Genomic DNA, 72,089 nt, shown 5'->3' with positions numbered 1-72,089 from the left:
AAACAATCAACTCATCATTACATTGTGTAAAGTAAAGTCTGCCATCGAGTTGGTATCAACACCTGGCAACTACAGTGCCCTTTGGTTGTCTTTATATATATAGCCACACTGATATTTGTAGGTGTTTTCCATTTTTCTTTCTCAATGAAGTTGTTTGTGATTGTGATTACTAATTTCCTTCCACCCATCTTGGACTTCTTACTCCATTGGTTTGTTTACCTAGATGATTCGACCTAGTGCTTCTCTGAGCACTTTGAGCTTTCCTGAATGAGGAATCTGCTTTCCTGAAATTCTAGGTACATATTTTATTATGTTCGTCTTTAGTTTTTTATAAGAGCAAGAATTCCAGCACTACATGATGGAGAGTTTCTTCCATAGTTCCCACTAGTTTAACCTTATTGACCAACTCTTCCCTATTGGATGTCTCAATCTCTTTAACTGGAGCCCAAAGCCGCCACCTCTGGTTTGTGAAGGAAGGATTTTGAGTGGGTCTCTGATAAATCAAGGAAGAACATTTTCTAAATTAGAAGAGGTTTATTCTGTAGAACAGTTTTACAATTCCTAAAAAACACCTTAAGTGGTGCAGTGGGGAAATGCTTGACTAACAAGCAGAAGGTTGCCAGTTTGAATCCTCGCTGATACTATATCGGGCAGCAGTGATATAGGAAGATGCTGAAAGACATAATCTCATACTGTGTAGGAGGAGGCAATGATAAACCCCTTCTGTGTTCTACCAAAGAAACCCATAGGGCTCTGTGGGCACCAGGAGCTGAAATTGACTTGACGGCACACTTTACCTTAGTAGACTAAATAATGGTAAAACTTGAATAATGAGGTCAATATGTTAAAGAACGTAGAATTCTAAAAACAATTGTAACAATCAGTTTTCTGAGTTTGCTTTTTAAATTATTCCCTTTCCTCAATAACCATCATGCATGTCCTTCTGGTTGTTTTTTTTTTTTTAAACGAGCAGCTTCCTTCCTGTAACCTATTTGTTAATCATGTTTTGGTGACTGACTTTTGGGCATATTTCCCAAGAATTTTAAGGCAGGCTTAATAAACATTAGTATGTCTGCATATAAAACCAAATGATTATTATTCATTGGTGGGATTACGTAGAATTAAACTTCCCCAAACTGCACTGAATACATTCAGCTAGACATGCAAGTAAGCTGAATTTCTATTTGGTTTGCTTCTATCTGAGCCTTCAAATTATGAAGTGAAGCAAAGCCAAAAGATTAATACAATGAAAACAAAGATTGGGAAATTAAATGACACGATGCAATTTTCTGCCTCATTGGGCTGGCACCAATAATATGCAAAGGGAAGCCTGCTAAGTGTTGGTAAGCTGTTGAATAAATGCAGGACAATCAGTTTCCTCCTCAAGGGAAGCTATTGCTTTGACTGATATCGCCATTGACCCCTCCAATTACCTGCAAACCCTGCCTCCCCCCGCCAAGGCACAGTTTGAGACTGTGGACTATTTCCCCACCGCCCTGCTGTGGACCATACTGATGCCATTACAGGTTACACCAAGTGCATGTTTCAACATTACTGCTGATAGTTGGGAGCTAGCTTGGGGGCATACCTAACAAACCAAACAGTTTCTACCTCCATAATTAAATATTAATATTGAAGAAGATGGTGTGTTGTAGATACTTGGAATCCATGTTAATCTAACTCGTTGCCATCATTTTTATCAGTGTAGTGCAATGTGCTTTGTATTCAGAGTATATCCCTGATTCCTGTATCACTTCTTCCTTCATATGCATCACTGTTGAATGTGAAAGTTGACTTTAAAAAAACGCACCCCATAACATCAATGTATAATAAAAGGAGCTGAACATATTATTTTATTATCATTGGATTCTGGTTGTGCTTGCTTTCTGGCAGTTTAGTCTTCATTGGCTCATTCCTTGATGTAACTCTGTCAAAGTATGACACATCGTCCCCTGCAGTGTTCCCTCTAACAGGGATTCCCAGATGTTGTTGACTACAACTCAGCCTCTCCAGCTGCAATGGCCTTTGACTGGGGATTCTGGGAGACGTAGTCAACAACATTTGGGAATCCCTGTTAGAGGGAATAGTGTTCACCTGTCAAATGTAATATTTGGCTCTGTTTTGTGAGGAATATGTTGTAACATTATTACTCTATGGGACTTTGAACTTATGGTGAGTGAGGAAAGGATCTTATAAACAAGGTTGTAAATATAAAAGGGAACATATCTGTTGTGAGATCTGAAATAATATCTCCCCCCTGCCCACCTCGCAACTTTGTGGAAACCTGTCAAGAATTTTGAACTGGGAACCTCATGACATATGCCTGGGACCTAAGATAATTTTGTTGCATTTCAGAAACAAGCATTTCGTTCAGCCAGTTGGGTAAGATTTCAGAACCTTATTTGGGCATGTGAAACATTGGTCCTTGAAGCTGGAAGGGAGTATGTAGTCTCTGGACTTGACAGACTTAATACTAGGAGCCTGGCCTTTTGCTGGCCGTCAAAACTATGCAGTGGTGCAGTCGCTATTGGCCTGGTGGGAGGGAACAAATGTTCCTGGGCCATGGGGGTCCAGGGGCCACCAGAGCACCCTCTCATTGGCTATGCTATCACATGCCAGACACCCCCCTTCCACCACCATGAGCACACCAGTGCAGGGACATTGCTGGCATGGGGCATGGAATCGTGGCCCATCATGCTCTCCCAGCTGGTGAAGGCGAGCGCTTTCTTAGCCAACTAGGTGCTTTCTTTCCTCCTAGGAGTAACTGTGGTAGCACTTATTGCATAGCTGCTTGTTCTCTGCAGCCTTGGTGCTGCCCTTCAAGTCCATAGCAGCCCTGATGTGATGCACAGCATCACTGAAATGCTGTGCATCATGTCAGCCATTATTTCAAATGTAAGTAGTGTCGCAGAAGTGTGTTTGCACAACTTTAAGTATTTTAGCAATACTTTTAAAAGATGCTCACAGCAGTGTGGGCAATTCAAAACCACCCAGATTTCACTGTGCAACATATTACCCATCATGTTAGCTTGGATTCCTAAGGGACTAATAAAATATCTTTGTCACAGTTAAGTGCAGGTGGGAGGGGAGTGCTATGGACTAGTGCTGGCCAATGGACACCAACAAATTAAGTAGTGATAGGAATTAATACAACAAAGCATGAATTTTTGGTCATGTGCCTTTGAATCTTTCTCATCCCTCACATGCTGCCTCTGAATACCAGTTGCAGGGGAGCATCATTGGGAGAGAGATCATGCTTTCATCTCTTGCCTGTGGGCTTTCCAGAGGCATCTGGCCAGCCATTGTGGTAAACAGGATGCTGGACTAGATAGGCTTTGGGCCTGATCCAGCAGGACTGTTGTTACAGTCTTATGTACAATTTTACTGGCCTATTTCTACATCAACAGTTAAGCAAACATCCAGAATGAAGGTATTCCTCTCTTTTTGAACAAGGTTAACTATATAAACAAATAAGTACAATCAAGTCAGAACATGTAATATAACTAACAGTTATTTAAATTTTGCCCAGTCCTTAGAACCATTAGTCTTTTCTGATATCTCAGACCGAGAAATTCTAAAGGTCAGAGGTAATCCACAAGAAGTCAAGATTCAATTTAAAGGTTGTTAATGGACCTTTTGTTTATGACCCAGCCCCAGATAAAATTACAACCGTATCTCCAGATTGAAGGTGTCCAACCCAGGATAGATGGTTTGTTTGTTTTTTAAAAATGCTCTGTCTTGGAATACGGCTGGTACAACTAATTTAGCTGATAAGATTTTTTAGAGCAACTAAATAACTATGATGCTGTCTTATTCAAGAAACCTGGGCTGTGGGTAAGGTTGAGTGATTTGAAACACATGCTTTATATGCAACATCATCTGCTGCATGCGAGTGTACAAAAGCTAAACTTTGTGGCCCATTTCCCACTAAATTATTTTCACTCATAAAAGATACCATTTCATTTGCCTGGATATCCTTATTGTAGTGGGCCGTATTATGTAATTTAGAACTACTAAGTCTCCAAATCTAAATTTTGCCCCTGTGCAAAAGATATATTTAAAAAAATATGCAGTTGGCTACAGTTAGAAGCATATCAGTAGAGAGCAGAATTACTGTAGATGAAATAAATTTGCCAGGCCTTTCAACAAGTCATTTAATAAATCTGGGTTATTCCAAGGCCTGTGCAAATATGAAAAGCATGTCATATGGCACAAGAAAACAATGCAATAGCTAGTCCTTCATTCTTTTACATTAAGAACTTGTTCTTCAGCCTTGTATTTGTCTGATGGCCTGATTTCAACTCAGTGGACAGCTCTCTCACCGGCAAGGTTTAATGTACTTTCTTCAGTCAATTTAGAGGGCCGACTTAACAACTGCAGTAAGTGCTCGCTTTGTGTCTATGTGATTTAGGTGAAATCCAATCAATTGGTCATGTTCTACTTTTTTGTTTATTTTATAAAAGACAGAGGGGACAATTTATTTTTCCACTTATTGTGGGTAGGTTTAATAAATCGGCTGATGCTTTGGTTCTGTTTTTGTTCAAGGACAAAGATATTAACATCATTTCAAGGTAGCTAGATTTATTGCAACTGCAATAAAAACACAGAGAATAATGCTAATTAATGCCAATAGCCACTTTTAAAAAGATTCTATTAGGTTTATATTGTGGATGTTTGATGTGGCATTTTGGTATCACAGTTTACACTAACAATGTTTTGCTTCCTGAAAGTGAAAAACTTGTTCATTGATAGCAAGATGTCTTCCTTGTTGGTTCATGTGAAATGTCCACAATCACCCCTTATCCAGGGGTGGAATTTAAGGTGAGTCAAGGTAGGCCCAGTGTATGTAATTATTAAGACTTTGTTTCACTTTTTTCCTGAATGAAGCTTAACTTATTAAAATAAGGCCCACTCTAGAGGTCTACCAAGTTCTCAAGCATGCATTCCAGGTGGTTTTTTTCCCTCCTGCTCCTCCTCCTTTTTTGCATTAAGATGTCTCTTTGTCAAATTATTATGTCTGAGGCTTTTGTATAATAATATTTCCATGCTGGAAATTGATGGAAAGCTCTAAAAAAATCACTTTAACTTGACTATGCTGGTCTGTGACTGTAATAAAGATTGATTGATTGATTGACAGTTAAACTTGTCTTTGAAGACAATTTTGGAAAAATTCTACATATAGGTCCTCCTTACACCCCGCCCCCATGAGACCTTCGGAGTTAGCCCTTTCAGTTGTGTCTCCCTTTTAATCAGTGGCACTCTTCAAAAGTGCCAGCATGGTGTAGTGGTTAGAGTGCTGGACTAGGACTGGGGAGACCTGAGTTCAAATCCCCATTCAGCCATGAGACTTGCTGGGTGACTCTGGGCCAGTCACTTCTCTCTCAGCCTAACCTACTTCACAGGGTTGTTGTGAGGAGAAACTTAAGTATGTAGTACACCGCTCTGGGCTCCTTGGAGGAAGAGTGGGATATAAAATGTTTTTTTTAAAAAAAAAATCTGTTTAAGTAGGACAGAATAGGCTGCCCAAACAGTTTTATTTGCCCACCCACTCAATGGCAATTGAGTGGTTTAATTGCCCACTCACTTTTCCTGCCTGAGAAGCATGTCCAAGAAACACATAAGTGATTGACACTAGACACTTGAAAGTTTCTAGACACTTGCTATTGTGTTGCCAATAGCTGAAGCCTATGTGCAGAGCAATGACATATGGTAATCTTGCAGTTTTGCCCAAGAGTTCTTGTACATACATTCAGGGACCCGCACATGCAAAATTTATACCCACTAGCTCCAAATGGTTCTCAGGGCCCACCTTTATTGAGTTACAATTCTTGAGTTAGAATTAACCAGGAAGCAAATGAAAAACATTTTGTTAATGATCCTGTTGAAATGGATGCAGTGCACTGATACATACTCTAAAATTCTCTAGCCAGCTACTTAGCAAAGCTCCAGTAGTTTTAGAATTTTAAGCGAATCAGAAGCCACTTCACTTCATAAATGGCACATAATTAGGTGATAGATTGAGTTAGTTCTGGCAATTAAAAAGGCAAGCCAGAAATTTTATAGGGCACCAGTAGAGAGGTGCTATGCTGTTTTATGTCATTAGGTTTCACAGAGATGCAGTGAGCAGCTTACTCTAGCATGTGTTTTTCATTGGCAGTGACAATGAAATGTTGTATGTGGACATCCTTGGCTGATGCAAACTACCCAGCCTTCTCTGTCTTTCAATAGTACTTTGAAGATACAGTCAATAATATCCCCGTCAGTACTTGTAGGTGAGCTTAAATGGGGCCAGAATGTTTAAAAGGTGCCACTAGTTCTGCCAGCTCAAGGAGTCTTTAGACTCATTTGTTTTGACGAGCAGCCCCTAATGCCTCATGACTAGTGAGTGAGAGGGAACCATAGGTCCCAACTGTCCTTATTTACCAGGGACAGTCCTAGAATCTCTTCCTGGAAGCTCACTGTCCCTGTTTTGCCTCTCGGGGTTTGTTTTCTGCATGTGAGTTGTTGCAGTTGCCATTCTTCAGGATTAAATCTCCAAGTGGGTGGGTGGATGCATCTTGTCTCAAATGCCTCTGCATGTAAATGGGTGCAGAGTACTAAGGCACAATGCAGTGCGCATGGCATAAAGTACATGGGCAGCATTTAATTAATTGATTAATTGATTTCATTTAATTTCTGTACTGCCCTTCCAAAAATGGCTCAGGGCGGTTTACATTAAAATAAAAACAATTAAAATCAATTAACAGTTAAAATAAAAAAAACTATAAAGCAATATAAAACCAATTAACAAAACATTTAAAACAGTTTTAAAACCCTGGAAAACCAGGCAAAACATTTACAGTTTAAAAGCAGTTTAAACACCCTGAAAGGCCAGGCCAAATAGACAGGTCAAGGACTCTCCTGAAGGCCAATAATGAATTCAGATTACAGATTTCTGCCAGGAGTGCATTCCACAGCCCAGGAGCAGCTACAGAGAAGGCCCACCTCTGAGTCACCACCAGACGAACCAGAAGTAACTGGAGATGGACCTCCTCAGATGACCTTAACGTGCGGCGGGGATCATGTAGAAGAAGGTGCTCTCTAAGGTAACTCGGACCTAAGCTGTTCAGGGCTTTGAAAGTAATAACCAGCACTTTGTATTTTGCCTGGAAACATATCGGCAGCCAGTGTATCTGTTTCAAAACAGGCATAATATGGTCTCTCTGGGTTGCTCCAGAGACCAATCTGGCTACTGCATTTTGAACTAACTGAAGTTTCTGAACTACCTACAAAGGCAGCCCCACTAGAGTGCACTGCAATAGTCAAGCATGGAGGTTACCAGCTGATGCACCACTCTTTTGAGGTCATCCTCTTCAAGGAATGGATGCAGTAATCCTTCAAGTAATCCTTAGTATACACATTTCTTGTTAAGTGTATCTCTCTTTTCATCAGTGAAATGTTGGATGTGTGGACCTGGCTGGCCTCCTTGGTGATCTGAAAAAATGTGCTTTTGCATGGGGAGAGGGCTGGATAGGAGCTGGTGAGAGCAGCTCTCATTTAACATGGGCAACATGCTTGTCCCATGTTGGAGGCCTTAGTTTTAAAATCTCACCTCTTTCAACTATAGGGAGCAGTATTTTATGAGTGTCTGTAACAGATAGATTGGAATGTTTATTATTGGGGAGATCACTCAGCCCAGGATTGGTGTGAGCATTCCTGGGTGTGGATGGGTTTGCCATATAGTTTGCCATATAGGGTTTGTCATATAGTTGCTTCTCTTGTGCCTCATGTTACTGAAACAGAGGAGTTGGGGGAGGATGGGCTAAGGAGATGTGACTGGGAGAGCAGAAGAGTGGGGATGAGTTTGGGGCGGTGATTTCACAGGCAGCGAGCAGAGGGAGATATGCCAGTGGGAGTTGGGCAGGCCATTAGGGGGAAATGATACAGGCAATTGAGACCTATTTCTTTTTCTGGCTCTTCTCCCAACCCTGCAGCCACAGGGAGCTCTGGAAACACTCATTCTAGGTTTAGGGTCCTGCTGTTGAAATGCTAAGACATCTCTCATCCACGATTTGATTGTGGATGAGCATGCTGAGCTGGTATGTGTGACAGAGACCTGGTTGGATGAGCTGGGTGGGGTTGGTCTCTCTCAGCTCTCTCCTTCAGGTTTTCTGATTGCTGTGGACGGTCCACATATCAGAACCAGAGGTACCAACTCAGAAGTATGTGAAATAAAGGCCTGTGTCTGATTCCATTTTATATTAAGAAATGAAATGATACCTGAACTCGAGGTGATCTGGCACCCAGGTCAACTGCTCTGTGGAGCAGGGGGCAATCCAGCATTGTAAATGGGTAAGCACAAAGGCTTGGCCTGAGCTACTCATATGCTAAAATGTGGCTCATAATGTCTGTGGAGAGGCCAGAGGCTGACTTCCTCTCCTGTTACAAGAGATCCATGCTAATCCTTGCCAACGATTAACTCAATTGCTCTCTACAGAGATTCAACATAGCTAAATGCATACAGAGATCCACCTGTAGACTTTAATTCTTACCTCACTGATGTCACAAATGTATTGAGCGTCTCACACATGTATACCTTTTCATATTAAATATTCTCTTGTTATAATTACACACTAGATAGAGGTACACAAGAAATAATGGAATTGCTGTCTCACACAGATGGAACTAATTCTCTCTCACTAACTCCTGACTTTAACACCTTTTGGGGTCAGACTGGCGAGATGCAATTTGCAGCTCTGAGATGCAGATTTGTCTTGGACAATGTCCCCCCTCCCTTCTGAGCTCACCGTTTACAGAAGATGAGATTGAGATCTCTCTGGACTGGCCAATATCCTGAATAATTAAAAAAAGACATTGTCCAGAAGGTAGGAGCGAGTTGTCAACTTTTTGGGGGACCCAGGAAAGGATGAGATTTGAATAGGTCCTATGAGATCAAAAAGATCAAAGGAGAATGCACTATAAAGAAGGAGGCTACTAGACACAGAGTTAGCTATCTTGTGCCTACAGCAAGATTTGCTCACAGCAATGCCAGGGTTTGCTGCCAAGCCACAGGGCTAAGCAGCAACTCTGCCCACAGACAGGAACTGTCTCCTACAAGCAGTTCTGTGCCTACGGGCAATCTGCTCACACGCCTTCCCAGAGTTTGCTGCTAAACCGCGAGGCAACAAGCAGGAACTCTGCCCATGGACAGAGGCTGTCTGTGACTTCTACTGCGCAGTGAGAAGGTCAAGACTCCCCAGCCATGGTGCTCTGGCTTTCAGCCGTGCCCTGAGCAGACTGCAAAAAGGCTCCTGTCTCCTGCCAAAGGCCTCGCTTCTTCAACTGAAGAGATTCACCGCTCTCAAATCTCTCTGATCCTGGTAAATATGCTGCTCCTACAAGCCTGGAATCCCCTCACCCCTTCACCTTTCCCTGACCCCCTTCACTTCTCCCCCTACTAATTTCTGATCCCCCAAACCAAACCTGCCCTTAGCCTTCTCCCCCCCCTTTTCTGTCTGTATCTGAATTGTATTAGGCTCTAGGAAGATTTAATTGCACACACATATGGTAGTTAGGAACACTGGTTGTGGTTATGATGTTCTGTTTAAATACTGTTGCTGATATTGATAGAGGGTTCTGCTTTCTGCTTTGCTAGATTATGTTGTTAGTCTTTTATACTCAATAAAGCCCATTGAATCTTTGAGGAATGGTTTGATCTCCTTTCTTCCATGTGCCCAGATCATACATGGTCACTAATATAAAAGAACTTGGTCATGAGCCAGACCTAATTTTGTATACTAGCTAATGAGCATATTTAGTATACAAATCAGGCCTGGACTGTAACATGATCCTGTAGCAGCCCCACCTTGAGAATTGGGGAAAAGGCATTGTGGTAATCTAATGTGAGATGTTTCCCCTTTCCAGATGCCTGATCAGGCAATCTCAGAATTTTTAGTGTTTGTCCTTGAGGGTGGGTCTCTGAGATAGGGTGGGGATTTTGCTGGTGTACTGATCACCCCACTGCACTTCTGTCTCCCTACCTGAGTAGGCAGGGGTAGTCTTAGACGTGGCTTTGGGTTCCCCCAAGCATATTGTTTTGTGGGACTTCAAGGTCCATGCTGATGCCCTCCTTGTAGGAGCAGCTCAGGATTTAATGGCCTCCATGGAAACCATGGCCCTATCTCAATTTGTATCAGGCCCTACCCATGTGGCAGGACATACTCTGGATCTGGTTTTTACTTACCAGGGAATAAATGACCTGGAGGTGGGGGATTTTGAGATAACTCCCTTATCATGGACAGATCATCATCTGTTGGGATTTAGTCTGGCTGCTGTGTCAGATGAAAGAAAGGACAGCTGGTCTTGTGGTAGCAAGCATGACTTGTCCCCTTAGCTAAGCAGGGTCATCCCTGGTTGCATATGAATGGGAGACTAGAAGTGTAAGCACTGTAATGTATTCCCCTTAGGTGATGGAGCCACTCTGGGAAGAGCAGAAGGTTTCAAGTTCCCTCCCTGGCTTCTCCAAGATAGGGCTGAGAGAGATTCCTGCTTGTAACCTTAGAGAAGTCGCTGCCAGTCTGTGAAGACAATACTGAGCTAGATAGATCAATGGTCTGACTCAGTATATGGCAGCTTCCTATGTTCCTATGTCTACCCTCCCCTCCCCACAGTGCTGAACCAGTTTGGACTTTGACCGAACTGGTTCGACACCAAACTTGTGCAAGAACTGAGGGTTCACAGGTTTGTGCTGATGTTCGAACCAAGGTTGTGGTGCTGAACCAGTTCAGACCTCATCTAAACCAGTTTGGTGCTGAACCTGTGCATGAACTGAGATTCATGCACATTCCCAAAGTGTGTCCATGACAGCTGGGTGCTGCCAACTAAGAGACATGGGACTCTCCCAAGAAATACAAGAGACAATCATTAGCCACGTCTAGAAGCAAGCCAAGAGACGTTCCAGGTTATGGGTAAAGCTTCACACCAGTGGAGTCCAGATGACCTGAGACTCCACCCAAGAGGAGCCCAGATGACCTGAGACTATACCCAAAATAGTAAAGGAGGGATCGGAGGATGGCAGAATGGGTGGAAACCAACTGCGGAGACTGAGAGGGTTTGGCCCAGTTCATAGAAATGAATTGGGATAATCAATCAAGACTGAGAGAGGATGGATTTGGGACCTGCTGGAACAGAGGAAGCGCCACCCACACCTCAGGATGCCACCTCCTCTCCAACACCCATCTGGAAAGCTATAAACCACCCAGAGCTATTGGATGGGGCAGTATAGAAGTGTAATAAACAAACAAACAAATAATTAAATAAATTCTAAGGGACATTGTCACTTATATCTGATTCAGTTCTTTTACCTCCATCCCTAAAAAGCCTGGTTCAGGAACAGGTATATGCTCAGTATCCTCTGCTGTGAAGACAGATGCAAAGAACTCATTTAGCTTCTCTACAACCGCCAAATCCTCCTTAATAATCCCTTTCACTCCCTCATTGTCTAATGGTCCAACTGCCTCCCTGGCAAGTTTCCTGCTTCTGATGTATTTAAAGTAGTTTTTGTTATTCTCCTTGATACTTTTGGCTAAGTGTTCCTCAAACTCTCTTTTTGCCTCCCTTATTGTCACCTTGCATTTCTTTTGCCAGAAATGTTCCTTTCTGTTTTCTTCATTTGGACAGGCTTTCCAATTTCAGAAGGAAGTCTTCTTCCCTTTTATGGCTTCCTTGATGGTATTTGTTAGCCATGCTGACATCCTCCTGGACTTAGTAGTACCTTTCCTCCTTTGGGGTATATAATCTAACTGGGCTTCTAGTATTGTGATTTTTCGTAAACTCCCTGCACTCTGGAGTAAAGTGTTTTTATTTGTTGTAAACTGCCCTGAGCCATTTTGGAGCGGCAGTATATAAATCAAATTAATGGATGGATGGATGGCAAAGGAGGCACTCTTAAATACCCTAGACCCATGCCATTAAGGGCTTTTAAGGTAATATATTATTTACTTGGAAACATATCGGCATCCAGTATAGTTATTTTAAAATTAGTGTTATATGGTCTCTTCAGGTTATCCCAGAGACCAGTCTGGTTGCCGCATTCTGAACAAATGGTAGTTTCTGGACTATGTACAAAGACAGCCCCACATAGACTGCATTACAGTAGTTAAGTCTGGAGGTTACCAGCATATGTGCCACTGTTTTAAGGTTGCTTACCTCCAGAAATGGGCATAGCTGACATATCAAATGAATGAATCAATGAATCAATGAATATCAGCCACAGCTGATAAAAAGCACTCCTGGCCACTGCACATTCCCATATATCTGGGAACTTAGATGCTACCCCCAGCTACTTGGGATCTGCTCACAAATGTAGCTTCTGTGTTTCTAGCAGGATATTTACAGGGCAGCTGCTTCAGTTCCAGATGCTGCTGATGTCTTCTGAAATTCTTCTACCATTTGGTAGGATGCAACAGATGACAGGCTTGGCAAATGGCTGCACACTGACTTTGGTAATTTTCCACGGGACACATTCTTATCTGTATTCATCCTATGTTGTATGAGGAAATGGTTAAAATCTGTGAAAATATGCCAAATATGTCTATGAAAATATGCCAATGTACTCAATGTACTGTACTCATTACAAGCTGAATGGAAAGCATTTCCCATCTATCTAAATATTAATACAGAAATAAAGGCAATATGAAAATACTGTATGCTTTTTGAATAAACGTTAATGTTTTTAGCCATTTTTTGCAATGATGTGCATGAAGTAGCATGACCATCTGATGTTTGGGAATTCTGAAATGGAGCAGAAGAATGATGAAGTTATTATCAAATGTACTCGCATTAATTTTAAACATCATATCCTACAAATGGTGATCATGTTCTTTGCAAATAGAAATATGAAGAAACAACAAGTGGTGCAAGAGCCTCCATTATTTACTTGCAAAACTATTCTGTGAATATTCAGAGACTGAGCACAGTATCATTTTTTCTTGACAGATGATGACTCTGGCTTTGCAGCTTCTTTTATAAATATAATAATAATGAAGAGTGCAGCCCCATCTTGAATCCTAATGACTTTCTGATGAAGTAAACAATGACTTTTAATTAGAAGTTAAATTTTTTAATTAAGGTGATTCTGCAGTAATTATCTTAGTTGTCTACTTCGCCAGATTTTAATGAAAAAGATTGATTAGGAATGGAACTGGTGGTATAATTAAGCATTCAAAGGACTACTTTGGTTATTGAGGTAAAAGGAACATGATGAACTGCAAAAGTGTGTTTTTAACAAATGATATTGGAATGATATTGGAAAACAAAGGCCGTCTCAGGCAGCAAGGGTTACAATCTAGTGAAAATTGCCCCACTCTTTGGTTTTCAGTGCTACTTTGAACATTTCATTGTGATTGCAAAGTCATTTAGCTTATAATATAGAACAAATCTAACTAAAAAGATTTAAAATACAAGCATAAGAACTGTACAAAATACAAAGAAGCAGCAGTAGAGACAATCACATAAAAGCCTCGGTAAAAAGCCAAGATATAATAATAATAATAATAATAATAATAATAATAATAATAAATAATTCGATTTCTATACCGCCCTTTCAAAAATGGCTCAGGGCGGTTTACAAAGAGAAATAACAAATAAGATGGCTCCCTGTCCCCAAAGGGCTCACATTCTAAAAAGAAACATAAGACACACACCAGCAACAGTCACTGGAAGTACTGTGCTGGGGGTGGATAGGGCCAGTTACTCTCCCCCTGCTAAATAAAGAGAATCACCACGGTAAAAGGTGCCTCTTTGCCCAGTTAGCAGGGGTTAGGGTTAACACGCTTTCTAAAAACTGTGATGGAGACCGAGGAGTGAATAGCCACTGGGAGAGCATTCCAGAATCTGGGGCAGCAACAGAGAAGGCATGCACGGCAGTCAAGCCTCCCTCATTGTCGTTACCTGGAGCAGAGCCCCTTCAGATGACCTCGTCAAGTGGGCAGCAACCCTTGGGAGCAGGTATCCTGGGCCCAAACCACAAAGGGCTTTAAAGGTCAAAACCAGCACCTTGAATTGTACCCAGAAACAAACTGGTAGCCAGTGCAGCTCTTTCAGAATGGGTGTGATCCGAATGGGCACCTCCAGATAAAATTCTAGCTGCTGCATTTTGCACTAGCTGCAGTTTTGGAATATTCTTCAAGGGCAGCCCCACAGAGAGCGCATAACAGTAATCCAGCCGTGACATGACTAAGGCATGGATAACTGTGGCTAGATATGAAAGGCTTGTGTACTTGTGATCTAGCCCAATGTTCTTCATTGTAAAGCCTGCAGACCCAGGGCTCATGGGTTCCTGGATAATTGTTTATTGGGCCTTTGTGAAGCTTTAGCCAAAGTTGAACACTCTGCCCAGTCCCCCTAGCACCATGAGGAGGTGACAGTTTCCACTGTGCAGTACTGTGCTTTGTCCAGTATTGGTAGGGCTCCTTTAAGGGAAACCAAGCCCTCTTGAGCCTCTGCACCATCTTGGAAGGCATGCATGGAATGCTGGGAAGTGTAGCCCTTTTCAGTGCTTTCCCAATAGAGCTCTTAAGAGAGGGTTCTGTCTCTCTTAAAGGGCCCTCCCAGGACTGAAACAAGGTGTTCTAGTAAGAACTAATCAGCCTACTTTCCATTCACGGTCTCTACATCTGTACTAAATTTGGTGCAGATCTAGGTCCACAAGTTAGATCTCTTGCATCTCAAATGTTCATGTGTCCACCTTTTTGGATTGGGGTGGATGTCATCATTACAAACGGCACCATTGAGGTGTCCCTGTGTGTCATTCACCACAGCTGTTCCAAATTTGATTCAGATTGGTTAGACAGTCCTCAGGTTAGTGCACTTGTGCCTCAAAGGTTTATGCATGCACCATCTTGGATTGGGGTGGGTGACATCATCACAAACTACACCATTGTTGTGTCCCTATGTGTCCATTCAGCTGTAGCAAATTTGGTTCAAATTGGTTAGACAGTCCACAAATTAGTGGACACTTGCACCTCCAAAGTTTATGGGTCCACCATCTTGAATTGAGGTGGGTGACATCATCACAATCTTCGCTGTTGAGGTGTCCCTATGTGTCCTTACAGCTGCAGCAAATTTGGTTCAAATCGGTTAAGTGGTTCATAGGTTAGCCCACTTGCACCTCAAAAGCTGGAATCTGCCATCTTGAATTGGCATGGATGACATCACAAGCTATGCCATTGAGGTGTCTGTGTGTGTCACTCACTGCAACCTATTTGGTTCAAATAGGTTAGGTAGTCCACAAATTAGCCTGCTTGCACCTCAGATGTTCATGTGGCCACCATCTTGAATTGGAGTGGATGACATCATCACACACCATGCCATTTGGGCATCCCTATGTGTCCCTACATCTGTAGCAAATTTGGTTCAAATTGGTTAGGTGGCCCACAAGTTAGCTCACTTATGTCTCAAAAGTTTATGCATCCACCATCTTGGATTGGGGTGGATGACATCATGACAAACTACACCGTTGAGGTGTTCCTATGTGTCCCTATACCAATAACAACAATACCAATACCAAATTTGGTTCATATTGGTCTAGGCATTGCGAAGTTGATGGTCGGGGGGAGGGGAACACACACAGAGAATGCTGGGTGATCTCATAAGCCTATTGAAAAGTTGACTAAAAACTGTAGATCTCAACACAGTGGGAAATGGCTCTCACATTGAAGCATTTTTGTTGTTGTGTTTGTTTTGGGGCCAAAGTGGCTCCACTTGATAAATAGTGAATACCACTGGTCTAGCCAGTGATGCAAATTAATTATTAAAGTATTAATTTCCAAGAATAAAATGTTTTGAAACAAGCACTGAATATTACATTGAACAGAATTCAAAAGCAGTGATCATTTGTATTCGAGAAAATGACTGAATGGAATTTTTTCAGCATGCAGTTGCCTTACTACTTTCACCTCTGTGTTTGTGGTGAAACACATTTTACAATTCCTTGTTGTGAGTTTTAGAAGTTTTGGCAACATTCTTTTTGTTAAATTTTAGGTTTTGTAACATCTGCAGTTAATGTGACATCTCTTGTCAAATACTTGAAGATGAATATAGAGCAGAATTACTCTAATAATGGCTCATTATCAGTATTTCCAATAAAATAAGATCTATTATGAAATAAATCTCATTTCTTTTTCCTAGTATAAATCTGTTGTAGACCAGTTCTATTGAACTGATAGAAACCATGTCCCTTTGAACCTGAGTCAACTCAGTTTCATTGTACTGAAACTAGACTGTGCCCAAAGAGTTCCCCCCACTCTACTCACAAGATCCATAATGTGAAATATATGGCTTCACATCTCCTCAAATTTTCCCAATAATATTTTCAAAAGATACATGTCATGATGTTATCAGATTATTCTTGTCTCTACTCCATATAATTAACTGCCACTTGCATGGGGACAGGAACTCTCATAGCATGATAATGCTACATGACATATGTTAGAGAGGAGATGCAGAGCTGCTTCTTTCCTCATAATGTGTAGTTTGGACCAAAAACTTCATCATTTAGCAGAAAGCAGATCACGGTGCATTCAACTAATTTTAGGGATGTGCAAATCGATTCGTGCGTCCATGTTCCCCCCCAACCCCATCAACTTCACATTCTAGTCTTATTAAAGGTACATATCATCTATAGATCAGGGATTCTCAATGTTGGGTCCCCAGATGATATTGGACTTCAATTCCCATAATCCAGCTTCAACTCCCATAACTCCAAGGCCCAGGGGCCTGTGGTTGGGATTATGGAAGTTGAAGTCCAATAACATCTGGGGAATCCCTGATCTATACCACGCTGAAGAGAAAAATTAGGCATGGGAATTGAAATTATCTGTTGTGATATATACCCTAATCCTAAACATATTGTCTGGAAATAAGCCAGTCTCCTCAATCTCACACTTACTTTCAATTTAGTTTGCTTAGGATTGAGGCTATTGCTACTGAATAGGTTAATACCCTGTTTCCCCGAACGTAAGACCTACGCCGAAAGTAAGACCTAACTGTAATTTCTGATGTACCGCTAATTGCCCTAGTGCATTTTTGGGTGCTAAAATTAATATAAGACACTGTCTTATTTTCAGGGAAACACGGTAGTACCCCAACTGTTTCTTGGAAGCACGGCTGTTTTTTGGGAATAGTGGAGCTCGGAGGACAATAATGAGCTTGGAGGTCAAGAGAGAGATGCACTTTGAAGACAATAAGAGTGTAAGAACTCATAGTGAACTCCTCAGCCACCTTGAAGACCTATTTCACTCTCCTGCTCACATATGAAGCTGCCATATACTGAACACCATTGGTTCCACAGCCCCTTTAATATGGAGAAGAGCAGGTCCACACCTGCTCATATACTGAGCACGCATGGCAGCCATGTGGCTGCTGGCGTTGCATGCAGGGGCAGCTGAGAGATGCACCGCCAGTGCCAGTGTGCAAACATATCTGGGAGAAGTGCTAGGATTACGGAAGTGCAGGTGAGTGGGAGGAGGAACAGGTATGGACCTGCTCTCCTCTTTGTTAAAGGGGCTGTGGAAGCAATCATTTAAAAAGGGATTGTGCCAGTGATTTGGACACCAAATCACATTTCAGCATATCCCTATCAGGCACTGAATGTGGGACCTTCTGCATGCAAAGCATACACTTACTTCTGTATTTACCGCTGAGTTCTACCTCCCCTGAAAGAATCTTAGGTGTCAGGATTGTGATATACTTATTCTGGAGACCTTGGAGAGAGTAGAAAATAGGGGGCTAAACCCCACTCCCTGTGTAAAGCATTTTGCCTGATAAGTAAGGACATACATCTGTGAATGCTGACAGTCCCAAAATGTTAGACATATCACTGAAACATCCACATAGGTCTGATGGAGGGCCAATTTTGATTCAAAGCACAATGGCTGATATCCTTACAGAAGTGTGTGTGTGTGTGTGTGTGTGTAAAAAGCACTTCTAAGCTAGTTCATTATGTGTGTGATTTTGCACAATGGAGCACTCCTCCCAGAATGCTCTCAAAGCCCTCTGTTGCATCAGAAATGCGTCTGGTAGTCATGATGTCAGCCATTGCATTTTATTAACAGCTAAATTTATCTCTGTACCCTTCTGCAGTTTGCTCTTCTATTACACAGGTTCTTTCATACATAACTTGCATTGTCCAGACTTGTTGGACTTGTTATGTCGAGGTTTGGTGGTGCCACCACCACCTTTCATACAGAAGAGAGGTAGAAAAAATAAGGTCAGTCATATTCTTACTGAAGACAGAAGGATAGAAGATTAATACTGATATTAATCAGAGCTGGAAAAGGGCAGATATATTTCTCAGGTTAGAATCACTGTTATTGTTTCCCACTATGGCATTAATTAGGTCTTTACTTTGATTCACATTTACATTGACTTAGCTGTTTTCCAGAAACATCAAGCAAGCCAAATTAGATCAAGTTATTATTAAATTGTCCTCCATCTAAGATTGTGTGGAACCTTTTAATGCCTCTGGAAAACCATTTAACAAAAGTGAGTCAATTTTATTACTGAACTTACTCAAGCCTAAGAAAAGATTTGAGCCAATCAGTAAAATAATTGGTTCTATCTCTAAATAGGCACATTTCCAAATCATTAACATTTCAGCTTTAACTCCAGGCAGATCATTATGTTTGTTTGACACACTTGTTAAGCCACATTGTGGCTTACTCTACATTTTTATTTTTTTGAACTTAGTATCATGCCAACAACTGCAAAAAGATTTTTAAAATATCCATAGACACAACATCTAGAAAATCAAGGGAAACAAAGTAGATGAACTGATCTGTAAGATCTGTAAGTTTCCATTCCAAAAACATTTCAATTAATGGCCACCATTTTATAGACCAGTTTTCAGTCATCATACCTTAATAAGTGCACACATATAGGTAATCTTGGTTATTAGAAATGTAGATCTCAAGTCTTATGGAATGATTTCTCAAACGAAGGAATGGAAGCAATTCCTCTTTTTTTTCTTTTCAAATGTTGTTGAAACATTGTTTTTAGCCCTCTCATGTGAGGGCTAATCCCTAGCAAACTGCCACAATCCAAGCCCACCACCAGATTGGAATCCAATCCAGCCCAACACCAGATTTGAGATTGACACCCCTGATTTAGAAGGTGGAATAGTCATCCCTTTTACTTAGGAACATAGGAAGCTGCCATATACTGAGTCAGACCATAGGTCCATCTAGCTCAGTGTTGTCTACATAGACTGGCAGCAGCTGCTCCAAAGTTGCAGGCAGGAATCTCTCTCAGCCCTATCTTGGAGATGCTGCCAGGGAGAGAACCTGAAACCTAGATGCTCTTCCCAGAGTGGCTCCATCCCCTAAGGGGAATATCTTACAGTGCTCACACATCTATTCATTCCCATTCATATGCAACCAGGGTGGACCCTGCTTTACTATGGGGACAAGTCATGCTTGCTACCACAAGACCAGCTTTCCTCCCATAATTATGCCAATACTTCCATATATCTACTTTAGAAATAAGGAGCCCTTTCTCATGATCAGGAGAAAAGACTCAAAGGGGCAAGGGGAGCAAGCCTTGAAATGCTTACCTCCCCTGCTGACATTCTCCTTTTTCATTGCTGAGTGGTGTATTGCATGTCCAGACAACTGTCAGCTACTGCAGGCACATGAAAGATTGGGGGCTAGGATGCATCTTCCCAGCCGCCGGAATGGATTAACTCTGTTGATCACAGGGAGCAGCGCATATAGTGATCCATGTGGGCATGTGGCTCGTGCACTGAAGACATGATGATTGATAGTCTGGAGGAAGATAGATTGAACCCTGCCTCCCCCTCCCCCTCCCCACCCCAGTATTGGTCTTGTGAACCACCTCTGTGAGTTCTCAGAAAATGTAGATGATAGTCCTTAGAAATATGAGGAAGCTACTTGGTTAGACAACATTATCAAACCTGTTGTTAAAATAGTTTCAGGGTTAATTGTTTAGTTGATCATAGGCAGAAAGTACATAGGAAAATGTTTCATACATGACAGTGCTAATGTCTTGTTAATTTTAGTTTGCTGCCCTTCAGAGAGAGAGAGAGGAGACTGAACTTGGTACAGAATGGAAGACAGAGAAGGCATCATGATGTTACGGGCAACAATCGTACTAATAATAGTCAGAGAAGCAGAACTCTGAAGCAGTGTATCTTTGACTTTTTCTGCTTGGATGCCACACTACCGGCTGGCAAAGCTTGCACAATTAGTAAGAAGAGTTCAACATAGTGTCAAAATAACTCCACCGGAAATTAAATGACTGCAGGGAGAAATCACTGCAAGATAAGGAGGTAAGCATTTAAGTTACAGCATGTCTGTATTTAGCTTCAAGTGTTCTAATTCAGGAATTATAGAAGCTTTAATAGTGGCATAGTTTGTCATTCAGAATTCCGGGGGGGGGGGCGGGGAGCACTGTGGGATGGGCCTTTTGTCCACTTGGAGATTTATGACTCCCTCCCCACCATTCTTGTAATGCTAGCTCGGTAGCGTGACTTAAATAAGAACTCTAGGTTCTTATGAATGTAAAACACCTACTAACTGAGCAAAGAGGCACCTTTAAAAAGTGGCGATTGTCTTATATTTAGCAGGGGGAAAGCAACCTGCCCTATCCAGCCCCATCACATCATCCCTCCAGTGGCTGTTGCTGGTATCTGCCTTATGCTTCTTTTTAGATTGTGAGCCCTTTGGGGACAGGGGACTATCTTGTTTATGTATTATTTCTTTTTCTTTGTAAACCACTTTGAGATCTTTGGTTGAAGAGAGGTACAGTATATAAAGTATTGGTCGTCGTCGTAGTAGTACAAAGCAAATTCCTTGATTAAAGGCTTACCTGCCTAATTCCAGCATCCCTGCACCTTAGTCCCACAGTGCTGCTACATTATTTAACAGTTAAGCTTCTTAGCTTTGTTTTCGGTTCCAATTTTGTTTTTAGATGTTGCATGTGTGTATTGTAGCAGTTGGGGCATAGTGCATTAAGACAGGCTCCTGCTCCTGCTGCTGCGCTGGTGTCCCTCCCCTCATGCAGTCACCATGTCAGACACACCCCTCCTCTGCATCATCACAAAGAGGCAGAGGGCGTGGCCGCAACATGCGGTAGCCCCTGCCCGCTCCTGCCCACAAAGCAAGCATTGTGCATTCCTCCCCAGTACTGGCCACGCCCCCTGCATCTTTATGATGACACAGGGGGAGGGGCATGGCTGGTGTGTGGCAATGTGCCCAGCCTGGACAGAGGGGAAGTGCTGCACAGGAAGAGCAGAGAGGGGAGGGATGATGGAGCATGGGGAAGACGGGGCATGGGGCACCTTGGAAGTCCCCTCATCCTCTGTTGCCCAGAGACATTTGTCCCCCCCCCCCTTCTCTATTATTCCCACATGCCTGTGTAGCAGACCTCATCTTAGAAAAGAAATTTCCACTTCTCTCATACATGGGAGGTGTGCCTTTTCTGTGCTGGTGCTATCCATCCGTTGTTTTTATAAGTTTTCAGTTTGTTAAACTGGTTTTTAATTTGTTAAACTAACATTAACTCACAAAACACTGGAGCCCTAATTTTATCATGTCAATGTGTTTCTAGAGTAGATTCATATGATCCCGGAGGAGCTTTGAGTTCTGCCAATTTGATATGCAGAGAGCTTTAAACGTATGGCAAAACTAGTCGTTAGGATGCTTCAGTGCAGAGATGAACTAGTCTTAGGAATCATGCACAGATCTCAGCAGATCAGATTTCACATGGTCTTACAAAATCTTTGGGAACAAATGACTGAAACAGGTTTGTGATATGAAAACATACTGAAATATCCCAAGACTGTTGTGCGCAAATCCAATGAAAAGGTTCAGTATTTTTTTAAAAATCATACCTTTTGTGGAATGATCTTGTACTGTATGGGCTCAACTACTCATTTGTGGTGTGTGTGTGTGTGTGTGTGTGTGTGCATAATTGCTTCCAAGCCATGTCTCCTCTTAAGTCTCTCTTATAATGTTTAGTTAAAACATGTGATACAGTGCCATCAAAGCATTCTCTCCCCCTCTCTGCCATAAGCTATAGCCAATGAAGCAAAGCTGGGGAAATGCTGGGCAAGATACATCATGACATGGGGCTTGTTTTAATTAAACATTAATAAGGAACTCTGGGAGGAGCTGTGTGGAGGTGGAGGTCACATGTACCCAACCCATAATGTAGCTGTGGTCTTACATATGCCATCAAAATAGCAAGAGTTTGTCTGCTATAGTCATTAGAATCTTCAAAATGATCTTAGTGTACTCTTCTGTGTATGGCTGCCTGTTATATCTTTTGATATATTCAGTATATATCAAGATATATTTAAAAATTGCAGCTACCACATAAAGAAAGCGAAGCCATATAAAGGAATATGGCCTTTCAATGCATGTGTGTCTATTCAAATTCCAGATGTATAACTCTTACATATTTTTCACTTGTGTATTTCTGAGGGAGTATCTGAATAGTCAAGAGGCAGAACTAGTATGTAATTACTGACATGTAGTCCACAGTTAGAAGACTCCTTCAAATGCATGTTGTCAAATGAATGACACATTGAATCGTTCAGTATCATCATTATCTTTAATTGCACAATTGCGTGGGTCTTAGACTCTGGTAACTGTGGAAAAATAATCCCTCCTTGGCATGAATGTAGTGAAAAATCTTTCTAAAGCCTTAATTACAATGAAAATATGTAGCAACTAGGCCAAGGTATCCATCTGTATAATTCTCTTGTTAATCTTAGGTGTCACCAAATGAATTCTACATTCATATTCTTTAAAATATGGCAGATATAGAAACTGTTCTCATGCACAGCCTAACCCAGGCTAGGGAAGCCCAGCCTGGGTTAGGCTATGCATGAGAACTGCTGTGACTGGCCCAGTCCTAGCAAGGCAGTGCTGCCTAGCCTGGCTTTTTAGCACTCCCTTAACCCAAGCTCCTCAGTCGTGTGACTGCGCGGGGTGCTTGTACAGTCACAGAGATGAGCACCTAGAGCACCCATCTCCTGGAGGAATCCCCCAATGAACCATGCTCAGAGTGCAGTGCATTGTGGGATTCCTAGAGGCCGGGACGTGTCATAGGGATATAGGAAGCTGCCTTAACCAAGTCAGACCATTGGTCCATCTAGCTCCTTATTGTCTACCCAGCCTTCTACCCTGGCAGCGGCTTCTTCAAGGTTACAGGCAGGAGTCTCTCTCAGCCCTATTGTGGAGATGCCAGGGAGGGAATTTGGCACCTTCTGCATGCAAGCATGCGAGTGCTCTTCCCAAGAGGCCCCATCCCCTAAGGTGAATATCTGACAGTGTTAACACATGTAGTCTCTCATTCAAATGCAAACCAGGGTGGACCCTGCTTAGCAAAGGGGACAATTCATGCTTGCTAGGGATATTCACCCCAAGGTGAATATCTTACAGTGCTAATACATGTAGTCTCTCATTCAAATGCAAACCAGGGTGGACCCTGCTTAGCAAAGGGGACAATTCATGCTTGCTACCACAAGTCTGGCTCTCAGACCCGTTGTCCTGGCTCTCCAGAGCTCAATCATTCGGGAGCACAGTCCACTCCCAGTGTACTCTTTCTGATTTTCTGGGTGGAAGGTTGGGTTTGTGTAGTCCACCCACCCACCGTCTGCCCACCACCTGCCCGGTAGGTCTTGTGAATAGCTTCATACTGTGCTAGTGTAAATATCATAAATAAAATTATTACTATTATTATTATTATTATTATTATTATTAATTCGATTTCTATACCGCCCTTCCAAAAATGGCTCAGGGCGGTTTACAAAGAGAAATAATAAACAAATAAGATGGCTCCCTGTCCCCAAAGGGCTCACATTCTAAAAAGAAACATAAGACACACACCAACAACAGTCACTGGAAGTACTGTGCTGGGGGTGAATAGGGCCAGTTACTCTCCCCCTGCTAAATAAAGAGAATCACCATGGTAAAAGGTGCCTCTTTGCCAAGTGAGCAGGGGTGAAATAAATAAATATGAAATATGAAATGAAATATGAAAATATGAAATGAAATAATATGAAATGAAATAAATAATAAGCTATGGATTGCTAAATATAATTGTTGCTGAGAGCAATTGCTACTGAACAATTTAGTCTTTCTTGGTCTATATGATCTTCAAGGAAGAGATAAAGGCCGCATTCGCACGTAATGTGGAATGGCAGTTGAATGGGCCAGCAGTTCTGTGGATGTTACATGTGAATGTGTGCAATTCGGGTTTGATGCAGCGACAAAACTGAGGTTTCAGATTTAGAACTGCAGTTGGAACCCTTGGGTTGTAGTGAATTTTGTTGCTGAAACTCGAGGTTCCATGCAGCCTGTGATTCATCAGAATGTGGAACTGTAGGCTGCATCCCCCTGGAACCATAGTTGAAGGAGGAAGCCTCTCAACTTCAGTGTGATTGGCTCTGTGGGCTCTCTTTCAGTCAAGAAGGAAGCCCACACAGCCAGTTTCCCCTCCTCTATGCAGGCTTGCTGGCTGACGAAACCCCTGCTAACCTGGCAAAGAGGCACCTTTTTAATGTGGTGATTCTCTTTATTTAGCAGAGGGAGAGTAACTGACCCTATCCACCCTCAGCACAGTACCTCCAGTGACTGTTGCTGGTGTCTATCATGCTTCTTTTTAGATTGTGAGCCCTTTGGGGACAGGGATCCATCGTATGTATGTATGTATGTATGTATGTATGTATGTATGTATTTCTCTGTGTAAACTGCCATGAGCCATTTTTTGGAAGGGTGGTATAAAAACTGAATGAATGAATGAATGATGAGAGGATGCCCTGCCTTTTGTCCAAATTTATGGGACAGCACAGGTGTGTGTGCGTAAAGTGCGAACGTGGCCAAAGACTTATGTGCTACAAATGGGAAACATAACTGCGTTTATTGTATAAGAAACTGAACAAGAACAGGCTTCCTGTTGATATGATGAAGTGGCTAAGAACCTGAGCTGTGAATGAGAAAACCATAACTTAATAAATTAAAATGTAATTCTGTTCCAGTTTCAGGCTTCCATATGGGGTAATAGGATTGTTTATATATTTTCAAGTGTTTTATATGGCCTTTCTGCCTTTCAAAAGGCTTTTAAAGACAGTGTACAACATAAACTCATTATAACAATTAATTAAGAACTTGACATGCTAAAAAAACAACACCCCAGCCTCAACAAACAGCAGCTCCAGATCACAGCAGAGACCAATGCAAAGCAGAAACCCTGCTCCCACTCTCCACCAGCCACAAGTACCCTGCAAGTCAAGTGCCTGGTAAAGGAGGGTGGGTTTACAGTCCTCTGGAAGATGGTGATGGAGGAGGCTAGTCTGGCCTCACAGGAGAGATGGTTCTTCTACCTGGGTGCAACTACAGGTCAAGGCTTGATTCAGAGTCCCTACTAGTCTCACCTCAGCCAATAGAGACCGGAGCAGAGCCTCCGTAGATGACCTCAGTTTTGTATGGCATTGTGCAGTCGTTCAGGTACTCCAGATTCATTTAGGGCTTTAAAGGTCAAAACTCTTGGGAATTATCTTTGGTAGGAGAAACCCTTTTTCATTATAGCAGAGTGCACAGAGGCACAACACAGCGGAATTTAGTAGGCATGTGTGTATGCTGAGAGTAAAGAAACTCGGAGCCAGTTCATAGTTTCAAATCAGTATATATGGCATTTATTAGAGAACTCCATTCTGGATAGGAAAGTGAGGAGTTAGGATCTCTAATCTATCTAGCTAGCTGGATGCAGATGGATTCTGCATCTCTGCACACATGGTGCAGGGAGATAGGAGCTTGCATGTTGCAAGGTAGAAGGAACAGGAAGAGAAGGGAGACGAGGAAGTGCAAAGCAGGAAGTAAATAAGTTAGTCCCTGAAAGTAGCAATCTACATTCCAAAGGGATAGTGTCAGAGCAGTAGAGAAGGGATGACCAGTGTTGTGACCCTCTAGCCCTCTGACTCAATAGTCTGTCCTCCACTGTCATTGAGACAAGAGACAGTGCATAGTCCTTCACTTTCAACAAAAACCAGCATAGCTTTCAAATGATCTTCAAGGGCAGCCCTACATAGAGCGTGTTGCAGTAATTCAGCTGGATATGACCTGAAGTGTGAAGCTGTTCCTTCAGACTGGTTTCCAGAATGGACTGAATAACCAAACTTTCCTATTGACCACCCCACCTATTAGGATCAGCTGAGGAAGCCCTCCAATTTTTCCTCCACTCTCTTAGGACAGATGGTGGAAACACAACAGAGGTTCTTCTGCAGCTATGGAACACTATCCATCTGGCATCATCCAGCAAGTCAGATGACCTTCCAGCAATATTCAAAAAATATTTTTGTTTTTAAAAAGGATGTCTACAGGATGTCTGCATTTTATTGTGCTCCTGGCATGTTCTAGTGATTGCTGAGTCTTTGCCATTAATGGCTGTGAGCTACCTTGGGCATCTGTTGAAAGTGGATGGTGAGTGTACGAGAGAGAGAGACACAGAGAGAGAATGCAGCACCATGAACCAACAACAATAACTAACAATAGAAGCTGAAATTCAAAATAAGGAAGTGCTGGTGCAGTGAGAGAGCAGCCTAGCAGCATTTCCAAACCAACTGCACTGATGCACTGGAGAGTCATTCTTTTTGATGCCCTTCCCCAGGTTGCTGTGCAACTCTCAGGGACATATTTTTAGATGGCCCAAAGGGCTTCTTGGGGAAGGGGAGGATGTCAAAAATTGCTGTCTTTCCACTGCACTGAAGCAGTTGGTTGGGAAGTTCTGTTAGGCCTCTCTCTTGCTGCACTGGTGGGTCCTTGCTTGGAATATCAGTCACTGTGATCATTATCTGGACCAACTGCCAATTTTTGCACTGCATTCACTCATATTATAGCCATCTGTGATGTGACTTAGCCCTAAGTATCCCTGGCATTTTATCTATATTCTCTCTTGTCCTTCAATCCTTTGAGCAGGCATTCCTAACCAGCACAAAAATTGTTATCAGTGATTAGTGACATACTTCTGACTGCCTTGCAGATAGTTTCCATACATTTGGAGAATGAGAAATCAAGATCAACCAGCTGAAGGTGCTTTGGCTGCACTGTGAATTTGTCATAGGTTTCATGGCACTCACCCTTGGCCTGTGTTCATGCTGTAAGTTAGTAATTAAAAAAAATAATAATAAACATTTTGGGTTCCTAAGGTTCAGAGTAACATTAGTGGAAAACTGAAAATGGAGCTATGACAAACTGTAACTGAATTTTAAAACGAATGAAAGACATTATAACCCAATATAGATGCCTTGAATCCCAAGCTCTACATTAAGGTCATGGTAATGGCTTAATGTTTTATGAGCATTTGGAGTCAGTGTGGCACCATCTCTTTAATCTAAACTTTGCCTCAAGCCAAAATAAATCATAATGTTGTAAACTGTATGGTAACATAATTGCCTTGTTCAGTAGAAGCCATTTCTCCCCGAAAATGTCACTAATATCTTGCTATGGTAAAACAAAACAAGAAACCTGTATATTTCCAACTGAAATGGCAAACCAACCATAGCAGTTTTAAAAGGTTGAAAGAATTGTGACCTCCCCGCCACCCCCACCCCCATTTTAAAACATTTTAACTCTAGAGCTATGGGTTGTCATTTAAATATTTTTCACTGATGCAAAGCAGGAAAAGATTAAAGTAATTTAAATACTGTTTCTAGCTCCTGGGTGACTTAATTGCTGGCATTAAGTGAAAAAGAAAATAATGTTGCCCTAATTTTTTTTTTTTTACACAGCACTGCTGATGTTGCTATATTTCTTGTTTTAAAGCTTCTAAACTCCCATGTAAATAAAAATATTTGACAGCTCCCACATGAGATTCTGTAACTTGAATTGTTCCGCTGTAGAGATGTAAGTCATGAGTTAAACAAATGAACCATTTCTAATAAATTTATTGGAGTCTGGGATCCTGGCTTCTTTCTTGTTACTGCTCTTCTTCTGTGAAGCTCAAAGTGACACTCATGTAATTATCTTATGTTATCCCCACAGCCACCTTATGAGGTTGGTTGAGGTGGTGGCTTGTCCAAGAACGTGGCGTGAGCGTCATCGATGGGTTGGGATTTAAATCTGAGTTTCCTAAATTCAGATGCAATACTCTTAACAGCTATGCTGTCCCAGCTTATGATCCTGGCTTAGACTGTGGGAGGTCCCAGGTTCTTACAAAAGACCTGGCAAAGGAAGACGAGGAGCAGGCCACCTTACTGCACATTATCACATGAAACATGGCGATCTTCTTGGTTCAAGTCCCCCCCCCCACCCTTTGCTACAACTCTGAATGTCATATCACTCATTTTCTCACCCCTGTCTGTGATATGGCTATAGCAGTGGCTTACCTTGTGAGGAAGAACACAGACAGGATCATGTCTAAAGAAGCTTGTTAAAAGTGGGCAATATTTGAAAATTGTCCTTATTGCACTTGTTTAAACATTGGCCACCATCCTGACTTAGGTTGCACAGGTACAGCAAAGTGAATGTTCACATTTTGGGCTCAAGTCCAGAATGTTTGGCTCAAGTCCAGAATAAAGTAGTATGGGTGCATGTGTGCGTGTGCATATGTGTGTGGTTTTCATCTTTGACCCCTGAAATCTTTGAGGGCTATGTGGCCAGTGCAGTAGATGTATCTAAGATGAAATGTTATATCAAGGCTGCACAACTTTGGCCCTTCTGCAAATGTTGGACTACAAAACCCATAATCTTTGACTATTGGTCACTGTGGATGGGGATAATGGGAGCTGTAGACCAACAACAGCTGGAGGACTGAAGTTGTGAAGCCCTGTGCTATAGGAAATAATCTCCAGGAAATACCTCAAAGCCCCCCTCCAACAATGTCCCTTTCATCTCTCCAGAATTTTGAACACTCGGAAAGCATTGTCCTTGCAAATGTTTTTTGTTTAGGTGACGTGTACTCCTATACAGTGCTGAAAGAAAGCTGACACCTGGCATTGAAGGTATAGAGAGGATCCAAGTGCTAACCATTGTTTGCTATCCCAACCCTATTCTTCAGAATGTTTTGGAAATTGGCCTTTGGTAACAGATCTCAGTTTGTTTAATTTATATTCTACTATGTTTGAATAATATTTTTAGGCAACATCAGCACTGCTGGCTTTCAAAATCCAATTCATAATTTAATATTAGTAAATTAATTCTTAGATAAGAGAAGTTGCTATTAACATCTGAGCAATAAACCACTGCTGAAGCAGGCCACAACAACTGCAAATGCATTTTTAGTTAGGTTGCTTAATGCTTATGGGGACCACATTAAAATAGAGTAACATATATGATTAAAACTATTTGTAGCCCCTCCAGCTGAAGGTCTGTAGCCACTACCATTCTATAATTCCCTAGTGTCCTTTCTGTTCCAGGTAACAGCTTATTCCTTGACCAGCTCACCTTCACCAAATGGGAGTAAATATTCGACAGTGTATTTTTAACTCTTACTATGCTTGAAAGAGATACTACTAATGGTGAAGTGTTTTACTTGCAACACCACTACGTCCAAACTATTTTGCACTAAGGTTCTGAATTTAAATTTTGTATTAATGGACTTAGCCATGGCACCTGAAGACCAGCACCATAATAATAAATACAGGTAATCAGTCTAATTCAGAACAAAAGGTTGAGGAATTGTTTTTACATTCTCTGGAAGTTGCAGTAATTGTAATCATTACAGCACACTTCTCCTTCGTTCCTCGGACTCCATCACGGCTTTTAGAAAGCTTTTAAAGACTTGGCTTTTTACCCAGGCTTTTACATGATCGTTTTCTACTGCAGCCTCTCTGTGTTTTTATTTGTTGTATTTGTTGTATTGTATTTATGCCTGTTTTTATATTTTTAACATGATGTTTTTATTGTCTTTTTATTGTATGTTTTTAACTTTTGTAAACCGCCTTGGGGTTATCTTTTTAACGAAAGGCGGTATATAAATGCAAAAATAAATAAATAAATAAATAAATAAATAAATAAAGAGTACTGTTGCCAAGCTTGCTAATTCTCTGATCGTACTTATCCATTTACTGAAGAGGATTGTTTTTGCTTGCTTTCCTTTACCACATCCTAAGGGTTTTGGTGGGACATCCTTTTTGAAGTAATGCTTCTTTTGTCATGAAGTGCATTGCCTTTCTTCATTTCATAGCAGATTTCATAGACAGCAGGGAAAAACATGTTGAGGCTATTCACACAATGGGACGAAATCGGGCTAGCCTCCGCTAGCCTGACTTCATCCCACTGTGGGAACCACTGGGCTCAGCTGTGAGCCCGGTGGTTCCTGAGCGGGTAACCTGCTCAACTAGCCTGCCCCTTAAACCGGGTTTGCGGAGCGAGCACTCTGCAAACCCAGTTTTTGAGATCGTGGGTAGCCGCGGTGCACCTCCACGCCATAGCTACTCATGAGTAGACCCCCAGTGGGAGGCTGAAAAGCAGCCTCCTGGCTCAGGGGCTTCTACAGTATGCCCTGCACACTCGCGCAGGGCATACTGTAGTTTCTGGGAGCCGCACGGCCCCCAAACTCCCCAGCCCCTGCCGGCGTCATGTGGGCGGCTGATCTGGCTGCCCAGTTCGGTTCAGCTTGAAGTTGAGCCAAACACACCAGACCAGCTCAGGGGGTTCTAATTTAAATTAAAAAAAAACAAAAAACGAAACTCACCGCTGGGTCCAGATTGTAATGCTGGCCTCTGGTGGCTGCTACGGGGTGCTCAGAAGCAACCCTCCCCCTGCCGTCCTTCTCCTGATCCTTTTCAGGCTGGTTCAGCTTGTTTACAGGCCTTTCTGGCCCTCTGCCTACTCATGGTGGCCATTTTGAAGACCGCTGCACATGCGCACTGGCCATTTGCATGCCCAATTCAAACTTGAGCCGAACAGGGGTTCTAGTTCGGGATGCCAAAACTGAACATGCCCAGTCCTGTTCAAGTCCAGTCCGGACTCAAAACAAACCAATTTTGTGCACACCCCTATTAGACTTTACTGCAGGTGGGCTGATTTTAGGAGCCTCTTGTGTGCACAGTATGTGTGTGTGTGTGTGTGTGTGTATGTATATATATATATATATATATATATATATAGAGAGAGAGAGAGAGAGAGAGAGAGAGAGAGAGAGAGAGAGAGAGAGAGAGTTCTGTTTGTATCACATTGGGTCTTTATTTGTTTCCAGTTCTGTGTGAAGTTGCTGGCTAAAGCCTGTAATGGTTTGAGTCCAGGATGTGTTAAGGACTGCCTACATCCACACAAATTTGCCTGTCTATTAAGATCTTCAGAAGAAACTCATTTCTTAGTGCAGGTGTCATTGGAAGTTCGGGTGGTAAGTATGTGAGACAGGACCTTCTCTCTAGTGGCACCCAGGCTTAGGGCGAAATATGACTTAGGTACCCCCCACATTTTGTTAAAGTTATATTCCATATGGGACAGAATATAATTTTAACCAAATGTGGGGGCAAAGTCTTACTTGGTGGCTGATTTGGAAGCAGATTATGCCTTAAAAAATTGTAACATGTCCCACCACTGCTGCCTTGCTATGCATAGAGTCCACCTCTGCTGCTCAGCTGGCTGGCGTGCATGCATAGCAACTATTTGATAGGTCGGTCTGGCAAAGTTTTTGACCAGGCTGGCCCCTCAAATGGCCAGCATGCACGTGCATCGGCCAGCTGAATGGCGGCGGGGGGGGGGGGGGGTAGACTCTGCACAGAGTGGGGCTGCAGCATGGGAGGTGGGGCGGCAGCTGTGGTACCTTTTATGGATGTTTAAAGGCATCACCTGCTTTCTCGCCATCACCAATGCCCACCACTGGGAGCTGCCATGGTTATTCACTGTGGGGGCAGAGATGTCTGCATCTGGGACTCCCAATATTTGGTGCCCTTTATGAATGCCTAGGTCCACCTAGGTCCACCAGGCTTTGAAACAGCCTTCTGCAGGAGGTCGGAGCTGCCCCCATCTTCTTTGGTCTTTTTGGTGACCATTAAAGACATGTTTGTTTCATCAGACTCTGAAGCGATCCTCACGATCGCTTCAGGAGGCTACTGCCTTCTGCGAGGAGGAAGCCTGAAAGTGATTACCTCCCCGCAGACAATTACTGCCTCCTTTCTGGGTGGCTGGATCGGCCACCCAGACAGCTGCCAGCTCCGTCACGGAGCTGGCAGGGCTCGGGGGCCATAAGCCCCTGGAAGTCCCAGGATGCTTGTGTGAGCATGTGACGCATCCTGGAGAGACCCCCCGAACCTGGGAGTCTACTCATGTGTCGCCACGTGTCACGGTGACACGCGAGCAATGATATGAGGTTAACAGAGTGCTTGCTCTGTTAACCTCATTTAAGGGGAGGGTGTTTTAGGCAGGCTAGCCACCTTGGGAGCACCGGGCTCCACCGCGAGCCTGGTGGTTCCCACGCTCCATGGAAAGTGGGTTAAGCTCCCTTGGCCCACTTTCCATTGATCATGAGAATAGCCTCATTATCTTCTCTTGATCTGTGGATTCTCTGGGCAGTATCCAAATTAAGTTAGTCATGACTAAGCACCATTGAAACCAATAAGACAAGTGATTGCAGTCCCATTAAATTTCAGTGGGACAGCATGACTAGCAGGTCTGCATCCTGTCTATTTTCATTCTGTGTTTGGCTGTGATGTACTTTTATCTTGTTGTTTTTCAACAGATAATGAGCATAATCCAGGCTAAGTTACTCAACAGTACTTCTCGTGCTAACTGGGGAGGTCCTGGGGAAATTTCAACACGACTTCCCGTGCTAACTGGGGAAGCCCTGGGCAAAAAGGCACCTTTTTAATGTGGCGATTCTGTTTATTTTTTAGGGGTAGAGTAACTGGCCTATCCACCCTCAACACAGTACCTCCAGTGACTGTTGCTGGTGTCTATCTTATGTTTCCTTTTAGATTGTGAGCCCTTTGGGGACAGGGAGCCATCTTATCTTATTTATTTATTATTTCTCTATGTAACCCGCTTTGGAAACTTTTGTTGAAAAGCAGTATATAAATAATTGTTTTTTGTTATTGTTCAACAGTAATTTAGTCTGGATACTGCCCATTGTCTGTAATGTATTGTTTTTAATTGATTGTGAGCTGCTTTGGTAGTTTTATTATCAGTAAGTGCTCAAGTAAATAAGGAAAAGGGCCAGAGTTAGATTTGCAGCTTCCAGTGGTTTATTCCTTCCATTTCTCATTTCTCATTTCAGTGACCATCCTTGATATTTATGTTTGCCTTTCTATTCCTTTCTGAAATGTGCATTTTATATAAACATATCCAGTTTCCTCTTCATCATGTTCTTGCAGAGGCGGTGGAAGGAAGACCAGGACACCAAAAATCTGGGTTTAAAACAGTTTACAACATTATTGTAAAAGGAGCTATAACAAAGAATTGGATAAGTGGAGCCTCTGAAGTTGTTAACATTCCATAACTCCATCATTATGCCCCATTAAATGGAAACATTGCCAGGCAGGCACAAGGCCCCCTAAGGCTGGCTTGACAGATTAGAAGCATAAACTGTTCACAGCACACTGATAAGTGGGTGGATTAAGCAAGATTGTATGGAATTTGTAATTGCCAAATATCCAATTTCAGTCAGAATAATAAATAAACTGGAATCCGAGAAAGGAATTAACAAAACTCCCTTTGAGTCATTTTAAGCCCATCAAGGAATTTGATCCACCCCTTAAGGTCCCAAAATAAGATTAAGCCAATTGTAAACAATGTAGTCAAAGCTGATCTCCCTTCTTCTTTCTCTTTCTCTTTTCTGAACTAAGGCCCAAAGTTGCAACAACCAACCCAATAAGGGACTCATGCTATGAACCCCTTGAAATTTGATAATGATTAAAAACCGAGGAGAGGGAGACAGAATAAGAACGGTGAAGAATCTCAGGCACTAATAGCACCTACCATGTTTACTCAAATAGAATATGATCCTGAAATTTAGGATGACCTCCTTAAAACATAGAGGTTAAATACAGTAAATACCTGCATTTACTCAAAAGGAACAGCATTCTGAATTTAAGATGGAACACCCCACCCCGCCGCAATTTCTAACATCAAAGAGCTTGGGGGAAAACTAGTCTTGGATTCAGGTGAATATAGTAATCAGCTATGAAGAAAAGTCCTTCCTGGTTCTGCAACAAAGCAACAGCTAACAAAAGTATCAGGGCAGGTTTAAGGATGGGAAGTGGCAGCAGCAGAAACAGCAAGAAAAAAAGTGAGGTGAACCGGGTGAACTGGGTTTAAATAAAAGCAACTATCTTGCTCTGATTGGCCAAGCTGAGAGAGACACACTCAGCTAAGCCAATTATATTTCAAATGCATGATTTAAAATTCCGTGAAAAAAGCCAGCTTTCCCAGGGAGATATGCTTGCAAAACATCCCATCTACCGGACTACAAATAAGCCGCAGAGGAGAAGCAGTTCCTATTATTATGGAGAACAAAATGTTCCCTGAGTCTAACTTTGCGCAAAGATTGTAATCTGGATGAAAGAAAACTCTCGATATAATTTAATATCACTCATCAAGCAATACATCCAACTACCACAGTGGCCAAGAAGACAGTAAAGATTACATTGGCTTTGGCTGTTTAATCTCGTATAGTTTATTTTCACATCTATTTTAGTAGTACCTTCTCAACATTTTTGTTTATTGAGACACTAGTTATTCAACCAAAGATAAGATTTTTCTATCTCTTTGTCCAAAAGAGATATGTCTTAGTCCAGTCACAAATCACAGCCTGGTTTATTAAACGAATCAGAGAATAAGCTTGATTTAAGTCTTTTTCAAGCTTGATTATCATTCTTCCATATCTGATAAATAGAGTGAAGGATAACCTAGGAAATCATATTCCACTCTGCCTTGAATTGATTATCCTTTTGTTGCATTTTTAAAGGGACATTCATCTCTCCATAAAGGAAAAGAAGATGAGCCCATCTAATGGTCTGGAGCCTCTGATGCTGCAGAGTTGCTAAAACTAAGAGAGAGCAGGCCTGATCACTGGAAGTGGGAGAGGAGTACAACAAATGCTTAAAACAACAACAACAACACCCAGGCAATATTACATCACACCACATTAGCATTATGATACTCTGATTTTTCAAGTGTAGGGGCTCTCATTACCGCAATTGTATAATAGTTTGAACCACAATTCCTAGTAACACTGGCTGACAATTCATGGCAATGGGAGTAATGGCAGTAGCACTGATTGCACAATGGCTCATTTACTGCAGCATTGGGGTTGCTTCACGAGTCTGTAACAGCCCCGATGCAGTGTGCCATGATGCTGTACTGCGGCAAATCATGTTAGCTGCTACCACTTTCAATCTGTTGGTTCCAAACACACTAATATGATGCATAGGCATGTTGATCCAGCAATTACCAATTGTCCAGAAGTTCTTTTACCAGTTAAGATTCCTCAGTTTTGGAGCAGTAATCAGTCAGAGACTCATTGAAGCACCACCTTTATACAGGAAAGGCTCACTAACCAGTTGTTTGTGGTGAGTACCTCTATAGCTTTGAACAGAGTTGCACAAAGTATATGAGATGATGCCCTTTCTGTGGCATTATTTTAAAGTACATTTTGTGAAGGGATGTTGGTATGCGATTGAATTTCTGTTGTGCTTAATTGCCCTGCCTAGGCCTTCCTAAATCCCAGCTGCCCCACAGGCAATCTCACTCTCTGCCTCATTTTCCATAGTTTTGTTGAGGGTCAAACTACATGTTATGCACAACAGAGTGTAACTTTCCTTTAGCTTTTTTTGGGGAAAAAAGAGAAGCAGACACAGGAGGTTGCACAAAGCAAATTACTAAACATCACCTGCAGCACTTCTCCCTCTCTTTCTGCAATTTGACAGAAGAAGGAACTCCCCAAGAGTGCTCCCTCTATTTTATGTTCCACACATCTGTTTCCTTGACACACTGTGATTGGAGGATCCTCCACAAAGCTGAACATATTCTTGGATACTTTGGCAACAATGTTTCTTGAGTTCACAACTGTAGAGTTTCAATTCCCCACTGTGCATACTCTTTTTCTCCCCCTACCCCCAATTGTGACTGGCTGCAGAATTCAAAATGGAGGGAATTAAGCAGACTCACATAGATCTTAATGCTGAAATCAACTGCTGATTCCCTGATTAGTGGCCATTTCTTTGGCCGCCTTCAGACATAACTCCAAACCAGAGGCGACCATGCCAGAGTTTCAATTTTTTGGTCATCCGAATGTGTGAAACTGCAGTTTTGTCACCCAATCAACCCAAGGGCTGTGACTCCAAGCTGTAATCTGAACCTTTGATTTATAGTGCATTTTGCTGCTGGAACTTCAGGTTTGAAAATGGCATTGTGTTATCCAAATTCTGCCACTGTCATAACCTGGGTTTTGTGCTGTGGCTGCTCCTGAAACCATAGAGAGGGAAGCTCAGACCAGCCCAGAAACATGCCAGCAATATGCTTGCCTTGCTTCTCGCTGGCCGCCTTTCCGATCAGTTGCCCTGCTCTCTGCAGTCTCTGCACTCTTCCTGCTGTTGCATGGCAACAGGGACACCATGTTGCCACATCCCAAGGTTCAATGCATTTAAAGGGAGAAAATCACATTGTGGAAAACTTTCTTTCCACAGCATGTTATGATCACCACTTTGTCATTCCGCACAAAAAGGATGGGATGGCCAGATGGGCATAGTGGGACAGGTCTCCAGCAATCAAGGACTGCAGAAGTATGTGCACAAACACATGGAGCCCTGGTGACACCAGGAACTTGGCAACTCATTTGTTTTCCAACAAAGGTCACACATGCCAGGGGAGTGATACCACATCGCTTGGCAGAAATATCAATGTGCCGACCCAGTGCAGAAACCCATGGAAACCCCTTCCATGAAAATCTTCCTGTTGTCCAGTCATATAAAGAAAGAGACAACACATATCCCCACAAATTTCCTATCTGTATCTGTCCATTGGCTTGTATTATTTGAGCAACCTGCAACACACACCTTTGCACATTTCCCAGGACACAGGACTTTTAATTGCGGTTTCCATACAAGAGGTTTTGACAGCTTCTATCCAGGGGAGGGGAGGGAGCACACACACAAGGAACCCTTTCTTTAATAACACACCTGGTCAAATGTGGCTGCCCAGCAAGGCATCCTTTCTTAAAGTGTTGTGTGTGGAGTGTGGTCAGTCAACAAAGGATTGATTTCCTTAGTGCCTGTATTCTTAAGGTTCCCGAGGATGGTGCTTCTCCCCTCAACCATATAGAGTGGTCCCCTAAACACTGCAAGTATATTTATGTGTATCCAAATGTTCAGCTTGCCCCCTCAGCTTGCCCCCCTGGCTTGAAGGTGCCCCAGACTGGTGTGGTACTATGTGTACTGGCAAGGAAAGTCTACCATCAAAAAGATAACCCCAAGTTTGGGTTAAAAGACAGCTCCTAGATTTCTTAAGTGTTTCTGTTCTAATTTTTGTAACAGTTTGTAGGGGAAGGTGGGCCCAACCCCTTCCCCTTGAGTGCAAGCATGCAGTCTCGGCCACACCTCATGAGAAGAAGCATCTTGGGTTAAGCCTGGATGATGTTTTGACATGGATGTGCTTGAAAGGACTGTGTGACAATAACACCTGCAATAGATGTAGGTCCCTTCTCCCAAGGACCACTATCTCATGAGATTGACAGGCCATAGAGACACACATGTGGGCTGGATGGCTTTCGCTGCCCAGTCCCATTGTTAGATCCACACAAGCCCCGGGCAAGGTAACACACCAACTGCTTTTCTGGTCCCAGTGACTGCCACAAAGCAGAAGTCCAAGTGCTCCATCTGGCAGTCTGGTCTCTCTGCAACAAATATCCATTTTCTTTTGCCCCACATGGCTGCCTGGCTTGCCAGGGATCACTCAGATCTGTGGATGCCCTGCTCTGGGCTTCCCTGCAGTGGTTGATTTACATATGCCACAGTGCTGGTCCCAGCCTGGGCCATATGAACATGGTGTGGCCTGGACTCCTTGGGAATCTGGAAGGGTTGAGTGGAGATGGGAAGGTATGGAGTAACCAGAGATAATGGGAACTCCACATCAGCAGGGCCCCATTGAGTTGAATGGCCTACCTCATGAGAGTGCAGTCGAATGGAGGCCCAAAGCTCATGGAGCCTCTGTTCCTCCCCAATGGATTGGCCCTTGCATGAGAGGGCTAACTGACAAAGGGGCAGGAGTATGTTGGGTCTTCCTGGACTGCTTGGCCTGGGTCTATCATTTCAAGAGCATCCTTTGCAACAGTGGATCAAACACCAGGATCATTTGCCTGCCCTCATATACATTTTCTTTCCTAGGAAGTCATCATGACGCCTTCCTGGAGTAACAGAAAACTAGTGCCACTCTGCATCCCCTGATACCAGTAGTTGTGCTTGTGCATGGCTGCATGGCTGCGGGGCCCTCACAAAGGCAGTGGTGAAAGTGGTGTGAGGAATGGGTTTGAATTTCCTTTCTGTGCCGAGGGAATGTGATCAATGCTGAAAAGGCACAATCACACTGAGTGCACCTCCTCGAAGATCGCGGCCAATGGTTCTCGCTCTAATGATATCCTGACGTCTTTCCCACAATCTGGTGATGCAAGCACTATGGAGCTTGCTGAGATGTGGCCTTAACCAATGAGGAAGAGGGAGGGGCCCCTCTGTCCACAAGCCAGAGGCTGCAAGACCATGGCTCAATGATTGTGGGATGATTCCTGGGCTCACAGATCAACCAAAGGTTCATCTACCCAAGATTTCATGCTAAGTCCGAAGGTGGCCTCTGATTCATGCTCAGTATGCCTTTGAAAACCAGTTGCAAGAGAGAAATGGTGTGAGGGTTCTCTCCTGCTTGTGGGCTTCCCAGGGACATCTTGTTGGTGACTGTGGGAAACTGGATGCAGGTCTTGGCCTGATCCAACAGGTCTGTTCTTATGTTCTTTTGGCTCATACAAGTGCTGAACAGAAAGCACAATTCCTGTAGTATGCAATTGTAGCTGCCTGATTACAGTAGTCTGTAAGGAACTGGTCATAAGCCAGAGAACTGAAGAAGGAGTTAGAACCCAACAAACAGCCTTTGTAATATAATCAACAATAATCTGAGTTACTGCAACAAGACCTCTAGATTTTCAGGCTTAGTGATGGGTGATGCCCAGCCATTTCAAGCATGAGTTGAGTATACCCAAACCTTTTTGAAGATAACTTTTGGGGAGAAAGCTTGAGCTTTTACTAAAGTTTTCTAAAGACCCAGGCCCTATATAAGCACTCAGTTGTATTGTTGGAAGTTCTCTCCCTGCTTATGCAGGGGTGAGGGTTAGGATTTCTGTCCTTGCCCTTTCTCATTTTTTATAACTTCCCAGGTTGTGAGGAAAGAAGACAAGAAAAAACAGCTGCTGAGAAAATGGAAGAAAGCCAAGAGCCGTTAGTAACTTTTTTTGTTCATGGGGCTCTCACTCAGCACAATGAAGTGCTTGTTTCAACCCAAAATATGTCCCTGAGGGCTGCACGACACTTAGGCACAGGCACCACTGAGTGGCACAGGGCACTTCCAGAGGAAGTGCAGGCAGACAGATAAAAACCGCCTCTTACCTGGCATGCAGTGTGCTGCAGAGCTAATAAAATGCTCCATGACACAAGTGCATCTTCCCAGCACAGTGATGCTGGTTCAGTTAGGATGTCAGCCGCTGTTTATTTTAGCAGCATTTTTTAGTTAATGCATTATTCATTTATTTATTTATTTATTTATGTATAAAAGTACATTCTACATGGTTCTACCTCTGTTGCTGCTATCGGTCTGTTGGATTTCTTATCATATTTTCGTTTAATACTGTATATTATTGTATTTTCTAAAATGTTGTGTGCTACCTTGATGTATAAGTGTATCGAAAGATAAGATATACATTTTGAAATATATCACTGGCTTGTCTCTGTCTCTTGTGAGGAGTATAATAGCTAGTGTCTGGACTGGAAATTCTGTAGGTTCTTCTCTTTTAAAGTAAACACCTTATGGAAGCAGAAGATCTGACCATTAGATTGTGAAGCTTTTTTGATGTGAAAATCAAATTTGCAATACAAAAAGCAGAATGAACAAATTGTTAAATGTGCGAGAAGGAAATCTGAATGTTAACCTATGAGAAAATTAGGTATCTTAAAAACAGCTGTGAAAGTAAAATTTGCCAGATATAGGTGTGCCACCTGCTTACATCAGGTGGCACACCTGATTTCTCAACTCAGCAGCCTCTTTAATTTCTTGACTCAGCAGACTCTTTACATGAGTTTGAACAGCTGCTCTTTTTATACATGGTGTCTATAAATCAGGTGAGCATACATGTAACTTCTAGAGCAGATGCTCTATGCAGATGCTCTTGATGTCATGAACATTGTATATAAGCAAAGGCAAAGACTTTCTTAATCTATATTATAAAGCCACCAGCCTATCATTCCATGCAATCTCTTTTTTAAAAAGCATGTGGATGCTTCTATCTTGATTATAATTACAACCCTGAAGATTAAACAGATTTGAATATTCTGTTATTTTTATAATGCCCCTGGACTAAGCTGGCAAAAAATAAAAAAAATTAAAAATGGAGGCAGCTGCAGGATACTAATCCTTTTTCTTCTCTTTCTCAATAGACACCTGCAGTCCACATCAAACTGACTCTATGATTCAAACTGACTCTATGCCTCCTTTCCCCCTGTTCCCTGCTATGGTTATTGCTCCCTTTATCTTCAATGGCTGTTCCTGTGCACAACCAGTGTCTTGGTTCTGGCTGCCATGTTCCTTTATGATGCTCCACAAATGCATTCATGTGAAGAGAGACATGGTACCACTACACATTGACATGTGGTGACCATTTGTTTGTTTAATGCATTCTTGGAATCCTAAGGCAACATTGTGCCCAGAACTGGAGCACTGTTGACTAGCAGGAGCAGATGTACGGAACAAGACTGTAAAATGGACATCAAGGTCCATCTTCTTCAGCGTTCTGTTTCTCAAAAGAGATACCCAGGTGCCTCTCCAACATGACAAGGAGGGTGTGAGTGGGATAGTCATTTCCTGTTGTTTGATCCATCAGCTGCTAATACTGCCTCTAAACACAGAGTTTCCATTTAGCTCTCATAGCAAGTAGCCATTAACAGACACATCCTGAGTATTTTTGTTTAATCCTTTAAAAAAGTCATATAACTAAACAAATGCAGTCCCTGCTTTTATCTGGGACACTTTAGCTGAAATTCAGTCAGAAGACGAGCTGACCATTTGATGAACACTGCTGTAAATTATTCCGTTATGGGCCAAGTTAAATGATGGTTTTCACCACAAAAATCCATGTGGAATACTCACCTTTATCCATACATGTATCAAAGCTCAATATGTACAGCTGACAGGCCAGGCCATACATGGTACCACTCCCATACATAATCTCTGCTCTAAGAATGTGTTACATTCTGTTATTGATGCTTTGCTTGATGTTGCACTCCTGCTGTAATGAGTGCTAGGCTTCCAAGAAAAAGAAGTGTCTGCTTAGACTCCAACACTATAAGGAAATAGAGAGACAGTTAGAGAGGTGTGCAGAAGAAAAACATATACAAGGAACTAGTATCAGACTGTGAGAGTCTAATGCTTCCAATTATATAGAAATGATCTGAGACCATTACACTCAGCAACTGAGAGATGTGAGAAGTAGTGGGAAATGCGAGTCCAAAAATCATTCCTGACTCAACCTCATTAACCATAGGTAACAATAGCACTAAATTCAGATTGACTATCTTTGCTTTCTGGTAGCCCTATGAATCACACAACTGTCTGCTAGCAAAGAACTTGGAGATGGGGAAAAATGTAACACTGTATAGAATTAATAACCTGTTTTCGAATCTATACATGGCCTTTTAGAGGACCTTTAGTAGCAGGATGGTTTATTCACCTTTTTGTCTGGCATGGTGCAGAGAGTGGTAGAAAGCTGATAAAACACTCAGTGGAATTTGCCATTCATTTATCTGTCCTTCTGTGGCCTTCAGAGTTTACTAAAAACAAATTGGCTTTCAAGAGTATAATTATATATGAAAAAGGCTTCTAGTGCCGCATACACTCACATTATAGCATATTAGGGAAAGAAAAAGATTTCATTATATGGTTTTGATTGTTATTCACTGAAGCATTCATTCCACAATAACGACTCAGTCTTCTGTGCGTACTCTTAAGCTCCAGCTTTTATCTCTTGGAGCTTTATCCGCTAGCCAACTTTAATTAGGAAGAAAAGAATAGTTTTTATTCCTGTCATTCTAAATGAAGATGGGTGAGCTCCAAAATGTTCTGATCCTAATCAGCTCCCTAACAGAATCTTTAGCTGCACCTCTTAAAATGTCTGCATATTCAATACAAGATCTGGCAAAGATGCTTTCTTCCAAGGGCCACTGCTGTATTGGTCCCAGAAAAGAAACACAAAGCAGGAAGGTGAAGCCTTTCATTGTACCGAATCAGAATGTTCTTTGTAAAGGGTTATACAAACTGTCAGGTTACACAGAATACTGGCTCAGGCACAATAGACAGTTACCTAGTTTTGGGATTAGCCACTAGCTACTCCAAGTGCCTAAACAAATTTGCATGAAGAAGAAAACTTGCTCTGTATGTAACTGAAAATTAGCTACTTGCCCATGCAGTTGGTGTAATGTTCTATGTAAAGGTGTTTCCTAGTTTGACTAATAGGAATGACAGTCACCCACCCACCCAAACAAAACAAAACAGCAACAATCCATACAAAAAAAGTTCCTTATTATAAACGACTTTCCTGTTTTTGAGCTGCAAAATGTTGACGTGAAAAGACAGTTGTTCCTATTCACTTCTGCCAATTCTCTTAATCCATGCAGATAGCAGTGATCGGAAGATTGCCCCTTCCTTGACTTGAATATAGAATGCAGTTTGTAAATTTGAACATGTAATGTTAATTATTGTATTCATCACCATTGTAGCACAAACAACTCCTGAGGAAAAACCAAGGTGTTATGCTAATGCTAAGAAGTAGTGCAAGGACATGGCACAAAGAAAGTAATGTCTGTTCTAGACTGGTCCGTGTGCTTGTGAAGGATGTTGACAAGTTACACAGCAGCTCGCACAACTGTTTGCACAAATGCATTGGGCAAACAGTTGCTCAACAGGTTATGCAACCCTGCAGTGTAAACGTGTGTATGTCTTGGATAAGGTCTTGCATAGGTGGGTGCACAACACTGCAGAGCACCACAACTTTGCGCAGCTCCACAAACTCCTTAAGCATGCGCAGATTCTCTCATTGCCCTAGTGCAACACTAGCCTGGATGTCAGCCCATATAATTTTCTGAGGCCCAAATTAAATGTTATGTTAAGTGCATAGTCTGACCCTGGCAGGCTTGATTTTGTGTGCTGTAGTGGCTCGAGCATTCAGCTTACCCATGGGACTCTAGTTTAAATCCATGCTTTTGTATGGAATATCCCATGTAAGATGCTTTGAACACATCTGAGGAAGTTTGGGATAATTTATTTTTTTTAAACCTGAGAAAGTCTTTGGCTGAAGGGGTTGGTGGAACAGACGTGTTCCTTCTAACACTGCCTGCATTCTTGTGTTTTAAGTGCTCAAACACACAACAAGAATGACGGGAGGCTGTGTTGGGTGTATATCAGTGATTCCTGGACAGGCTAGATACAAATAATGATACAATCAGTGTCCTGTTAGCCGTAAGAAGCATAAGCATCTGTGAGCCTCTAAACAGGTAGGCTCTGAAAATACTGAGGCTGTTCTCACACACAGTCTAAGCTGGGCTAGGGTTAGGCTGCACATGAGAACTGCTGGGATTGGCCCAATCCAGTGGGCCAGTGCCGCCTAGCCCGGCTTTTAAGCCCAGCTGTTAGCCGAGGTTAAGGGATCGAGTACTCCTTTACCCTTGGCTACCTGCGAGCGCTCCTTTACCCACAGCTACCTGCTCGTGTGCAAGCACGGGCTGCTCCCTGCCTGGCCGCACACAGACAGGCACCTAGAATGCCCTTCTCTTGGGGCAATTCCCCAATGCAGTGTGCATGTCGTGCACAGCATTGTGGGCTTCATGGAGGCCAGGACAACAGGTCCCAGCCACATCTCAATCCATGCCGCATGGAGCAGGGCTGATCATGTGGGAGCACGGAGCATGCTCCCACCAAGCAATGAAGGATAATCCAGGGGAAGGGCAAGGTTGGGGAAGCCTTCTGCCTGCCTTGCACGTTGTGTGAATGGCCCCATTACATTTAACATCAAAATTTTGTATGTGTGTGAGGTGTGTGTATATCTTGTGGAATCTAGATTTTTTTAAAAAAAATCAAGATATACGTTTTGATAGTTGCTCATTATAGATGTCATCTAGATGACACTGAGGTAATCTAAAAATCGGATTAGCCACATGCCAATAGCAATGCCAGTACATTGCTAAAGCAAAATCATTGGTCACTGATAAGTTCTAGAATATTTTCATTTGATCTTTTTTCTGTTTACTGGAACTGTTAAAAAATTTCAAAATATACCATGCAAATATACACTTTCATGATTTGAACACTAAGTCTCAAATATGTTTCCCTGCCTGTTTTGTTCTGCAATTCTGTTAGATGATATGTGCATTTTTCATAGCAAATTTGTGGTTGTACTTGTTTCTCATTCACTATGCAAAATATCAAGCATGTATGTGCTAGGAATCAATAGATTCAATACAAATGATTAATTGCGAGCCCGGACCACCCCACCCCACCATATATTGACTATAAAAAACCTTTTGTATCCACCTTTCTGCTACTGGGTTATGTGCTGGCATTGCATTTGCCATCGCAGAGAAACACTTTAATTACTGTCTGAGGATATTTATGTCAGCCACGGCTTTGTTCAAGCACAAACAATTCTGCTTAAACTGTGCTTGGCATGCCTATACATCAAAGTATCCATAAGATTTAAGCCGTGACTGGTTTTATAGCACATATAGGGTGATTTGTTAATCTGTAGTTTATTTGTAATTTAGGTAACCATCATTTACATTTATTCATGTTAATCGGTTCCGTCTCAGAACTTCAGAATCTATCAAACAGCCAGTGAGTAGTCTACAAATTATACCAAGTGTGTCATCCTGTTGCCATAAAGACAAGAAGTGTTCCAGCTGCTGATCATTTGATGAGGCAACCTACAGTCTAGCCTATGATCATTCTTGTCATGACTGTCTGAATACTGAGGCCATACGCCTCACCTTTACTTCTGTATCGATAGCTAAATCTAGGGTTGAGCCAACTCGAAACTTGCAGGGTAGGCTCTTTTATCCCACCCACCCGGAAGCCTTGTGGTCCACTGTTGTGTTTTAAGAAATAGAGAGCAAAAGTATCTTTTCAGGGTCTCACAACAGTTAAAGCACAACTAATCCACGTAACCCCATGTATCTGAAATAAATGCATATTCTTATTGATGTATATACTGCCGTTCATCTAAGAAGCTCCAAGTGGCATATTTTTAACCTGGCGAGGTTCCGGTTTGCATTTGGTCACCCTTCCTCTGTTGTTTCTCTCTGAGCATTTTCAGACCGCAGCTTTAGACAGTATGCATTTTCAGACAGCAGGTTTACTGCGAGGCTTTACTACGAGTTTGAATTTGCCCCCAAAAAACAGACACGAAAAGTGGATTTTTTAAAACTTTGGACATAAATTGGGCTTTGTTCCAATGCAAAAGGAAAAACTCCAATTGTGTGGAGTGCTTCCCAATAGCTCATAGGACTTCAGGGTAAATCTGGCTGATATGTGAATGTACACCCTCCATTCAGAAGGAGAGATGAGCTAAAAGGCCCATCTGGAAATGCTCCTGGGTTGTATACAGAGTAAAATTTTCATGAGCAGAACACTTCCACTCATTCAGGGTGCAGAGCAGGTGTTATGCTCCCACCTGAGGACTCGGAAGAGGAGGGGAGGCAGTGGATTTACTGGGAAGCAGGGAGACGTCCTGAGTTGGGAGGCATCTGAGAAGGAGCCAGGGTGAGAGGTTGCTGAGGGAGGAGCCAACGGGGCAGAATGGTCTCTGGAGAGAAGGGTTGGAGTCTGAGCAGGAGGTTGAGCAATCATTGTCTCCCAGACAATGTAGGCGAGAGAAGCGTCAATGGCAGGTGGTGGAGTTGAGAAGATGTAGCCAGTTATCAGCAAGAAGGAAGCAAGAGACTGACTGAATTTGTGGCAGCTGCCGGGAGTGGGGTGGTGACAGGGTGCACCTGGCTGTTGGCTATAAATTCTGCAGCTTGTTCCCTGAGCGGACCACTGGAGACAACGCATCTAATCAGCCTGCATTAGTCTTGTCATGTGATCTTGGAATCTAGACCTCTGAAACTTTGTAAGAAGGTCTGGTTTATTGGAGTCGATGGGGAATTTTTGTGCATGGATTAATTGTTGCTGTGTTCTGGGATTGTTTGTCTAGACCGATTGTTTTCTAGTTAAGCTGAAATCTGAGACACATTTACAACCGAGTACCGTGTCATTGATTTACGAGTGGTTAATCCAGGTTGGCAGGCTCGTGACAGCAGGAGTGGATTTCACCAGTTCTCCCTTTCCCATACAACTCCTTGTGCCCTACTGAGATCTTAAGTAAGTTACAGATATTGGTCTTCCTGACAAAAGTAGAGCAGGATATGCCAAGGTGGGTGGGTTCGAAAATCACGTCCAGTCTCAGCATATCGTAACCTGGAAAGGAAGTACAGACTTGTGCAGGGTTTGGGGTGGGGGAATGCTTGCACAAACCTCAGGTACTGCTATTATATGTGAACCTTCTCAGTACATCAGGACTTTTTAATACAGTCAAAACTCAGAGATTAATATTTCAGATATTAATATTTCCGATATACCCTGTTGGCAGATAAGGCTATTCAGCAGCCATTATTTTACTTCATTGATCCATAAAACTATGTTTTGTCAGGTAACCTGTTCTGGAGTATGAAAACTCCAGATTCTGCTGGACTCCATCCCCTGATCCGTCTGGTCTAGGGACGCGCACAAAACTGGTTTTTGCCAGTTTGGTTCAAATTCAAACTGGTTTTGACCTGACCAGACTCGGTTCAGTTTAGGTTCTGGTTGAAGCAGACCCACAAATTGCCTCTGCGCATGCATGGAGGTTACTAAAATGACCTCCACACATACATGGAGGCCCAAACCAGGCTGGAGAAAGCCTGAACCGGACCACTGCTGGCCCTGGCTAATCTGGGGAAGGCTGGTAGGGGAGCCACCACTGTCCCCACCACTGTGGCCACAGCCACCAAGAGTACTTGTAAGTACAAACTGACTCCTGCCCCTCTAGGCTTAGGTCTAGGCCCCCCGCCCCTCGCTCCTTTACTGGTAGAGGCAAATCCTCACCAGATCCCCCTTTACCAGCAAACCACTGAACCGTTCTGAACTGTTTTGGTTCAAACCTTTAGTTTAAACTCAGACCGGCACCCCACTTTGGTGGGCTGGGCCAGTTCAAACTCAGACTGCCCGAACCGGCCAATTCGATGTTGAGACTGGCTTGAATCAAGCCAGCTTGCACATCTCCAGTCTGCCCCCCTCCCGCCCCCACTTCACGCCTCATGACTGTGCTTCTGCCTTGGTTTTGTCCTGGCTCCCCTCCTCACCCAGTAGATTTGTCCAGATTCCATCCTTTGACAGGCATATTTTACCTTTACTTCACCTGCCCTTACCCAACTCCCTCACTCTACATTGGCTTCAGTCTTTTATCATTTCAAAGCTGGTAGCCCTATTTACAATACAAGAATGATCAGGAAATAATGAACTGAGATCAATTCTATATAACAAGGAAATTAAATTAAGAAGAACATTAACATGAGGGGCAGTTAGAATTAAAGATAACTGGATAGCGAAATGGGAACTAGTAGGACAATCAAGACATATTTAAAGTCCCCCACTTCCAAGCTTTTGCCTCATAAAGCATTTGAACACTTTTCTTAAAGCTGGATAGCACTTAATATCCACATTTTGATTCAAAATGATGCTAAATGGCATGGTTCATGAGACATTCCATTGCTACTTTTAAAAACTTTCTATGATTCCTAAATAATGTTTTTAATTACAAAGTGCTGCATGAATGAACAAATCTGTTCAGAAAATCAGCAATTTCCTCAAAGCTACCAATTTCTCGCCAGCAAGATAGTACTGAAGGGTGTATATTAGGCACTGAATTTTTAAGAGGGAAATTACACACTTAGCATGACTTGGATTTTTTTTTTAAACACTTCTACACTGAAATTTTATAATATCTACTTTCCCCACTATTTCGTTGGATATCATGTGGAAATTATGTTAAAAGTTTCAGTATGATCAGTTTGTCTTAAAAGTTTCCATTAGTTCATGCATCATCTTCAAGAAGTGTCTGGTTTTTCAATAACTATCATTTACAACTGAAATGTAGTTATTAGAAATAATGGGTAATCCTTTGTTTTTTAAATATAAGTGCAAACATGATGACCTGGGTAGTGAACTGTAAAATGAGGCTCATAGCTCTCTGGGGTGGCTGGAATTTGCTTTGAAAGCTAAGACAGACAGTTTTTGTTGTTGTAGGAGCCAGTATCAGGAGTTGGCAGTATGATGGCTGCCAAGACTCAGGTCTTAGAAAGGCTCACTGTGGATCCCCCAAACCATCTCTGTGTCCATAACTTTCATGTAGTGTTGGTGGTGGTGAAGTGAGTCTCTCAGGACCCACCCAGGTAGGAAGGTGCCTATGGAAAGCAGTTAGCCCAATGAAACATGTAGATGGCCGTACACACTATGTGCATTGATTTTTTGCGTAATAATTGATAATACTTTGATAATACATGAATTGACTCTTCATTTAATATAACCTTTTTGACAGTATTATTTGTGCTAATTGGGCTCACCTTTTTCAAGCTGGTGCTTGTGTATCAAGCAAAGACTGAATATATACTTGTCATAGAAAGACTGGCTAACGTCTGCAAATGTGCCTTGTTATTGTAGATCTGACAGATAACATATCTAATCTGTTGAAATGCAAAATATTTTTGTCTATTTGAGCTTCAGTGGTTGCTATGAAACTAGCACTGCTGAGGTGGAACTCCAAAGTATGGCTGACAGCTGAAGACTGCTGAGTGCCACTGAAGGTTTGCTGTGAAATTAGACATCCTATAGAACTTAGACATATTATCTTGTCTTATTACCTTAAAAAAAGGTGATAGCAGTGAATGCAGCACACTATTCCACTGGCTCTCCTTTGTTGCCTACTTTTAACTCTTATTTCAGCATATTTTATACAGGGCAGACATATTTGAAAGATGGTGTTTGGTAATATATCTGATACTTCTACTGTATAATCCCAATTATTCTCTGTCATAGAAATTCATTAAAAACCCAAATCACAAAATTGCATGCTATGGAATAGCCTCTCCTTGGAAGCCTACCAAGCTATTTCATGGTCTGCATTCCACCACTACAATTAACTTTTTGTAAAAGAAATTACGTCCCTTTCCCACATTGGCACAATGCTTGCATATGGAATCAGAGCTGAAGACAGAGCTCCATTTCTCCTCCTTCTCTTTCCTTCTGGGAAATGGAGGCCTGTGCATTATCCTCATAGTCTTCACTCAATGGAAATATGGGGCAAACAGATTTTCCCCTTAACTACCTCACCCTGCACTCCAGCTAGCTTCTCCATAAAGTACAAAGACTCACAGAGGTGGGGTGGGTCTCAATGCTGTCACTCTGATTTTCCACATGTAAAAAGTAGCTCTTATTTTTAAAAAATCAAAATTATCCAGCTGTGGATAGCACAAACACTGTATTTACTTAGAGAGAAAGGAAGCAGCAGCAGCACGACTAAGACACAATATGACAATTAAAAGGCAATTTGTTTATTTTAAAGGGAATCAGAGATGGCATTTAAACATTAAAGGGGAACCATATGTGTAAAACAGGCTACAACAGCCTCACAGCATCACCTTCCTTCAGAAGAGAGTGTACTGGAGTTATATTATATTTGTTTCAAAACATACAGGTGGAGCAGACAGTTCTACTGACAGGAAGTTCGGCACATGCCAGACTTTTCCATTGAAATCAATGGGGTGAAAAGTTGTTTATCTTTGGCTGGTTTGTGCCCTCATAATCCACAATCAGAGACATTTTGTTGGTCAGGGCTGAAAGGAAGACACAATGTTCGGTAAGATAAAAATGGGTCATGGCTTTATTTTTGGGCTTTGTGGAAAGGTAAGGCCGGGCAGGTGTGGGTTAGCAATACAGCATTAACAGGTAGATAACCAACACATTCAGATCTCCAGAAAACCTTTGAACATATTAAAACTGAGACCAAACTTGTGATCCAGTCTCCAATTTTGAATTTCAAATTACCTCTGAGGATTGATTGATCGATTGATTGATTAAATGCCTTCAAGTCAGTGTCGACTCTTAGCGACCACATAGATAGATTCTCTTCAGGATGATCTGTCTTCAGCTTGGCCTTTTAGGTATCTCAGTGGTGCATTCATTGATTGATTAGTTCTATGATCGATTTGTTTGTTTCCCTGGCTGTCCATGGTATCCTCAAAAGTCTTCTCTAGCACCAAAGTTCAAAAGCATCAATACTTTTTCTATTTTGCTTCCTCAACGTCCAGCTTTCACACCCATAGAATCTCAAGGGAAAAACCTTTGTCTGAATGATTCTAATCTTTGTAGGTATTTACGGCATCTAAATATCCTGTCCAAGGCCTTCGTTGCAACCCTACCAAGTGCTAGACTGTGGCCTATTTCTTGATTGCTGGATCCTTTCCTGTTGATGGTTGATCCTAAAAGGCAGAAACTATCCACCACTTCAATGTCTTCATTATCAGTTCTGAGGTTGGTTGCTGTACCTGTTGTCATGAGTTTAGTCTTTATATTTATTTATAGTCCCATTTTTTCACTATGCTCCTTGACTTTCATTTCTAGAGCTTGCAGATCATCCACATTCTCTGCAATCAGAGTGGTGTCATCAGTGCAGCGCAGGTTATTGATGTTTCTTCCTCCAACTTTAAAACCACGCCCATCTTCTTCCAATCCAGCTTCTCTCAGTATATGTTCAGCATATAAGTTGAATAAATAAGGAGGAAGAATACAGCCTTGTCTTACTTTTTTGCCGATCTGGAACCAGTCTGTTTCACCATCTTCCATCTAGACTGTGGCTTCCTTTTAGGTTTCTCATGAGAACAATGAGATGCTCTGGGATGCCATTTTTCTAAGGATATTCCACAATATGACATGGTCGATGCAATCGAAGGCTTTTCTGTAGCCAATAAAGCACATATTGACTTATTGTTGGTATTCTTTGGCTTTCTCAGTTATCCAGCATGCATCAGCAATAATGTCTCTTGTTCCTCGGCCTTTTCTGAAACCAGCGTGAACATCTGGCATTTTCCTTTCCACATAGTGCTCTAATCTGCATTGGATGATCCTGAGCATTATTTTGCTAGCATATTAAATTAAGAATATTGTGTGATGGTTTGCGCAATCTGTTAAGTCTCCTTTCTTTGGAATGGGTATGTAGATGGACCTCTTCCAATCTGTTGGCCACTGTGTCATTCTCCAAATATGCTAGCATAGTTTGGTTAGAGCCTCGACTGTCTCTTCTTCTGTTGCCTGCCATATGTCTGTAGCTATTCCATCAATTCCTGTAGCCTTCTGACTTGTTAATGACAGGAGTGCTGATCTAACTTCATCTTCCTGTACTAGAGGTTCTTGCAAGTAGGGAATATCTTCTAGAGTCTCTTGGATGTTGATGTCCCTGCTGTACAGATTTTCAGTATACTCCTTCCATCTCTGGTTGATCTTCTCTGAATCAATTACTACTTGTCCTTTGACAACCCTTAACATACCAATTTGAGGTTGGAACTTCCTTCTGAGCTCAGAGATATTTTGGAAAACTTTCCTTGTTTTTCCATGTCTATTTCCATCCTCAAGGTCTTTACACATATCATTGTAGTACATTGAAATTCCATATTAAGTTATTTCCTGAGGTCTTTACCTTTCTTGACTTTGGCTTCTCTCCTCTTCTTGGCAATTTCCACAATCTGTTCTGACATCCATTTTGCTTTCTTCTGTTTCTTGGTCTTTGGCAGTCTCTTTTCACAGTCATCCTTAAAAACTTTGATTTCATTCCACAGTTCCTCTGGTTCCCTATCAATGAGGTTCAGAACTTCAAAGTGGTTCCTGATGTTCTCCTTGAAAATGGTGGGTACATTCTCAAGATCATAATGTGGAAGCTGGATAGCTTTGCTTTTCTGCTTTAGCTTGACTTGGAACTTGCACATAGCAGTTTGTGATCTGTTCCACAATCGGCCCCTGGGCACGTTTTTGCTGTTATTACTGAGCTCTTCCACCTCCTTGCACCAACAATGTAATCAATTTGATTTCTGTGTACTCCATTTGGTGATGTCTATGTTTATAGACACCACTTTGGTTGTTTGAATAATTTATTTTTATTTTATTTATTCGATTTCTATACTGCCCTTCCAAAAATGGCTCATGGCAGTTTACACAAAGAAATAATAAATAAATAAGATGAATCCCTGTCCCAAAAGGGCTCACAATCTAAAAAGAAACATAAGATAGACACCAGCAAAAGTCACTGGAGGTACTGTGCTGGGGGTGGATAGGGCCAGTTACTCTCCCCCTGCTAAATAAAGAGAATCACCATGGTAAAAGGTGCCTCTTTGCCAAGTTAGCAGGGGAATGTTTTAGCAATGAAGAGATAATTGGATTGGCAGAAACTAATAGGTCTTTCTCCTGCTTCATTTCTGTTTCCTAGGCCATACAGCCCATTAGCTACCTCAATATTAAGTACAAAACCTTTCTCTGAGATGAAGTACTGTATTTCCTTATGTCCTGTTGAACTGTTTAAATCTTTTAGGGGAAGAGACCCATCCACTCTTTACATCCTGATTAAAGTGTTTAAATATCTGAATTCAAACCTGGCCTCAATACCACATTGTGCTGGGCCATAAATGGGAATTCAAGGCTGCTCAACATTGGCCCTCCTGAAGATGTTGGCCTACAACTCCCACAATCCCTGGCTATTGGCCACTGTGGTTGGGGATTATGGGAGTTGTAGTCCCAAAACAGCTGAGGGGCCTAGGTTGAGCAGCCTGCACTGTACCATACCCTTAAAGACTCCAGCCAAAACCTTCAGAACTCAGATGGAACTTTCTGATGTCCAAAATAAAAGTGTGACACCCAACAGTGGTGTGTCACACCAAGACCCTTTCCCCTGCCCCCATGACATGAACTGCTACCACTACATTCCCTTTCAACCAAACCACAAAACTTTTGCTGCAAAAATACATACAATAATCTAGCATTCTTGCTTCCCCAGAACACAAAACTATGACTGTAAATCCAAATAATCTGACCAGCAGGAGGTTCTGAGCCACTTGCAGCTAAGTAGGAAAACTTTGCATGTAGATAAATGGCTAAGTAACAAGTAAACTGGAAGAAACAAATATGAACTACATCTGTTGTTCTTGGTATGGAGGTAATGTGCTAATACATTCATGTGGAAGCTTTGTGAATAGATCTGAGTTTGATAAGCATGTGATCTCTATTGACTCACTTGGATGGAGTCATAGGTCAGTTATTGAGCATCTGCATTTCATGCAAAAGATTCCAGGTTCAATCCCTGGCATCTCCAGGTAGAACTGGGAGAGACTCCTCCCTGAAACCTTGGAGAAGCTGCTGCCAGTCAGTGTAGACAATACTGAGCAAGATGGATCAATGGTTTGACTCAACATAAGGCAGATTCCCATGTTCCTATATGTCAGAAGTAGGCATACCTATGTCAAATCTGAGACTGGCAACTCCAATCCTAAATGAATTTGTACCCAAAAGTTTAAACTGAAAACCTGAAGAAATAACTCAATCAAAAACCTTTTAAAATTGAAAATGTGTATGGGGATCACCATCACAGTGCCTCAAGGAAGGACCATTACACTTTGTTATAATGCTATTATAGTTTGCAATTGCAAGTACTGTCTCCAAACCACTGGTTCCATAGCCCAACCATCAAGCATCCCTTTAATTGTTGGTCAATGAAGGGATCTCTGACACACCATGCATTTTAGCATAGGAAGAAACAGACACCAATTTATTCCTCATTGTGCTGGCTGATCACTTGACAGCCTCAGTGAAGTACAAAAATGTAACATACGCAAGCTGGGAACTGGCTGATTGCTATCCAAATGTTCAGGAACGAGCAACTGAAGAAAAACAGATACGTCACCTGTAATTGGCATGAGTGCCTGGAGTCAGATAAAAACATAGTCCTCTGACTCCAAAGGCTTCATAGAGGAGGCAACATTCTGTCCAGTAAGCCCTTGACTTCTGGGGTTAGCATGATGAAATGAGCTACCTGGAAGCTAGACAGCACTTCCGCTCTCTTGTTTTTGATCCTTGGGATGTGTTTTGCTGAAGACAGACTGGAACCAATTTCCCAACCAGCTTCATAACTCTGACAGAATGTGATGTCTGAGTATTAATAAAACAGCCTGATTATCACATCAAAATAAGACAGATTTGTGTATGTGTGTGTGTGTGTACGTGCTATACATACAGCAACAACTACAAAGGGCAGAGGCACAGCTAGGTAATTTTGGAGCCTGGACTTAATGGCCTTTTGTCCCGTCCCCTCCACCTGCCAAGATAAACATAATTCCCCTGTGCACATACATTGTGACACGCACAGTATTTAACACGCGGGTTCTTGAGGGCCCAAACAGCAACTGAACTCACAAGAATGTAAGGATGTAAAAAAAGTATTTTTATGTAGATATGCATTAGCAGAAACATTTCAACGTGTAACTCAACATATTCCCACCCCACATATTTCTTTCTGCACTCCCCACTCTGTCTCTAAGGATCCAATTTTTAAGCAACCAAATTTTAAGCTACTGATCCCAAATAAAGATACATAGAAGGTACAGCACTCTAACTGACACCGCCTACAGATACCAAATTTTGCATGAACAATCCTCCTACTAGCATCACTGCAGTTTTCACAAAACAAATTTATTTTGGCTCAGTAATGGGAAATGGAGGGTGATGCATTAGGAAACCTCAGAAATACAAACTCAACCAAGAAATACCCAGAGATACAGCAAGTGAAGAAAATCTTTTCCTCTGCAATCCTATTTATTTACTATGTAAGACACCTGCTTTTGAGGCAGGTCTCCTCTGCCTTTAGCAACTGCATGGAAGACAGAAATTAAACAGTGAAGCATTTCCCCAGACCCCGGCCCAAGAAGACACTTAGACATTCTTTATGGGTAAAGGGCCACTCTTAATTAATTAATTAACAACCAGCAAAGGCGAACTGAACAGTGGGTGATGAATCACCAACGAAACAGTGCGGGCTCCTAGGCAAGGGCTAGGATTACCCTCATCCTACCCATTGCCACTTTGGGAGACACACCCTGGCTCCGGAAAGGGGGCAGGCACGCCCTGCCCTATTCCATCAAAGCCAACCACCCCCTTAGAAGAGGGGACCTGGACAGCTCCCGGTATTCACCCCCCCGGACCGCGCAGCCCAAAGGATGGTGAAGACCTGGAGCAGGTTTCATGGCCATCAATTACTCCCCGCGCCGCACAGGCAACAAAGGAGCGATTAACCAATCCACCTTTAAATATCCAGGGGTGCTCACCGATACTATACCTTGCTTACCCCTCAGCCCGCACTGTTACCGCTAACGTGGCCAACCTAAAACCTAACTACTCACTGAATACAGAACGGAGTAGGCGAAAAAACCCCCAACCATGGCCAATCGGTTAAGGGCAAAAAATTCCTACTCGGCCCCAGAGGCGACCAATCTCTAGACCCGCTCTGCACCAGGGAAGGGAGGGAGGGGACAATCCAAAAGGACTGGTCGGCTCAGAGCGTGGAACGGCCGTTTTTGGCCGAAACCACGCCCACCAAGCCCGGCCAGCCAATCAGGACCCTTCTTGGTCCTCGTGCTGAGCTGGGCTGGGGAAAAGGACCTCCCCGCAGCACGAGGCAGAGGGGAGGGGAACTTTCCCCAGACCCCGGCCCAAGAAGACACTTAGACATTCTTTATGGGTAAAGGGCCACTCTTTATTAATTAATTAACAACCAGCAAAGGCGAACTGAACAGTGGGTGATGAATCACCAACGAAACAGTGCGGGCTCCTAGGCAAGGGCTAGGATTACCCTCATCCTACCCATTGCCACTTTGGGCGACACACCCTGGCTCCGGAAAGGGGGCAGGCACGCCCTGCCCTATTCCATCAAAGCCAACCACCCCCTTAGAAGAGGGGACCTGGACAGCTCCCGGTATTCACCCCCCCGGACCGCGCAGCCCAAAGGATGGTGAAGACCTGGAGCAGGTTTCATGGCCATCAATTACTCCCCGCGCCGCACAGGCAACAAAGGAGCGATTAACCAATCCACCTTTAAATATCCAAGGGTGCTCACCGATACTATACCTTGCTTACCCCTCAGCCCGCACTGTTACCGCCACCCAGGGAGGTTAGCCCACGCTTGACCTCCCTGCCCCACCACTGCCCAAAAATTCAGCAAGCCTCCTCTGTATGTTACCTAAATATAGATCACAACCAAGCTCCAAAAGGTGAACCCCATCGGCACGATATAACTCGGGAAGACGAGCCACCACATTAGGGTGGTGTATTACAGCACCACCGGCAGCTATCACAAGTTTCCCAATTGCGGCTGAAGCTTTGCGCCTAGCCTTTTCTAGACAAAGCCCCGAACGGGCATTCCGCCACACCCTACGCTGCAGCCAATTAACCCAGAGAATAAGCACCCCGGGCATCCATTCCTGCAATAAGGACAAATCAGAGGAGGCCTGCTGAACAATAGACAGGCCAGTCCGCTTGCCTAGGTCATTTTCCCCTAAATGCAAAACCAAGATGTCGGGCGGGGAAAATCTATCTAAGTGCTCCCTAAGCGCGGGCAGTAGCTGGTTCCAGAGCATCCCACGCATGCCCAACCAGTACACAGCAGCCCGTCTTCCAAACCCAAGCTGGGATCCCCAACGAGACGTGCTAGCCCGCTTGAAGGCCCAAAAGACCAGCGAGTGGCCGCACAACAGGATCCGTACTGGAGCCACCGATCCCCCAACACCTGCCAAGGGAAAAAACACAATCAATAGCAGCCGAAAAAAGCCCGCTGTCAGCGCACATAGCGTCTGACCGCCACGGACTTCCACCTCCCAATCCTCCGAACCTCCGCTTCCTGGAGGCCCAACCTCGTGGCAGTAGTAGCTGCCCCAATGTGGAAAGAGTGAAGCGTAATTCCCTCAAGGGGAATCAGGGCCGCTCTAAGGGCCTTTTTAATCACTGAAAGAAACTGATACTGGGTAAGAGGAGTCCGATCCGAATGCGCGAACAAACACCCCCCAGAGTCCGGTCCCAGAGCCACATAGGCTCTGAGGGCCGACACCGGGCAAATTTGCCTATCCCCAGCGGCCGCCAAGCGAACCGTCTGGCCCCTCCCCCGCTGATCCGTCTTAGAGCGGCGAAGAAAAAGCTGCGCCTCTTCTCCTGACAATGACAGGTCGGAGAACTGCAGACAACGGTCACGAGGGGAAACCCTGCTGCGCGGGAGCAGCTCCCCGGGGCGAAAGGCTCCGAAAAAAGCCACTAAAACCGCAGCCCGGAACAAAGACACCTCCCAAGAATCTGCACAGCACCCGGCTAACTGACTGAGTGTAGCGGTCACCATATCCAGGGTAAAGGGCCGCCTAGAGTCTCCAGGGCCAGGGTCAGCCCTGGCCCAGCCCTCCAGCATGCGCCGCACGCGAGGGTCGGAGGAAAAATCACCCACCCCCCTCACCTGCGCCTCAAATGCAAGGGCAGCTAAATAACCACCCAGGGTGGACACGGCCCGTCCCGCTCTGCGTAACGTGACTAGGAACTGTTGCAGCTGACCCACGGGGACCGGCCAAACCTCAGGCAAACCTTCAGCCCTTCGAAAAAGGGCAAAAGCCTCAAGCTTGGCTGCGTAGCTAACTCTGGTGCCAGGCGCCAGAGACGCCGCTATCGCCTGCTGCGCCTCCACCTGCCAAGCTGCCAAAGGAAAGCCGGCATGGGGTCCGGGTGCAGAGAAGCCTCGGGAGCTAACGCTCTGAATCTGTCCACCTGGAAACGAGACAGAGCGTCAGCGATGTCGTTCCGAATCCCCGGCACATGGCGGGAGCGGAACAAAATGTTGGCCCGCAGACACTGCAAAACTAAAGCTCTGACCAGAACCATAACCCTAGGGGAGCGCGAAGACTGAGAGTTGACAACCTGCACCACTGCCTGGTTGTCGCACCAGAAACGAACTGAGGAGTCAGCAAACTCCTCAGCCCAGATGTGAACTGCCACCACTATTGGGAACAGTTCCAAAAAGGTCAAATCCCGCGTGACCCCGCGTTCAAACCAGTCCCGAGGCCAGGGAGCAGCACACCAGCGGCCCCTAAAGTAAAGCCCAAAACCTGCACCTCCAGCAGCGTCCGAATGGACCTGCAGATCAGCCTCTAAAAGCTGCTCCTGTCTCCAAAAAGTAACCCCATTGTAGCCGGCCAGAAAAGACTCCCAAAGGGACAAATCAGCCCTGACCCCTTCAGTAACCCGGACCCTGTGATGGGGAGCGCGCAGGCCCATTGTCAAGTCACAGATCCTACGCAGAAAGGCCCGACCAGGGGCAACAACCCTGCAAGCAAAGTTAAGATGCCCCGTTACCACCTGAAGCTCCCTAAGGGAGGCTTTACGGGCCCGCCCTAAGGCCCTAAGCAGCTCCACCAGCACCAGTAGTTTAGCCTGCGGGAGTCTAGCACAACCAGCAAGCGTATCAATCTCAATACCCAAGAAGGAAAGCCGGGTAACTGGCCCTTCAGTTTTATCCTTAGCCAGCGGTACCCCAAGCTCCTCCGCCAGCCCCATAAAGGAGCGCAACAAGCGGTGGCATTCCCCTGAATTGCCCCTACCGACAAAAAGAAAATCGTCTAAATAATGAGCTGTAGATTGAAGGCCCGCCCTACGCCTGACCGCCCATTCCAAAAAAGAGCTGAAAGCCTCAAAGGCGGCACAAGAGATCGAGCAACCCATTGGCAAGGCCCGATCAAAATAGAACTGGCCAGCAAATGTGAAGCCCAGCAACTCAAAGTCGTCCGGATGAACGGGCAGCAGGCGAAAGGCGGATTCAATATCACATTTGGCCAAAAGGGCCCCTGGGCCCTGACCCCTAACTACTCTGACTGCCTCATCAAAGGAAGTGTAACGAACCGAACACAAACTATCGGGGATGCCATCATTGACAGACAACCCTTTGGGATACGAAAGGTGGTGAATTAACCGGAATTCACCAGGAACCTTTTTAGGAACCACTCCAAGGGGCGAGGTTCGTAACCGGGGAAAAGGAGGGGCATCGAAGGGGCCTAACACCCTACCTGCCACCACCTCCTTAGTAATCTTCCGTAATACCACATCCTCCTTGCCTACCACAGATCTAAGATTACGAGGACTCCCTAGCCCCCGGCGTGCAGAGGAAGGAATCCGGAAGCCATCCCGAAAGCCCAAAAGTAGATAAGAGGCTGCCAACCGGTCAGGGTAGTCCATCAGCAAGCGCTCTAACACGTCAAGCCTGATGGGGCTGGGGCCCCTTACCCGAAGGGGGTGGGGGGGGACCACCCTTCCGATTGTTTCCAGGCCTAAACTTGGACCCGGGACCACCAGGTTTGGCTCGGGAGCACGATGTACTGGGGTGCTTCGCTCCGCAAAAACCGCATGCATGCCTGAAGCGACAGGGGGAGTGAGAGCACTTGCCGCTGGTGTTATACTCCCAGCAGACCAGATGGGGTTGAACCCACTGCTGGCCCGCCCCCGCTGCGGCCGAAACCCCGGAAGGCCTGGACAACAAGTGTCCACTATCCGAGCGGTCACCTTCAACTGGGCGAGCTGGAGACATGATCACCAGCCATAGTTCCTGCAGAGGTGTATCCCACGGCAGAGTGGGATCCAAAGCTGCCCTCATACGGAAACTCTCATCATAACGGATCCATGAAGATCCAGCAAAATCTGAGACAGCACGGTGAATGATATCCATATACTTCAGGAGAGCCGGGCCCCGAGCCGGCTGCGCCTGAATTATCACGCCCATGTAGATAGTAAAGCCAGACAGCCAGTTATTCCATGTTTTTTCCACTGGCTTTCTCTTGGTGGCCTCATGCTCCTTGCAAGACTCACCCTCCTTATGTTTAACTTCTGGTTTCCTAAACAGAAGACTAAAGATGTCTACATACTCCCCTTTGAGAATCTTTTCCCTGGTAGAAGGCAACAAGTGATCCCCTAGGGGAAGGCCCATGCCCCCATAGGGGGCGTGCTGGGCCGAAGGCAGAATCCCCATTGGGTAACACCCAGGCCGATTAGCGGCATTCTGCTCTGAAGAAGGAAAACTGGGGGAGGGGAACGGGCCACTCGCAGGCCGCCCGCCCAACCATACCTGCTCTGCTGCACCCTGTGTACCAGCCGTGACCCCAGGAAACGCCAAAGGAAAACCCATGCCCAAGTGTTGTGTATAGGGGGACCAGTAGGAAGCTGGTCCCCATCCACCCATGGCAGGAATCGGCCAGGGAACAGCAGGCCACTGGCCGGTGCCGCCGGGAGGTGTCGGTGCTGCTGGCTCACCCGGAACCAACGGCATAGCCGGATCTGCAGGCGGATGTCCAACCGAAGCGACAGGCACAGGCAGCGATGACGCAGGAACATCAGGAGCCGGGTCCACGGGAGATGGCAGCACAGGAACAGGCGGAGCCGGGGCTGGTCCCTCAGGAGCAGAAGGCGCTTCCGGCCCCCCGGGGGGGGCCAGGCCTGATGGGTTCAATCCTCTCTCCAGCGCCTCCAACCTGCTAGAAATAGACGTTAGTAGCTGACTCCTGGCAGACCCCCTGGTCCGCCGGGGAACCTTGGGAGGCGGAGCCCCACCCCCGCCAGAAGGCCCGGCCCCCGGGTCAGAAGGAGCAGCCTTCGCCTTCTCCAGCGCCTCCATACGGGTGATTAAGCCACGAATAAGAGCCATTTCCTCATCTTCCTCCTCTGAGGAAGAAGGAGGGGGTGCAGGCCTCTTAGGCGGACGAACGGGACGCCCCCCTTTCTTTTCTTTCGCCTTACGGGGCATCACAGCACACAATACCAGATCGGAGTAAAAATAAACACAGACAAAAAACCCCCCAAAGCAAGCCCCAAAGCCCAGAGGAAGACTTGTAACCACAGGCCTGCAAAGGCCCCAGCAAAATCAGTAGCCCAAACTAGGAAAAGCCACCAGCACCTTCCCAAAACAGGAAAATGGGGGCCCCCGGAAGCCACCCGCCCCCGCACCGGACCCCACACCCTGGCTTGTCCACCCCCCAGGGGCTAAGGGACCCGCAAACCCAACAGGCCGAAGCCCAGAAGCAAAGAAATACGCCGCGACGAGAAGGCTCCACCGGGCCGGAACAACCCCCGCAGCTGCAGCCGCGCCTCTCCGGGGCTACCCCCGACAAGCCCAGAAACCTGTTGCCGCCGCGACGGAACCACCGCCGAATGCCCCCACGCCCGCTTTCGGGCGAAACCCCCCCCCCCACTAGAGGAGAAAGGAGCTCGACTAAAGAGCTCCTCTCTCACCGACAATCCAAAAGGACTGGTCGGCTCAGAGCGTGGAACGGCCGTTTTCGGCCGAAACCACGCCCACCAAGCCCGGCCAGCCAATCAGGACCCTTCTTGGTCCTCGTGCTGAGCTGGGCTGGGGAAAAGGACCTCCCCGCAGCACGAGGCAGAGGGGAGGGGAACTTTCCCATCATTTAAGCTCTTCAGCAGGAAAGGCTTAATCAATTTCTATCTATGAAGGGTGCCGGGACCCTGCAAGTTACAGTACTGCCAAACCAACATTGTAGTAAATCAGGTGACACGTTGGATGATCACAAATGCATCTTAGTAGCCTCACGCTCTCTCTTTTGCACAACACATGAGAGAGTCCAGAGAGGGTCTTAGAGCACGCACAGAATACTTTGCAAGTTGCCACTAATGAATCTTCTGACCAAGTCTGAGTCTAGGGGTATCCTATTTAATAAAACCCTACTGTACCTGCGTCCGTGTCTCTTGCGGGTGTTCTGCGCATGCGTGGCGCGTTGGAGGGGGTGGGGGTGCCCCGTCACGTGAGGCAGGCAGGGGCGCCGACTTGCCTCCCCCTCCACATGACAGGGGCTGGCCAATAGGAGAAGGAAGCGGGCCAATGGGGTCCTGGCCTCCTCAGCTTGGCAGGAGGAAGGATCGTTGCTGGGAGCAACCTGCGGCCACGTGGACTGGCGAGTAGGGGAGAGCGGAGTCGGGGAGACCAGGGAGGGCGGAGGCTACACCTGCAGCGAGGGCGAGCGTTTCGGCGGCAGGGCTTAGAGCCCCTTGGTAAAACTTTCCATCTCCCTTCTCTTTGGATGTGGCTAGCCATGAATGGTCCCCCTCCCACCTTACGCGATTCTTACACTTCGGCTGTGAGTGCTGGGGGGAGTCAACCCCCCCTTGCGGCCTAGCTGGCGGCGTGCACCTGGCCCCAGCCACGATTGCCCCCGTTGCCGCCTGGCCCCTTGCGGCCTTCTAGAACCGCCCTCTAGCTGAGGCCGCGGGGCCCGCTGCGCGCGCCGCATATGGCCAAGTGGCACAAGGAAGTCCACGTCCCTTGCCCTTGAAGAAAGACTGTTCTTGCAAACATTTCTACACAACGCTTCTAGCGCCCGTTAATGTAACGGGCTTAATGTCTACTAGTCTCTTAATAATACACATCAAGTACTGACCATACTCTCAAATCCCCATATTTAAGATTTGCACACACACCCCTCTTTCCACCATCCATTACTTCCAGATCACACCCCTCTCAGTTTCCTCATCCTTCCTTTCAGCTAGCCAGAGCCATCTTGCTCTGTATCACTGGAAGAAACGCAACAGGTATAGCCTTGTAGCCTGTTTTGGCACATGTGCAAGCAAGCACTGCGCGTGTTGGATTTATGCTTGTTGCGCAGCAATGAAAGGGTTGTTCTTTGGGTAGGGTGGGGTGGGGGAGGGGAAGGGCGATGGAGGAAACCCTCTCAGGGGCTCCTTGCTCTGCTTGGTCTTGAGAGGTGCTGAGGGCGGGCGATCCCTGCTCCCTGCCTACCCATATACCTGCTTTCCCCCACCCCGATGACAGCTCCTGACAGGCCCCACCTGGTTGTTCTTGCAGAGATTGACCCACAGCCTCCGAGAGTCAGAGGCTGCCTGCCCACCTCAGACTCCAGCTCGGCTCTTGCTGCTGCTGTGCTGCTGCCTCACAAGACCTCCTCCTTTGTGCTGCTGCGTGTCTGGCTCGACACTTGATGCTAACATGGTGCTGCCACATGTGCGAGTGTGCACACAGTGCAGGCATGGAGTGGCCAGGCAGAATGCGGCTGTCTGCTTCTCGTCTGGCCTTGCCCCACTGCTGCATGTGCCTGGAGGCTGCTGCCGGAGCAGGTCAGGTGGGCTGGCAGGAGGCTGGCAGCAGCCCTCAGCCCTCACTGCTGGTTGTGCCGCATAACTCACGCTCAGCCACCTGGCATGGCATGAGCAGGCCAGCAGTGGCGCAGCGCCATGCAGTACAACAAGCAGCAGAATCTGGGAGCCTCAAGGCCTGTGGGGGACCCAACTTCCACCCGGAAGTCCAGGGGTAATGGCACCTCTGTATAGGGGAAATGCGCCCCCTCATCAATAACCTCTGTGTGTGTGTGTGTGTGTGTGTGTGTGTGAGAGAGAGAGAGAGAGAGAGAGAGAGAGAGAGAGAGAGAGAGAGAGAGAGAGAGAAGCTCTTTCCCGTCCTTAAGGTCAGGGGCAAGAATGCCATCAGCCCTTCAAGTAAACAGCAAATACACTGCAGCATGTAAATGAATGTGCATCTTTGGGCACCAAATGAAATATGATCAAAGAAGATAAGAAAACTGACCCACATTTTTCATTCATTCTAGATCTCGACACTGAAGCTAATAAAATGTTAAGAAGCATTAATGGTCACAAATCTATCACACACCCTTTGCATGTAAGGGAGGCAGAATCTACAAAAGGGTCTGCCTAGTGTGGCTGGGTGTCAGAGGGTGAGCCCAGACAATGGGTGCTAGGCAACCATTGCCAAGAATGTGGAATGTTGGGAAGGAGGCAGTTAAGCTACCTAGGGAGGAAGGGAGATGGGAAGGGGAGAAAGGAGAACTGTGATAGTGTTGGCAAACCATCTGGAGGCCAGCGTGGGACAGAGGGACCATGAGGAACAAGCAGGAGTGGGAGGCCTGCCTTGCAAGTGTCTGTTGGGGATTGCAAACAAATGCTCTGAATCAACTGGGATGCTGGGTGTAAATATTGTTGGACTGAATATGGCGGGGTTTGTATATTTGTCTTTAAGGGGCAGGAAACAGTTGCAACCTTAAAATCTCAAAACATAAAGAAGACCTGTTCAATTTTAGCATTTGGGGGGCTCTCTAACCCCTTCTCAGATACCTCTAACCCCTTCTCAGATACCTTTTAGAAAACCTGTGGCTACCACTTGCCACACTAGTAATCAAAATTTAAAAGACCAAGTGACTGAAATAATATTAACCAAGTGACTGAAATAATCTTACATTTAGCTTCTTTAAAATTACATTAAATTTTTTTAAAAAAAGATTATTCATGTTTCCTATAAATATATCTATTTTTGTTTCTTTTGAAAGCCAGTGAACTGGTTATAGTGCCTAAATATGTCAGACTGGTGACAGAACCATGGCAATGTGAACCCCCAGCTCATCAGCAAGAGCTTCTAAGGCTTCTTCTGTATCACCAAGGCCTGTGAACAGGAAATAATCTAAGAAATGAGAGACTGAGGAAGATCCCATCCTGAATGTAACAGTCCATTAAAAAAACCAAAAACCAAAAACAAAAAAAATACCCCAACCCTACTGATTCTGCCCCTCACAAAGCTGCACAAGAAACAGAATACTCCAATGGAACAGCATTATCAAAGGACATTTTCCCAGCAAATGAATAACACATAATAGCACAAAGGGGTTTCACAGGGAGAAGGCAGAAAGCAGCTTCAATATCGGTCTTAGCAAGACGAGCCAAAGTCCATTACTATAGTCATGGCTGGATGAAAGGAGGCACATTTCACTGAACATAATTCAGAATTTGTCATTGACATATGTACTTTTGGGAAAAGGTAAGTGATGAATAATTTGAAATTCACCAAGAGACCTTTTCGGAATGACACCAAGAGGGAATACATACAAGTTAGGCAGAGCAGGTGAAGTGAAAGACCCATCAATTATACCTTATTGGGTTTCTTTCTGTATTTTTTGATCTACAATATGCAGAAGTCCTGTAACTGAATGAAGTTTTTCACAATCTGTGGCTGCCCTAGCCTTGAAGTTGGATTCTAAACCCAAAATAAACCTTACCATAAATGACAAGCTGCTTGTCAGGATAAATAGTCAGCAATTGCCTTTAAACTCCCAAAGGAATTGGTGCTAGGGCCCTTTCCCTTTGCATCTCCTGTTTGTCCATTGGGGCTCTGCTGATCCTTATTTTACCTCTTCCAATTTTGCATCCTGAAACAATGGCTTCTGAGCAAAAGAAGCATCATGTCAGAATCTACAGGGGCAATAAAACCATCACCCAGTGGTATTAAAATTTCATCATATACTCTGACGGTTACATTATCCTTCCTGCTGCAGAGCGACCTGTTTTTACCCTGATATTTTAGAAAACATTTTGAGTCCCTGAATTGGTTGAACCTGTGCAGGCCTGATTTAACTGTACTGCCTTCAATGCATTTGCGGTGACTCCTTTGATGTCCAGTGAAGTCTGGGGTCTATATTTTAACGTGAAAGAAAAACCAAAAGCCCACAAAGGAAGCCAATTTCTTTCTGCAGGTTTGCAGAATCTGTTTGGGTTGGTTTACATCTTAGATGCTAAGTGTTTACTTGTCAAATGTAAATAGAAAAAGACCATCTTCTGAATACCTGGCTGGCTCTCAGCTACGAATAAACCTATGACCTGGACCTGTGTCATGCTTTCAGGCCATAGCTGAGTGTGATACTTGCTCCATGGCAGACCAGGATTTCAAGCCGTTATTATTCAAAATGTAAGATGATATCTGAGCCAGGCTGGATCCAAAAATGACTTGTAAACTTTATGGATAATAAACTATTTTAAAGTACTTTAAATAGAGTACTGTAAATGAAATACTTTAAAAAAGTATTAGTTCTCCAAATTTTTATTTCAACGATCACTTCAGAGACCCAAATACTCCAATTATGTCCTACACTTGGAGACCTTTCTCATGATCTGTGAGAAGGGCTTAGCGATCTGTGAGAAGGGCTTAGCAGGTGGGTGGGGAGGGAGGTTTCATTACCTTCCCTTCCCCAAAGAAGACCATCCACTATGTTGGGCAGTGCAGAGTGTCGAAGGCTGGAATGAGTTGTTCCGTCTCTCATGGAACTCCCACCATGCAAGTGCATGGTGCATTGTGGGTATCTCCTGGCGCTGGCTGGGAGCCCTGTAGTCTGGCAGCTCCATGATGATTTTAAAAAGGGAACTTGCTCCCTTAACCCTATTTAAGCTGTGGGCTCCGCAGGTGGGTTAGCCGTGGCTTGGCTGCCTTAGCCTTGGCTGCTTATGAGAACAGCCTTATGGTCTCTCAAAACAAGTTGATCAATGGCCATTAGTCTTGATGTTTAGGCTGTATGTGGCTACCACTCATAGCATATAGAGATCACGGCCAGGTCCAGGGTCCAGATGCCTCCAAATGCCTGTTGCAGGGCAGTAATGAGCAGGAGAGGGGGCATGCCTTCATCTCCTGCTTGTGTGTTGCCTAGAGAGAACTGGCAGTTCACTGTGGGAAACAGGATGTTGGACTAGATCTAGATGGGCCTTGGGCCTGATCCAATAAGGTTAGTAAGGTTGTGTGTGTGTATGTGAGAGAGAGCGAGAGAGAGTGAGAGAGAGCGAGAGAGAGCACTTTGTGGAGCACTACAGCTAAACCTTACTCTAATTGCTTTCTCTCTGTGGCAAAGCCAAGCTGTCAGAGGAAAATAAAAATGCTAGAAAACAACACCAGAAGACAGGTTGATGCATCTGAGGAATGGGGAATTTTTCTCCTAGACCACATTCCAGGACTGACCCTCTAGGATTGACTAGGGACACCACAGAATGTGCAATATAATTCCTTGCCCTCCACTGCAAAATTGTGTTAATAAACTAAGGTAACTGAAATTTCATCCAGAATAACCTGGAATTGAGACAGCACTATGCACTCTACCACTTTGCCAGACAACAGTAAGGTTTAGACTTGATGGACGTTGTTCAAATCCCCTGATTCCAGGGAGGGTCCCCCCCGCCCGCAGGAGGTGGTACACTTTAAGAATGGCAATAACTACTTCCTGCACAAGGAGGAGGGCATTACAAGCATGACTGCTTGATAGCAAGAGACCAAGTTTATCATGTAATAAAACATATTAGCCAATTTAAAGATGTTCAGCTCATTGTTAAATCAGTGAGTCCTAGAAGCTAAAATAAAACTCCCTAAAATAATTGCCTTGGAGCTCCATAGGGGAGCATGACCCTCTCCTCAGTTGCAAATATCCTTTCACTCAATCACAGACCTCAAGTCTAACCTCAATTTCATTCTCACTATCAACCCTCACTATATCCAGGCCCATTGTGACAAACAGCAAATAACAGTGGGTTGATGGCTATCAGGACACTTAGATACTAAAGAGGGAGCCTCTTTGTATGATAGAAAGTTGGGTTTGTAACACGATATCTGTGAAATTATATATGCTTTGGGTGTCATCAGCTCTGGTCTAAAGTTCTTGCATTCATCATATATCATCATGAACAAATATCTCTTCCCTCAAGGCCAACACCCACACTTATTAAGGAACTCATTAACAGAAATGTTTGCATCTGTTTCTCATTTCTTTCTTCTCTAAGGCAGGGTAAAATGGAGATTGACTGAAGAGGCCATAAACCTAATGCTGCTTTTAATGAAATCATACATTTTATGGACAAATTGAGATCATTCACATAATAAACATCTGTATTCTACCCAGGTTTGGAATTTTTGATTGTGTGGAAGCAACATTTGATCCAATTAATCCATAAAGTTTTTTGGCAAAAAAATACTGGATTAGGTCGCCAGGTCTTTCTCCTACCTAAAAAATGACACTGGAATGATCATGGTGGAATTAAAGGAAGCTGTATGAGATAGGACGGCATGGAGTACATTGATCTATAGAGTGACCGAGAATTGGACACGACTGAACGAAGAGAGAGAGAGAGAGGGAGGGAGAGAGAGAGAGAGGGGGGGGAAGCAACATAAGAGGAAAACCTGGGTAGAAGTGGTTGCATAGAAGCAAGGTAGGAGAAAGACCTACCTAGGTTTTCCTCCTACCTCAATTCCACACAACTGAAAATTGGGAGCATACACAGCTCTCAAACCTGGGTAGAACACAGTTGTTGATTGTGTGAATGACCTCATTGATGCTATTCCCACGACCAGGAGAGACTGGGCTAAGGAAGGCCAGCCCGATTTCTCCTGGTCATCTGCTGCCACAGGTGTCATGCGGCTCCCAGCAGTAAACTACCAAAATTACCCCTCCCCATAAATGAGGTTAGCAGAGTGAGCACTCCACTAACCCTGTTTAGTTGATTGCGTGCCGCTGCGGTGTGGGTTTGCGCTGTGGCAACACATGAGGAAACCCATGCTGGGAAGCAAAAACAAGCTTCCTGACCATGGGGCTTACTCCAGAAGCCCAAGCACGTGGGGCAACCTGGAACTTCCGTGAGCTAGTTGGCCCCCAATCCCCACTGCCCCCACCAGCTCCATCACGGAGCTGGCAGTCGTGTGAGTGGCCAATTTGGCTGCCTGATGGCTCCCTGCCCATATGCGGGGAGAGTGGGCTAAGCCCGTTCTCCCTGCACTAACCCTAACGGCGCTTCACACTAATCATGTGAAGTGACTCGATGGGGCTATTCTCTTGATTAACAAAAATCGGGCTAGGAGAGCCTAGCCCGATTTTTGTTAATCGTAAGAACCAGCGAGCCCGGTGGTTCTTGAGCGGCTAACCCGCTCAAGTAGCCCGCCCCTTAGCCCGGGTTTGCAGAACGAGCGCTCCGCAAACCTGGGCTATCTGCTCGTGAATAGCCGTGGCGCAGCTCCGTGCCGTGGCTACTCATGAGTAGACCCTCGACCGGGAGGCGAAAAGCCGCCTCCCGGCTCTGGGGGTCTCCCCAGTATGCCCTGCGTGCCCGCATGGCCCCTGCTCCCCCCAGCCCCCGCCAGCTCCGTCACGGAGCCGGCAATCATTGTAAAAATTGCTCAAAGCGATTGCACCCAAGATAATGAAAATGTTGCTAACATGATGTCCAGTTGTCTCTAGGAACTCTTTTGATCTCTCTCCCCCGCCGCCCCCCAATTATTTAATGTTTACACATTGTGTAAATTTTTTTTTCATTCTTCGGTGAATTTTTTTCACCGATGAATTGATTTCCACTCATCAATCCCCACTGCCATCAGTGCCTCTGTGTATCTTGCTTTGGTTTTCCTTTGCTAAGGAAGGCTACAAATCCTTACCTTCTTTGGTTTTCCTTGGCTAAGGAAAACATACATTGGAGCTATTCACGCTACCATTCAGGAGAGTGGGAAGGTGGGACGGTGGGGAAGGCTGCAAAACCTTACCTTCACCCCAGTACGGATGTGCTCAAAGCAGTTTGGCACCTCCTTAGGGAAGTGCCGAACCAGCTTGGGTGTCTGCAGCCAAACCAGTTTGGCGGGGCAGGGAACAGTTCCCTTAAAAAACAGGTGCGCAGCCCCACCGTTTTTCTGGGAGCAGCACTTGCTCAACAAAAGCCTGCTCCCTGCGGCCTGCACGTGACATCGACACACACACGGCCCTCAATGCATTGGGGCTAAGGCCTTCATGCAGCATGGACCTGCACATTGGCTGCCAAGCACTGTGCATAGAGGGTCCCCCTATCAGATGGGTGTGCTAGGCGCACATCTCTGTGTCTCTTCAGGTTGCACCCAGTCCAAGGAGATACATGATCCTGGCAGCCAGGTTAAGGGATCCTTTGCTCCCTTAACCTTGGCTAAGAGCCTGGTGTAAAAGTAAGGTTTGGTTGGGCAAGAGTGCCAGGTTCCACATGCCGTAGCCTGGCCTAGGGTGCATGAGAGAACAGCCCCATTATGTTGTGTATAATCATACTAAAGTGGGAAGAGAAAGAGTGGAAAACTGGGCGATTCACTGCGATTCTGGCTCAGATGGGCATTTTTCTAATCTCCCTTGATCTTTTGTATTCTGTATGTTAGGGTATATCTCAAAAACTGTGGGCAGAAGGAAGGTTGTGTAACCACTGCTCATAGCAGATACTTGCACCGCATTCTGCGAAACCCCTTCCCACTCCCCACCCTTTCAGGTCCCAATGCCCCTTTCCACCCTTTTCCTGAGGGTCTCCCAACCCTCAGTGGTGTATTTTTCCAAGGTGGGGGCTGCTATGGGAAGAGGAGGTGAGGAATTTTGCTTGCACAAATTTCTTTCCTCTTTGGCTGTCAGGATACAACCCATACCTATAGCATAATAATAATTTCTAAATGCATGTTCACTTTTGACCAGATGCTTGGCCTACTGCCTATCTACAAATGGTTCTTTGATTTCTGTTCTACTGAGGTGATGTTGGGGACAGCAGGGCACAAATCCTTAAATGTGTCTACTGAAATTTGCTCTCAGATTCTTAGGTTTTAGGTTTGGATGTGGATGTCTGGAAATATAGAGAGTTCAAATCTGAGATTTCAAATTTGATATTTCTATGCCTTTTCAGTTTTTCAGTGGTTTCAGCTTTTGGTGGACCTTGGTATTGTTGGAAGTTAAAGGACTTTGCGCTGTCTCTTGTCTCAGACAGTGGAGGACAGACTAATAAGTCAGAGGGCTAGAGGGTCAAGACATTGGTCATCCCTTCTCCACTGCTCTGACACTATCCCTTTGAAATGTAGATTGGTACTCTTAGGGATTAACTTCCTTCCCCTCTCTCTTCCCTACCTGCCCTTCTACCTTGCAACATGGCAAGCTTCTCTCCCTGCACCATGTGTGCAGAGAAGATGCAGAATCCATCTGCATCCAGCTAGATAGATTGATTAGAGATCCTAACTCCTCACTTTCCTATCTAGAATGGAGTTCCTTAATAAATGCCTTATATATTGATTTGAAACTATGAATTGGCTCCAAGTTACTTACTCTCAGCATACACGCATGCCTAACTAAATTCCGCTGTGTTGTGCCTCTGTGCACTCTGCTATAATGAGAAAGGGATTCTCTCACCACAGAGAATTTCCAACAGGTATGGTGTCACAATTTGATTGTTGAGACTTGAGTGCCAACCCTTTACCCCCTCTCCCAAGTTAGTTTTCAAAACTCAGATACTAAAATGTCTCTGCTTTTAAACCGTCTTGGGATTGTTTTTAATGAAAGGCGGTATATACATTTAACAACAAACAAACAAACAAACAAACAAACATTCGCGACAGAATCCAATAAATGTTTAGCACATTTAAGCCCCATTGATTTCAGAGCCACACTACATTTATTTATTTATTTATTAACATATTTTTATACCGCCCAAAACGTATGTCTCTGGGCAGTTTACAACAAAATAAAAACAGAAAGTAAAACATTAGTTAAAACAAAAATAAAAAGTTTAAAACATTACAACAATTTAAAATTCTTTAAAAGAATATTTTAAAACAGCATTAAAACCATTAAAACAATATTAATTAAAAGCCTGGGTGAACAGATGTGTCTTTAAAGACATATGACATTTAAAGCTTCATTGACTCTGTTGAACTTAATTTTTCTTTAGGGAATAGCAGCAGAGGTGCAGCTAGTAATTTTGGATCCTGAACCTAATAATATTATGGGAGCCCCCCTGCAAAATAAACATTCTCTCCAGATACATGCATTTCACTACAAACCCACAAATCTGGACCAGAGTGCATCTGCAGGCAACAACAACAACACAAAACAACTCCCCCCAAAC

At 44.2% G+C, this 72,089-nt stretch overlaps 1 protein-coding gene across 4 annotated transcripts; it reads right to left on the bottom strand.

The window, feature by feature from the left end:
* Positions 1 to 41,194: 41,194 nt before the first annotated feature.
* LOC128339931 (uncharacterized) lies at positions 41,195 to 64,111 on the bottom strand. 4 transcript variants are annotated; one of them, XM_053284463.1, is made up of 3 exons: positions 63,976 to 64,111; positions 60,678 to 60,898; positions 54,969 to 57,132 (listed from the first exon to the last, which is right to left on the bottom strand). In XM_053284463.1, exons 1-3 carry the CDS (start codon positions 64,032 to 64,034, stop codon positions 56,519 to 56,521), a joined length of 894 nt encoding a protein of 297 aa, XP_053140438.1. In that variant the 5' UTR covers positions 64,035 to 64,111; the 3' UTR covers positions 54,969 to 56,518. The 4 variants fall into 4 exon arrangements, with proteins under 4 accessions (XP_053140455.1, XP_053140438.1, XP_053140448.1 ...); XM_053284473.1 differs by having other exon boundaries at positions 60,678 to 60,895; positions 63,976 to 64,093; XM_053284480.1 differs by lacking the exons at positions 54,969 to 57,132; positions 63,976 to 64,111 and adding an exon at positions 41,195 to 41,535 and having other exon boundaries at positions 60,678 to 61,410.
* Between the last annotated feature and the right edge of the window lie 7,978 nt (positions 64,112 to 72,089).

The sequence above is a fragment of the Hemicordylus capensis genome, chromosome 1 (assembly GCF_027244095.1).
Source record: "Hemicordylus capensis ecotype Gifberg chromosome 1, rHemCap1.1.pri, whole genome shotgun sequence".
NCBI classification, from domain to species: domain Eukaryota; kingdom Metazoa; phylum Chordata; class Lepidosauria; order Squamata; family Cordylidae; genus Hemicordylus; species Hemicordylus capensis.
Note: the sequence above shows the minus strand (reverse complement) of the source record. Positions and strands in the feature narration are given on the sequence as shown.

What these genes read in the sequence shown, in the direction of transcription:
- LOC128339931 (XM_053284458.1), bottom strand. Translation starts at nt 61,167, where the DNA reads ATGCCCCGTAAGGCGAAAGAAAAGAAAGGGGGGCGTCCCGTTCGTCCG. An exon ending in GGCTATGCCGTTGGTTCCGG is followed by an intron (nt 57,133 to 60,677) that starts GTGAGCCAGCAG and finishes TTCCCTTGGCAG; the next exon opens with GTGTTGGGGGATCGGTGGCT.